The sequence below is a fragment of the Nicotiana tabacum genome, chromosome 1 (assembly GCF_000715075.1).
Source record: "Nicotiana tabacum cultivar K326 chromosome 1, ASM71507v2, whole genome shotgun sequence".
NCBI classification, from domain to species: Eukaryota; Viridiplantae; Streptophyta; class Magnoliopsida; order Solanales; family Solanaceae; genus Nicotiana; species Nicotiana tabacum.
This window is the reverse complement of record NC_134080.1, coordinates 40,874,976-40,947,064: the sequence shown is the minus strand read 5'-3', so window position 1 is coordinate 40,947,064 and position 72,089 is coordinate 40,874,976. Positions and strand designations below refer to the sequence as shown.

General features: G+C 38.0%; 2 protein-coding genes, 2 non-coding genes and 1 pseudogene across 4 annotated transcripts; all 5 read left to right on the top strand.

Annotated features, from left to right (window-relative positions):
- Positions 1-35,625: 35,625 nt before the first annotated feature.
- On the top strand, positions 35,626-47,781 carry LOC107821108 (synaptotagmin-5-like). The gene is made up of 13 exons (XM_075250157.1): positions 35,626-35,878; positions 35,972-36,091; positions 36,180-36,230; positions 37,589-37,709; positions 38,131-38,252; positions 38,599-38,700; positions 38,985-39,059; positions 39,258-39,337; positions 39,954-40,104; positions 40,193-40,423; positions 46,679-46,960; positions 47,066-47,179; positions 47,352-47,781. The coding sequence occupies exons 1-13, from the start codon at positions 35,774-35,776 to the stop codon at positions 47,493-47,495; spliced, it is 1,698 nt and encodes a 565-aa protein (XP_075106258.1). The 5' UTR covers positions 35,626-35,773; the 3' UTR covers positions 47,496-47,781.
- Positions 47,782-56,853: 9,072 nt separating this feature from the next.
- On the top strand, positions 56,854-56,969 carry LOC142164968 (U5 spliceosomal RNA). Its single transcript, XR_012696047.1, has one exon. It is a non-coding gene; the product is annotated as a U5 spliceosomal RNA (small nuclear RNA).
- A 2,548-nt stretch (positions 56,970-59,517) lies between these two features.
- Positions 59,518-59,634, top strand: LOC142164949 (U5 spliceosomal RNA). Its single transcript, XR_012696039.1, has one exon. It is a non-coding gene; the product is annotated as a U5 spliceosomal RNA (small nuclear RNA).
- A 1,263-nt stretch (positions 59,635-60,897) lies between these two features.
- LOC142165421 (U1 spliceosomal RNA) lies at positions 60,898-61,020 on the top strand (annotated as a pseudogene).
- A 947-nt stretch (positions 61,021-61,967) lies between these two features.
- On the top strand, positions 61,968-64,880 carry LOC107821109 (uncharacterized). The gene is made up of 6 exons (XM_075250151.1): positions 61,968-62,419; positions 62,594-63,438; positions 63,562-63,846; positions 63,963-64,079; positions 64,174-64,345; positions 64,433-64,880. Exons 2-6 carry the CDS (start codon positions 63,313-63,315, stop codon positions 64,648-64,650), a joined length of 918 nt encoding a protein of 305 aa, XP_075106252.1. The 5' UTR covers positions 61,968-62,419; positions 62,594-63,312; the 3' UTR covers positions 64,651-64,880.
- Positions 64,881-72,089: the final 7,209 nt, after the last annotated feature.

Below are 72,089 nucleotides of genomic sequence, written 5' to 3'. Positions count from 1 at the left end.
TACCTCGATGCCACGAACACAATTCATGCCACAACTATCGCTTTACCTCTTGATTCCACCACCAATTCGCTCGTATCTAGCCACAAGTTACTTAACTATATCAATAAATGCTAAATGAATCAATTCCAATGCATGAAAATAGGTTTTCTAAAGTTTTTCCCAAGAAATCAAAAATTGCCCTCGGGCCCACATGGTCAAAACCCGAGGTTCAGAACAAAATCCGATTAATCATTCCTCCACGAACCCAAATATACAATTTATTTTGAAATCGGACCTCAAATCGAGGTCCAAATCCCCAAAAATTGAAAACTTAGGTTCTACCCAAAACACCCAATTTTTCCCATGAAAACCTTTGAGTTGAAATCATGAGAAAACATGTTAAAGATTAATAAAAACAAGTTAGAAATGACTTACAATCGATTTGGAAGAGTATTTGCCTTTGAAAAATCGCCCAAGAGTGTTTTGGTTTTTGAAAGAGTTTGAAAAATGAAAGTTTTTTGGCTAAGTTATGAATTTGCAGGTCGCAAATGTTGCAATTGCGACCAGGGTTCGTAATTGTGAACCCTTCAGGACCTGCTACACTCTCATTTGCGACCACTGTTCGCAATTGCGAACTCGCATTTGCGCCGGGGGAGTCGCATTTGCGACCAAGGGGGGTTTCTGGGCCTCTTCGCATTTGCGATCAGCCCTTCCCAGGCCTTCTCTCACATTTGCGATGGGTTATTCGCATTTACGAAGCCTGCAGACCTGCAACATACCAGCTAAAAACCTGCAACTTCCTAAGTCCAAATTTCACTCTGAGGCCTATCTAAAACTCACCCGATCCCTCGGGGCTCCAAACCAAACATGTAGACTAACTCAAAAATATCATACGGACTTGCTCGTGAAATCAAATCATGAAAATAACATGTAAAACTATGAATTAAACCTCAAAACTCATCATTTTTATCAAGAACACTTAAAGTTCATAACTCTTCAACCGGAGGTCCAAATCACATCAAATAAACTCTATTTTTCACCAAATTTCACAGTTATCATTTAAATACTTTAACAAGTTTGTACCAGGCTCCGGAACCAAAATACGGGCCCGATACCAATGGTTTAAAAAATTAATTCTTTTCTTTATTTCATAAATAATTCAGGAAAATAATTTCTTTCAAAAATTGATTTCTAAGGTTTGAGACCTCGGAATTCATTTTCGGGCATACGCCCAAGTCTCATATTTTACTGTGGACCTTCCAGGATCGTGGAAACACAGATTCGGGTCCATTTGCTCAAAATATTGACCAAAGTCAACTATAATCAAATTGTAACTCTAGAAATTTCTATTTCTCATATTTTCACTTAAAAGTTTTCCGGATATACGTCTGGACCATGCATGCAAATTGAGGTGATGTAAAAAGGAGGTTTTAAGGCCTCAGAACACTAAATTTGTTTCTAAAACAAGTGATGATGTCATCACATCCTTCACCTCTAAAACAACCGTTCGTCCTCGAACGGACATAAGAAGGAAGAACCTGAGTCGGGGAAAAGATGGGGATAACGGCTCGGCATATCGGACTCGGACTCCCAGGTTGATGCCTCAGTAGGCTGACCTCTCCACTGAACACGAACAGAAGGAAAACTCTTCGATCTCAAGTGACGAACTTGCTGGTCTAGAATAGCTACCGGATCCTCCTCATAGGATAAGTCCTTGTCCAATTGGACAGTGCTAAAATCTAACATGTGGGATGGATCGCCATGATACTTCCGAAGCACGGACACATGAAACACTGGATGCACGGCTGATAAACTCGGCGGCAACGCATGTCTGTAAGCCACCTTTCCCATTCGATCAAAAATCTCAAACAAGCCAATGAACCTAGGGCTAAGCTTGCCCTTCTTTCCAAATCTCATCACGCCCTTCATATGCGACATCCGAAGCAATATCCACTCACTGACCATGAATGCCAAATCACGAACCTTACGGTCGGTATAACTCTTTTGCCTGGACTAAGCTGCATGAAGCTTATCCTGAATGATCCTAACCTTGTCCAAGGCATCCTGTACTAGATCCGTACCCAACAATCGAGCCTCTCCCGGCTCGAACCATCTAACCGGCGACCGACATCGCCTACCATATAAAGCCTCATAAGGAGCCATCTGGATGCTCAACTGGTAGCTGTTGTTGTAGGCAAACTCTGCTAGAGGCCAAAATTGATCCCACGAGCCTCCAAAGTCAATGACACAAGCTTGGCGCATATCCTCCAAAATCTAAATAGTGCACTCGGACTGCCCATCCGTTTGAGGATGAAATGTTGTGCTCAACTCAACCCGTGTGCCCAACTCCCACTGAACTGTTCTCCAGAAATGTGAGGTAAACTATGTACCTCGGTCCGAAATGATAGACATGGGCACACCATGAAGACGAATAATCTCTCAGATGTAGATCTCAGCTAACCTCTTGGAAGAATAGGAGACTGCCACCAGAATGCAATGTGCTGACTTGGTCAGCCTATCAACAATAACCCTCACTGGATCGAACTTCCTCTAAGTCCGTGGGAGTTCAACAACGAAGTCCATAGTGATACGCTTCCACTTCCACTCAGGAATCTCAATCTTCTAGAACAAACCACCAGGCCTCTGATGCTCGTACTTAACCTGCTGACAATTCAAACACCGGGACACATATGCAACAATGTCCTTCTTCATTCTCCTCCACCAATAATGCTGCCGCAAATCCTGATACATCTTAGCGGCGCCCGGGTGAATAGAGTACCAGGAACTATGGGCCTCCTCTAAAATCAACTCTCGAAGCCCATCCATATTAGGCACACAAACTCGACCCTGCAGCCTCAAAACTCCATCATCTTCTAATGTCACCTGCTTGGTACCTCCGTGCTGCACCGTGTCTCTAAGGACACACAAATGAGGATCATCATACTGCAGATCTCGGATACGCTCCAATAATGAAGAACGAGCGACTGTGCAAGCTAACACACGGATGGTCTCAGAAACATCGAACCTCACGAACTGATTGGTCAAAGCCTAAACATCCAAAGCAAGCGGTCTCTCACCGACCGAAATATATGCAAGACTGCCCATACTGGTTGAGTTCCTACTCAAAGCATCAACCACCACATTGGTCATTCCCTGATGATATAAGATGGTGATATCATAGTCCTTTAATAGCTCCAACCACCTTCTCTGCCTCAAATTTAGCTCCTTCTGCTTGAATAAATACTGAAGACTCTTGTGATCCGTGAACACCTCACATGCCACGCCATACAGATAATGCCTCCAAATCTTCAACGCGTGAACAATGGTTGCTAACTCCAAATCATGGACTGGATAGTTCTTCTCATGAATCTTCAACTGATGTGAAGCATATACAATACCCTTGTCGTCCTGCATCAACACCACACGAAGTCCAATAGGAGATGCATCACAATAAAGTGTATATGGCCCTAAACCTGTGGGCAAAACCAACACTGGCACCGTAGTCAAAGCTGTCTTAAGCTTCCGAAAGCTCGCCTCACACTCGTCCGACCACCTGAACTGGGCACCCTTCTGAGTCAACCTGGTCATCGGGGCTGCAATAGACAAAAACCCCTCCACAAACCGACAATAATAGCCTGCCAAACCCAACAGACTCTGGATCTCTATAGTTGATGCTGGTCTACGCCAGTTCTTGACTGCCTCTATCTTCTTCGGATCTACCTGAATACCCTCTACTGATACAACATGACCCAAGAAAGAAACTGAACTCAACCAGAACTCACACTTCAAAAACTTTGCATACAACTGACTATCTCTCAAAGTCTGGAGGACCATTCTCAGATGTTTCTCATGCTCCTCCCGGCTATGGGAATAGATCAAAATATCATCAATGAAGACTATCACGAACGAATCAAAGTAAGGCATGAACACTCGGTTCATCAAATCCATAAAAGTTGCTCGGTCATTTGTCAACCCGAATGACATCACCAAGAACTCATAATGCCCGTACCGAGTGTGGAAAATACCTTGGCACCCTGAAGTTGATCATACAAATCATCAATCCTCGGCAATGGATACTTATTCTTGATTGTAACCTTGTTCAACTGCCGGTAATCTATACACATTTGCAATGATCCATCCTTCTTCTTAACAAACAACACTGGCGCCCCAAGTCAAGACACTAGGTCTAATGAAGCCCTTCTCAAGCAAGTCTTGGAACTGCTCCTTCAATTCTTTCAACTCAAGCGGGGCCATACGATATGGCAGAATAAAATGGGCTGAGTGCCCGAAGCCAAATTAATGCAGAAGTCAATATCCCTGTCGGGTAGCAAACCCGGCAGGTCTGAAGGAAATATCTCAAGAAACTCACGAACAACAGTCACAGAATCAATAGAAGGAACCTCGGCACTAGAATCACGAACATATGCCAAATAAGCCAAACACCCCTTTTTCGACCATATGTCGAGCCTTCATATATGAGATAACACTATGGGTAGAATGACCAAGAGTCCTTCTCCACTCTAAATAAGGCAAACCCGACAAGGCTAAGGTTACAGTCTTGGCATGACCGTCCAAGATAGCCTGGTAAGGTGATAACCAGTCCATCCCCAATATGACATCAAAATCAACCATGTCCAAAAGTAACAAATCTACATGAGTCTCAAGACCCCCAATCATAACTATACATGAACGATGGACGCGGTCTATTACAATAGAATCACCCACCGGTGTAGACACATATATAAGAGCACTCAAAGAATCACTAAGCATGACCAGATATGGTGCAAAATAAGATGACACATAGGAGTACGTAGATCCTAGATCAAATAGAACTGAAGCATCTCTACTATAAACCAAAACAGTACCTGTGATAACTGCATCGGAAGCCTCAGCCTCAGGTCTGGCTGGAAGAGCATAACATCGGGGCTAGGCCCCACCACTTTGAACTACATCTCTGGGACGGCCTGCTCTGGTTGGCCTCTACGTCTAGTGGCCTGAGCTCCACCTCTAATACCTCTACCTCCACCTCTAGCATTTCTACCCCTACCTCTAGCTGGCTGGGCGGGCGGTGGAACACTCGGTGCCTGAACCATGGCATGGGAACCCTGGTGCTGAGAACTGCTCGGTGCTCGAGGATAATATCTAGCAATGTGTCTCATGTCACCACTAGTAAAACAAGACCTCGGCTTCTAGGGCTGACGACCCTGAAAACTCTGAAGTGGCGGTGCACTGATAGGAGCTGGTGGTGCACTGTAGGACTGCTGATCAGAATACTGCATATGAGAATCACAGCCACCTGAAGCACTGTGAGAAACCTGAAGTGCTTACTGAAAAGGCCTAGGAGGATTCCCTCTACCATATGAATACCTGCCTCTAGATGAGGCGCCACTGAATCTGCCTAAATGACGAGGCCTCTTATCAGACCACTTATCACCTCCCTGCGATAGAACTATCTCAACTCTCCTGGCCACATTGGCCGCCTCCTGTAAAGAAATCTCACTTCCCGTCTCCTTAGCCATCAGAAGTCGAATAGGCTGAATGAGTCCCTCAATGAACCTTCTCACACTCTCTCTCTCTCTCTCTCAGTGGGAAGTATAAGTAGAGCATGACGGGCCAAATCAATAAACTTGGTCTCGTACTAAGTAACAGTCATAGAACCCTACTGAAGATGCTCAAACTGCCTCCGATAGATCTCCTTCTGCTTAACAGGAAGAACTTCTCCGAAAATAGCTGAGAAAATCGATCCCAAGTCAAAGTTGGTGACCCCACTAGTCTAGCCAAACAATAATCCCTCCACCAAGTCTTGGCGGATCCAAATAAGCGAAAAGTAGCAAAGTCGACTTCATTGGTCTCCACTATCCCCATGTTCCTGAGAACCTCATGACAACTATCCAAATGATTCTGGGGATCCTCAGAAGATGCACTACTCTTGCCTTGTTGTAGCTTCCACTTCTTGAAGAACTCTTTCCTCTCCTTAGGTATTTCTTGAAATATTTGGTGATCATTGCCATTTCATTATCTTCCAAATCAGAACCTTCAATGTTTCTGAGTGCCAAACTCTTTTCCTTCTTAGGTACATTCATTTTCATGATTTGTCTCCTAAGTTCATAAGCAGTGAGATTTCCAATCAATTCATCTAGTATGAGAGTGGCAATATTCTTTAATTCCTAGATGGTAGTGATCTTGCTTTCCCAAGTTATTGGCAAGACCCTAGTGAGTATCTTCTCAACTCTTTCTTCTTCAGGGATAATCCTTCTAAGAGATTTTAGTTCATTTGTCGATGTAGTGAACCTTGTGTACATCTCCTGAATGGTTTTTCCATCCTTGATAGCAAATTTCTCATACTAAGAGTACAGTAGAGTTCCTCTAGATCTCTTCACCTGAGTTGTCCCATCATGAGCCACTTGCAGTGTGTCTAACATTTGTTTAGTAGTAGAACCTTGGATTCTGTTATACTCATCTGAACCAAGTCCACAAACAAGTCACTTCTTGGATTTGGCATTCTTTTCCCATTTATTTAGATCTCCAGCATTGCAATCAGTTGTTGTCTTTGGCACATCTACTCCTTCAGTATTTTTCTTCAAAGTAGCTAGTGGACCATCAGTAACAATGTCTCATAGCTCATAATCCTCTCTCTGTATATGATCTCTCATTCTTGACTTCCACCTAGAGTAGTATTGGCCATTAAAGAGTGGTGTCCTAGCAGTGGATTTTCCTTCCCAATTTTTAGGTGGCGCACTCATCTTGATCTTCTCCTTAAGTGTTAGCCTCTTCAAGGATAATCCGCTTTGATACCAATTGGTATTTAATACTTCAATACCACACAAGAAAGGGGAAGGGGTAATTTGTGTGGTGTCCAATATTTTGCGTGCACAGATTATAGAAGGACCTGGTTCTTTTATGTGTTTCCTATACTATAGTTGTGGAATAATAAATACAAAAAGTAAAGGACACAAGTATTTTTATGTGAAAAACACTTGGCTCAAACGGTGAAAAGAATACGACCTACTATCCAGTAGGTTTTTTTCCAATACTTCACTAAATCACTGAGCCAAAAACTACGTTTACAAAACTCTAGTAACTCTAAGAATTACCTCTAACCCTTTGTGGCAACCAGTCTTAGATTGTTGCGACAATTTCAAGTTAACTCTAACTTGAACAATATACTCAGAGTACCTAGTACAAATGCTTCTAGAAAAAGTTGAAAGGTACAATTCAAAAGCCCCACTACAATAAAACTAGAATAAAAACAGACACTTGGAACTGGTTCTTCTATCTGGTTCATGTAGCTTCAGGTTCGCACACTTGAATCACACAGAAATTGCTTGCAAAATGCCTTACTATTTTACTCTCAACTCTCGTTTAACTTCATTGTATGTGTGTACTTGTAAAATGAGAACATCCTGAAATATATAGAGTAAGTAGAATAGGAAATAACAAGAGTTCTAATGTTATACTCTTCCTTGATGGAAGAGTTCTAGTTATCTTCAACTTCTAACTCCTCCCTTATCTAGGATAGAGTTTTCTTCGAATAAGGAGTCATGCTCCTTATCAATTATGCAATCTTTTCGTTCATGAGATATCAGATATAACCACTTAAGCTTATCTCCTTTACGTGCATGCCTTGTGCTTGAATCTGCCTGTGTATGTGTATATTGTGTATGGACCTGGTTCATGTGTGTGTTCTTTTGTCAATCATCAAAACAAACTTACTTAGGCCAACAGTACAGTATTTATTTTCTATCTTTTTTCTTTTTTGTCTTTTTTTAATCTCAAAATAAATAAATTTAATAAAGTAATACAGTATCGTGAATCAAAGTTTAGAAAAACTATGACACTTCTCAACGGTTCGTTAAAAATATTTTTAGAGTTAACAATTTAACAAATTTAAAATTTATAATGAATGATTAAGCTAAATTAACTAACGGTCACTTAAAAAGAAGTCAAAAGTAATCTATGTAAAATTCTCACCTTCATGAACTCCCAAAAAAATTGAGCTTGTCCTTCTCCTGTAAGATATAGAAGGCATCGTATCCTAGGGGATTCTATTTATTTAAAAGAGAAAAAAAAAAGAACCAAACTTCTCTTAATAATTCTTTATTTAAAAACCATAGCCCAAGGACAAACAATTTAATAGTCTGTCTTTGCCAAGCTTTTAAATCAAATGTGTTTTTTTTTAACAAGGTGCTTATATTGAAGAGTTTAAGCAATTTGACCAAACTTTTGGGGAAGTTGTATCATTTACTGTGGGAAAGAGACTGAAATAACTTTTCCATAGAAGCAGAAGTGATGGTTGTTTACAGTTTTTTCCACGACAAAAATATCCTAAGCAAAAGTTTATATTCACTAAATATCTCAATATTATGAACAAAACTAACCGCATAAATTATCGACTAATACCTTGTGTCATAATCCGGATTTCTCACCATCGGGAGTCGTGATAGCGCCTACTCGTAGAAGCTAGGCAAGCCAAATATTATAAAATCATTACACTTTTTATTAAACATGTTCAACATTTAAAATAATAAGTGATTAAACAGCGGGATAAATTAAATAACCGGAAATGCGAAAGACGAAAACTTAATAATTCAACCAAACACTACTACATAATTTGAAGTACAATACTACCCAGAATTTGGTGTCACAAGTCACGGACTGTCTGAGAATACTACAAATAAGGTCTAAATAAAATACATAAATCTGTCTCTGAATAAGTAAAAACAGAAAGAGAAGTGATAGGAGGATACGCCAAGGCCCGCGGCCATCTGCAGGACTACCTCGGGTTGCCTGAGTGGACAGAAGATAGCACCCTCACTGCGGTCCAAACGCTCCGGTAACAGTATATGCACATAGTTCAGAGTGTAGTATCAGCATAACCGACCTCATGTGCTGGTAAACGCCTAGCCTAACCTCGACGAAGTAGTTACGAGGCTATGACCAAACTATCAAATAAACCTGAGGAGTTAAATCATATATAGCAGAAATAAAAGCAGATAATTAAAACTAAAGTTAGGCGGGGGAAACATGCTGCGGGGAGTAACCGATAACAACAGAATAATAGTAGAGAAATGTAAGGAACGCCATAAATTAATTACCAGTAAAAGATAAGGAAATAAGCAAAACAAGTAAACATGTAATACCGTTGCAGGCGTGCAACCCGATCCCATTTCATATAGTACCGTCGCAGGTGTGCAATCCGCTCCCATTTCATATAGTACCATTGCAGACATGCAACCAGCTCCCATTTCATTTATTACCGTTGTTGGCATGCAACCCGCTCCCATTTCATTTATCAACTCCAATCATAAAAGAATCCCGGCAAGGGAATAATAATGTAACAACAATATTCCGGCAAGGGAACAATAATATAATAATAACATTCCGGCAAGGGAACAATAATATTGCAACAACATCCCAGCAAAGGAACAATAATATCACAACAACATCCTAGTAAGGGAACAATAATATAATTCTCATATGAAGCACGAATAAACCACAACGGAGTCATAAAATTACAACACAAGACTCACGGGCATGCTTGACACCGACGTATAGATACTCGTCACCATGCCTATACGCCGTACTCCACAGTTAACACGTAGCAAATAAGACACAACTCCTAATCCCTTAAGCTAAGATTAGACCGATCACTTACCTCGATGCCACAAACACAATTCAAGCCTCAACTATCGCTTTAACTCTTGATTCCACCACCAATTCGCTCGTATCTAGCCACAAGTTACTTAATTATATCAATAAATGCTAAATGAATCAATTACAATGCATGAAAATAGGTTTTCTAAAAAAAAATCAAAATGTCAAAAATCTCCCCCGGGCCCACATAGTCAATACCCGAGGTTCGGACCAAACCCCGATTACTCATTCCCCCACAAACCCAAATATATAATTTGTTTTGAAATCGGACCTCAAATTGAGGTCCAAATTCCCAAAATTTGAAAAACCTAGGTTATACCCAAAACACTCAATTTCCTCATGAAAACCTTTAATTTTGAGTTGAAATCATGAGAAAAGATGTTAAAGATTAACAGAAACAAGTTAGAAATAACTTACAATTGATTTGGAAGAGTACTTGCCTTTGAAAAATTGCCCAAGAGTGTTTTGATTTTGAAAGAGTTTGAAAAATGAAAGATTTTCGGCTAAGTTATGAATTTGCAGATCGTAGATGTCGCAATTGCGATCAGGGTTCGCAATTGCGAACCCTTTAGGACCTGCTACACTCGCATTTGCGACCACTGTTCGGAATTGCGAACTCGCATTTACGACGGGGGAGTCGCATTTGCGACCAAGGGGGATTTCTGGGCCTCTTCGCATTTGTGGAGAAATGATCGCATTTGCGATCAGCTCTGCCCAGGCCTTCTCTCGCATTTTGCGATGGATTATTCGCATTTTCGATCTCGCATTTGCGATCAAGCCTGCAGACCTGCAACATACCAGCTAAAAACCTGCAACTTCCTAAGTCCAAATTTCACTCTGAGGCCTATCCAAACTCACCCGAGCCCTCGGGGCTCCAAACCAAACATGTAGACTAACCCAAATACATCATGCGGACTTGCTCGTGCAATCAAATCAGGAAAATAACATGTAAAACTATGAATTAAAACTCAAAACTCATCATTTTCATCAAGAACACTTAAAGTTCATAACTCTTCAACCGGAGGTCCAAATCACGTCAAATAAACACTGTTTTTCACCAAATTTCACAGTTATCATTTAAATACTTTAACAAGTTTGTACCGTGCTCTGGAACCAAAATACGGGCCCGATACCAATGGTTTCAAACATTAATTCTTTTCTTTATTTCATAAATAATTCAGCAAAATAATTTCTTTCAAAAATTGATTTCTAAGGCTTGGGACCTCGGAATTCATTTCCGGGCATACGCCCAAGTCTCATATTTTATTGCGGAGCTTCCGGGATTGTCGGACCACAGATTCGGGTCCGTTTGCTCAAAATATTGACCAAAGTCAACCATAATCAAATTTTAACTCTAGAAATTTATATTTCTCATATTTTCACATAAAAGCTTTCCGGATATATGTTCGGACCACGCACGCAAATCGAGATGAGGTAAAAAAGGAGGTTTTAAGGTCTCGGAACACTGAATTTATTTCTAAAACAAGTGATGACCTTTCGGGTCATCACACCTTGATGTTTAAATTTTCATAAATCTGCTCACTCTCTTTGATTGTTATTTTTATTTCTTACAATTAGTTAAAAAATTAAAACATTTTAATCAAAGTCTCTAATCATAAATATATTAAATCATTTATTTTTAAATAACACGAACTATAAAGCAAATCGCTACTTGTCTTCTTTCATAATAATTTGATGTTCCAGATAATTTATAGAAAGATTGGATTAAGGTACATCGTTTTTATAATAATATTATTAATAAAATAAATTTGTCTATCACTTTTTCTTCCCTTTTTTTATTGGACCAACGAGAATTTTGTTATCATTAAATTGAATTAATATTAAAAAAGTTACTTCTTATATGTCAAGCAACTAGTGTTTGACGACCCAAAATGTGGCACTAATTTTAGAATCCTAAAGTATTAAAAAGAAAAAGAAAGATGCCAAAAGTTTTCTCCTTTCTTTTCTTACTATCTAAACAATTTATTCGAGAGAAGCAAATAATAGTACTTGTTATAAATAGAATTATATTTAAGGTGGTATATATTTAGAGAGATTTTAGGGTTTGTTATTTGGTGGCTAAGTTTCTTTTCCCCTATAAATATAGAGGTTCTATTCCATTGTAATTCATCCTAAATCAATAAGAATTGTGTCTCTCTACTTTTCTCTGCAATATTCTTGTTCTTCTTTTATTGTTTCATAACACGTTATCAGCACGAGACTCTAACCAATTGAGTAGAAGCTTTGGGATTGAGCATAATGATTGTCAATTGTTCCATGAACTTCCTTCATGATTAAATTCTGGATTTAAGGTATGTATTTTTCTCTGTTATTCTATAATTTGATTTAAATATAAGCAAAGAAAATAAATTTTGGTTATAACTCTAATGGAGTTAGTAAGAAATTATAACCACTCGAAGTGGTGAAATTCCTATGTCTTTCCATGATCAAAGTCATGTATGATCGTGAGCACAAGAAGTGAAAACTCGTCCCATTGAATTTACTTCATTCACATTCCCTTAAGAGAATGTGATAGCAATATGTGATAAGTTTGAAAGAAGATAAAATTACTACCGTGAAGGTATCAATGGATGTGGACGTAGCAATAGACGAAATTATAATCGTCATCATTGTGATAATGAGAATAATAAGGATTCTCAAAATAATCTTTCACTCTGTGAAAGTAATATTTGTCATCGATTTGACATGAGATTTTATAAAACACATATAGATGATTATGGTACATTCATGATGTGAATGTGACAACATCTAATTTATGAATACATATTCATTCTTGGAAGAATATGAACGTGCTAGTGGCAGTGAATATACAACACTCACCTCTAGAAGGAGGTTTGAGAGGAAATAAGTAATGTCATTATTATAGCATAAATGGTCATGATCACGTACTTATTGTACGCCAAAATATTTTGACAATGTGATTATTAAAGGACAACAGTGATGCAAGAAACAGATCTTGCATATAATTTTGACCATAACCATAATGATATAACTTTCTCTTTAAAAGAGATATTCACCGTATGTATGTTGATGAATATGTGGTAGTACCAAATTAATTGAGAGCTCTAGAAGAGCCAGTTATTACTATTTTGGAGGAATAAAATTGATTATCAATAAGACATTGTGTTATAGTAACTCTCAAAGAAACTTATTGAGTTTCTAAAGTATTCACGAAAACGATTGGTTATATTGAGATTATAATAAAGGAAAGATTTAATATCTTCTATTACAACAACTTGTAGCGGGATAATATTTATGTGAAAAGTTATCAGCTTTATTCTTCAGTTTGTACTACACAAATAAAAGAATACCACAATAAAGTGGATGTTTCTTGATATAAAAACTCATATCATAATAAACTTGAGGTTTATTGATAATTACACACGTCATGGCGTAAACCTGAAGTTTATTGAAATTGATAATTTATTCAGTTGGCATAATTAGTTTAGCCATATCAATTTCAGTATGATGTGCAAAAATAATAGGGAATTCACATGAGTAAATATTAAAGAACTAGAAAGTTTTTTACGAATTCTCTAATATTGCTTGTTCTCATTAATTAATATACCAACTAAAATTGGGATTGAATCCCATGAATGCCGAAAATATCAAAGGTGAATATGGGACCATTCACATATCGTGTATACCACATAAGATGCATCAATGAGATGGTTACACGTGGGATTATTATTAACCCGCAACATGGTGTTTTGCAAGGTAACTTGCTCAATAATTTAATTTAGAGCCTAATTTTCAGATTTTCTATTCAAGATAGTTCATTTTGATAAGTTGATTTACATCACAGTTGGTTTAGAAAAATAATTATTGAGTGCCTCCACTTAATAGCTAACTATTTCTTATGAGAACAAAGTTATATATATCAATTTGATATACGTTATATACGAAAGTATATTATTTTCTCCCCTCACAAGTGGTTCAGGGTCAGGAACCAAATAATTCCATCTTATTATTATTGATGTGTGGTGTATATTTTGATTAACACCATAACGCACAAAGGTGAGTTTCCAAAATTGAGGAAGAAAGTTAATTTTTCTAACATGAGGGGGAGACATGATAAACAGTTGAGAAAAGGTTACGTGGAATGAATTATCATGTGTACATCTAGATCCTAAAATAAAATAATATGAACATGAAGTTCATAAAAGGATAATTTATTTGTAGTATGTTGCAAAGCATGCCAGACGCATTTGCTGACCCAAAGAAAGTAACTATATTCTTATTGAAAATGATCCTATTAAGTCCTAGAAGGACAAAGTCTATGGTATTCTTAAAGCATATAGACAAATCGGTTTCAAATAAACTTCTTGATAAAGAAGATGAGCAAATGATCATAATAAGGAGATCTCAGGAGAGATTTAGATACCTGAATATATGAATGAAGAGACCTCTATGTTATGTCTTTATGAAAATAAAGAGGTTGGAACCGATATAAAATGTCCGTCGACAATATCTATGATAGCCCTAAATATATATAAGCATCTTAAGTCTAGAGAAACAATTCAAGTAGAATTGGTTTCATATGAATGACATGTTATTTTGGACCTGCAGTTCAAATACTTGAAAGTATAAACTCAATGGTGTGTGCAATCACTTTTATTTATCTTACTGTCACAACCCGAATTTTTCACCCTCGAGAGTCATGATGGCGCATACTCGTAGAAGCTAGGCAAGCCACTAAACATAGAAAATTTCTAACTCTTTCATTTTTTAACCCTTTTTAACAATCTGAATTAACAGGTATCCAACATTTAGATATTAACGATAAATGAAATCAAGCGGAAGACTTAATCTAATATAATAACCAAGACCAGTACGATAATGACAACACACATCTCTACCCGGAATCCGATGTCACAATAACACGGACGGACTAAGATTACTACAACAAATGTCTAAAAGAAATACAATCTGTCTTGAAATCTAATGAAAACAGAGTACATAATAAAGTAGAAGAGAACGTCAGGCCTGTGGACGCCTGCAGGACTACCTTGGGATCTCTGGTTGGACTGAAGGCAGGCTACCCAAGTGCTACTATCCAAAAGCTGCTCCGGAATCTGCACATAGTGCAGAGTGTAACATCAGCACAACCGATCCCATGTGCTGGTAAGTGCCTGGCCTAACCCCGGCAAGGAAGTGACGAGGCTATGACCAGACTCCAGATAAACCTGTGCAGTTATATAATATACAGCGGAAAATAAACAAGAATAAACAATTAACATGGGAGGGGTACATGCTACGGGATAAATATCAAATCCAGCAGAAACATAAGAGAAATATGAGAGAACAATTCAAGAATTACAACAAAACCCTAATAACATTGTTGCGGCACGCAACCCGACCCCTATCATTTAACATTGTTGAGGCGTGCAACCCGGTCCATTTATATCACTATTGCGGCGTGCAACCCGATCCAATATAATATTGTTGCGGCGTGCAACCCAATCCAACACAACATTATTGCGGCGTGCAACCCGTTCCATATATAGTATTGTTGCAGCGTGCAACCCGATCCAACATAACATTATTGCAGCGTGCAACCCATTCCATATATAGTATTGTTGTGGCGTGCAACTCGATCCAACATAACATTTATATACCTTTATCAACAACCATACCAAGAGTCCCGGCAAGGGATCAATAATAAGCTACACTATCCTGGCAAGGGATTCGACAGTAAAGTAAATACGTCCCGGAAAGGGATAAACAACTATAACCAATCTTAACAAAACTTCAACTCATCTCCGCTAACACCAATACTCAATCATAAATAATTTCCACGAAAACAAACTTAATCCTTGCTCAATATCGAGAATCAATTAAAGCATATGTAGTACTATTTAAGAACACAAAATAAATTGCAATTTAAGACTCACGGTCATGCTCGATACCAACGTATAGATACTCCTCACCATGCCTATACGCCGTACTCAACAAGAAACAAATAGCAAATAGGACACAACTCCTAATCCCTCAAGCTAAGGTTAGACCGAACACTTGCCTCGAACTTCCACGGCCAACTCAAGCCTCAAACACCGCTTTTCCTTTTGAATTCGGCTCCAAATCAATTGTATCTAGACATAATCGACCTAAGAACATTAATAAATGCTAAACAATCCAATTCCAATGCTTAATTATAGTTTTCCCATTATTCTTTCCAAAAAGTCAAAATTTGACCCCGGGTCCAATTGGTTAAAACACGAGGTTCGGACTAAAACTCAATCATCCATTCACCCACGAGGCCGAATATATAATTAGTTCAAATATTTGACCCCAAAACGAGGTCTAAATCACAATTATATAAAAAGCCCTAACTCTACCCAAATCCCTAATTTTCTACTCTTAAGAACATGATTTTAAGCCTAGAAATCTAATGGGTGTTAATGAAAATTGAAGAAAATGAGTCTAAAATTGCATACCTATGAATTGGTGGTGAAATCCTCTTTCAAAAATCGCACAATTTGGAGTTTGGAAGAAGAAGTTATGAAATTTTGATTAAATCCCGATTTGGCTTCTGTTTTAAAATCACTGGACCGGACTTCATCGCGTTCGCGATAGGCCTGTCGCGTTCGGGAAGAGTTGGGCCTAAGTGACCTTCGCGTTCGCGACATTGAGCTCGCATTCGTGGATCATTGACTCCTCGAGCCTTCGCGTTCGTGGGCCAGTGGCCGCGTTCGTGTAGAACCAAATTCCATTCCCCCTCCCCAGGCCCAAAAGCCTTTGCGTTCGCGATAGCAGGTCCGCGTTCGCAAAGGGAAACACCCCCAAGGCTTCGTGTTCGCGTCCTGTGTCTCGCGTTCGCATAGAAAGAGATTTCCTTCAGCCTGACTAACCCATCGCGTTCGCGAGAGTCCTTCCGCGAACGTGAAGAAGAACACACTAGCATACCAGAAAATTGAAAACCTGCAATCTTTTCCAAGTTCAAAACCTTTCGAAACTCACTCGAGCCCTCGGGGCTCCAAACCAAACATGTGTACTAACTCAAAAACATTAAATGCACTTATCCGTGCGATCAAATCGCCAAATTAACCCCTTAAACAACGAATTAAACCTCAAAATCAATGAAATATTTCAAAACTTCTTAAAACATCAAATTTTGCATTTAAGGTCTGAATCACGTCAAACGGATTCCGTTTCTTACCAAACTTCACAGAATTATCTTAAATCACATATAAGACCTGTACCGGGCATCGAAACCAAAATACGGGTCTGATACCAACATGTTATAATCAAAATTCATTTCCAAATCCTTTAAACAATTTTTAGAAAATAATTTTCTTTAAAAAAATTCATTTCTCGGGCTTGGGACCTCAGAATTCGATTCCGGGCATATGCCCAAGTCCCATATTTTCCTATGGACCCTTCGGGACCGTCAAATCATGGGTCCTGGTCCGTTTACCCAAAACATTGACCGAAGTCAAATTAATTTATTTTAAAGTCAAAATTTATCATTTTTCACAGATTTTTACATATAAGCTTTCCGCTACGCGCCCGAACTGCGCACATAAATCAAGGTAATGCTAAAAGAGGTTTTTAAGGCCTCGGAATGCAGAATTCAATTTAAAAACAAGTGATGACACTCTCCACCTTTAAAACAACCGTTCGTCCTCGAACGGATAGAAGAAGAAAGTACCTGAGTTGGGAAAAGATGGGGATAACGGCTCCGCATATCTGAGTCGGACTCTTAGGTCGATGCCTCAGTAGGCTGACCTTTCCACTGAACATGAATAGAAGGAAAACTCTTCGATCTCAACTGACGAACATATCGGTCTAGAATAGTTACCAGCTCCTCCTCATAAGACAAGTCCTTGTCCAACTGGACAGTGCTGAAATCTAACACGTGGGATGGATCGCCGTGATATTTCTGAAGCATGGACACATGAAACACTGGATGCACGACTGATAAGCTCTGCGGCAATGCAAGTCTATAAGCCACCTCTCCCACTCGATCAAGGATCTCAAACGGGCCAATGAACCTAGGGCTAAGCTTGTCCTTCTTCCCAAATATCATCACGCCCTTCATAGGCGACACTCGAAGCAAAAATCGCTCACCGACCATAAATGCTAAATCACGAACCTTGTTGTCGGCATAACTCTTTTGCCTGGACTGAGCTATACGAAGCCTATCCTAAATGATCCTGACATTGTCCAAGGCATCCTGAACTAGATCCGCACCCAACAATCGAGCCTTTCCCGCCTCAAACCATTCAACAGGAGACCGACACCGCCTACCATATAAAGCCTTATAAGGAGCCATCTGGATACTCGACTGGTAGCTATTATTGTAGGCAAACTCTGCTAAAGGCAAAAACTGAACCCACGAGCCTCCAAAGTCAATGACACAAGCTCAAAGCATATCTTCCAAGATATGAATGGTCCACTCGGACTGCCCGTCCGTCTAAGGATGAAACTATGTGCTCAACTCAACCCGTGTGCCCAACTCTCACTAAACTACTCTCTAGAAGCACGAGGTAAACTGCGTACCTCGGTCCGAAATGATAGACATAGGCACATCATGAAGGTGAACAATTTTCCGAATATAGATCTCAGCTAACCTATCAGAAGAATAGGAGACTGCCACGGGAATGAAATGCGTTAACTGTTGCAACCTGATCCCTATCATTTAACACTGTTGCGGCGTGCAACCCGATCCATTTATATTACTGTTGCAGCATGCAACCCGATCTAATATAAAATTATTGCGGCGTGCAACCTGATCCAACATAACATTGTTGCGGCATGCAACTCGTTCCATATATAGTATTGTTCGGCGTGAAACCCGATCCAACATAACATTGTTGCGACGTGCAACCCGTTCCATATATAGTATTGTTACGACGTGCAACCCGATCCAACATAACATTATTGCGGCATGCAACCCGTTCCATATAAAGTATTGTTGCGGCGTGCAACCCGATCCAACATGACATTTATATATCTTTAGCAACAACCATACCAAGAGTCCCGGCAAGGGATCAACAATAAGCTACACTATCCCGGCAAGGGATTCGACAGTAAAGTAAATACGTCCCAGCAAGGGAGAAACAATTATAACACATATTAACCCAACTTCTACTCATCTCAGCTAACAGAAACACTCAATCATAATTAATTTCCACGAAAACAAACTTAATCCTTGCTCAATATTGAGAATCATCAATTAAAGCATCTGTAGTACTATTCAAGAACACAAAATAAATTGAAATTTAAGACTCACGGTCATGCTCGACACCAACATATAGATACTCGTCACCATGCCTATACGTCGTACTCAACAATAAGCAAATAAGACACAACTCCTAATCTCTCAAGCTAAGGTTAGACCGAACACTTACCTCGAACTTCCACGGCCAACTCAAGCCTCAAACACCGCTTTTCCTTTTGAATTCGGCTCCAAATCAATTGTATCTAGACATAATCGACCTAATAACATCAATAAACGCTAAACAATCCAATTCCAATGCTTAATTATAGTTTTCCCATTATTCTTTCCAAAAAGTCAAAATTTGACCCCGGGCCCAATTGGTCAAAACACGAGGTTCGGACTAAAACTCAATCACCCATTCACCCACGAGGCCGAATATATAATTAGTTTAAAAATTCGACCCTAAAACGAGGTCTAAATCACAATTATATAAAAAGCCCTAACTCTACCCAAATCCCTAATTTTCTACCCTTAAGAACATGATTTTAAGCCTAGAAATCTAATGGGTGTTAATGAAAATTGAAGAAAATGAGTCTAAAATTGCATACCTATGAATTGGTGGTGAAATCCTCTTTCAAAAATCGCCCAATTTGGAGTTTGAAAGAAGAAGTTATGAAATTTTGATTAAATCCCGATTTAGCTTTTGTTTTAAAATCACTGGACAGGCCTTCATCGCGTTCACGATAAGCCTGTCGCATTTGCGAAGAGTTGGGCCTAAGTGTCCTTCACGTTCGCAACATTGGGCTCGCGTTCGCAGAGCTTTCACTCCTTGAGCCTTCGCGTTCGCGGGCCACTGGCCGCGTTCGCGTAGCACAAAATTCCCTTCCCCCTCCCCAGGCCCAAAGGCCTTCGCGTTCGCGAAAGCAGGTCCGCGTTCGCGAAGGGAAACACCCCCAAGGCTTCGCGTTCGCGTCCTGTGTCTTGCGTTCGCGTAGAAGGAGATTTCCTTCATCCTGACTAACCCTTCGCGTTCGCGAGAGTCCTTCCGCGAACGCGAAGAAGAACACACCAGCACACCAGAAAACTGAAAACTTGCAATCTTTTCCAAGTTCAAAACCTTCTGAAACCCATCTGAAACTCACCCGAGCCCTCGGGGCTCCAAACCAAACATGTGTACTAACTCAAAAACATCATATGAACTTATCTGTGCGATCAAATCGCCAAATTAACCCTTAAACAACAAATTAAACCTCAAAATCAATGAAATATTTTAAAACTTCTTAAAACATCAAATTTTGCATTTAAGGTTCGAATCATGTCAAAAGGATTCCGTTTCTTACCAAACTTCATAGAATTATCTTAAATCACATATAAGACTTCTACCGGGCGTCGGAACCAAAATACAGGCCCGATACCATCATGTTCTAATCAAAATTCATTTTCAAATCCTTTAAACAATTTCAAAAAACAATTTTCCTTAAAAAATTCATTTCTCAGGCTTGGGACTTCGGAATTCGATTTTGGGCATACTCCCAAGTCCCATATTTTCCTACTGACCCTCCGGGTCCGTTTACCCAAAACATTGACCGAAGTCAAATTAATTCATTTTACAGTCAAAATTTATCATTTTTCATAGATTTTCACATATAAGCTTTCCAGCTACGTGCCCGGACTGCGCACGCAAATCGGGGTGATGCTAAAATATCTTCTTAAGGCCTCGTAACGCAGAATTCAATTTAAAAACAAGTGATGACCTTTTGGGTCATTACACTTATATGTCTAGCATGACATGAGAAGTTGATATGCATCTAAAGTCTATTTAAATGGCTTATTTGAATATATTTATGACAATCCCCAAAGGATTTAAATTGCTTAAAGCATATACAATTCTTGATCTTGAAGTACCACATCCTCAGTACAATTTGTGCACAAATGTATCTTGCTATAATTATACGCATGATAATATCCAAGAGATTTTGCCCCTATGTGATGATATTGAAATGGCGATTCCAACAAGATCATATAAAGACAATACATCTCTATTAAGAATGATGATTTCAAAGTGAAACAAATTCATTCAAATTAATATGGCTGATTTGTTTATCAAGTCTCTACCAACGATCTTTTGAAGATGGTGCACAAGATTGGAATACGAAGGCTCAAGGATGTGAATTAATGCTCTCATCAGGGGGAGTTAATACGCGTTGTACTCTTTTTTCCTTACAAGATTTTGTCCCACTGGGTTTTCCTTGCAAGGTTTTTAACGAGGCAACCAAAAAGCATATTGTTAGATATGTTTACTCTTTTTCCTTCTGTAGAATATTTTTTCCACTGGGTTTTATTTTAGTTCAGGTTTTAACGAGGCACATTATCTTTTGAATAGACATTCAAGGGGGAGTGTTATAAATAGAATTATATTTAAAGTTAATGTCTATATTTAGAGAGATTTTAGGGAGTTGTTACTTGGTGGCTAAGTCACTTTTTCCCTATAAATATAAGGGTTATATTCCATTGTAATTCATCCCAAATCAATAAGAATTCTGTCTCTCTACTTTTCTCTGAAATATTCTTGTTCTTCTTTTATTATTTCATAACAGTACTAATGTATTTAAACTTCATTTTTGTATACTATAAAAGGAAAAGCAGAGACGGATCTAGGATTTTAATGACATAGGTGCACCACTAAAAAGGAGAAAAAAAGAAGTATTAAGTGGGATTTGATCCCTAATCCTCTAGGTAAATAACTCAACATTCAACCAAGTGCACCATTTAGCCTCTTTGGAGTACGGGTGCCAGCAGATAATTCTAGACCAATTCTAAAAAATATGTACATAAAATACCTAATTTGACGGGAAGACCATGGGTTCACATGCCCCATGTAAATGCCTACAAATCCGCCTCCGAGGAAAAGAGCCATCCACTGATAGAAAGTAGTCAGCCCCCCCCCCCCAAAAAAATATTGCATTTCCTTTTCCTCTCTCCAAACCAATAACCTTTCTTCTTTTCTTTTGCTTAATATTAATTATTCAAAAAAAAAACAAGAAGAAAAAGCAATAGTGTTGCTTGGCTTGTGCCTAATTGCCAATCTTTCCTTGTATAATTAGCTTATAAAAAAGTTTCCCGAAAATTTCTTCTTCTAAAAGGGAACTAGAGTCAAATAATTTTTTTTTTATATTTAATCAGTATGATCAACATGTATAGTTTTTGGTCTAACTTGTTATTAATTTGTATTACCTATAATATTATGAAACGGTAAATTTTCTATAACAAAAAACACAAACAGCAAAAATTGAAGTAAATCAGAAACTGGAAATAATCAGAAAACAAAATTTGAAAATAAATTTCGGAATGAAATCGATTCCACTGAACGCACAGTGTGTCCTTAAGGAAATTATTCCCTTCAAGTACCCGATATGTTGGAATATTATCCTCTCATGATAAAATAATTTAACTCACCAAAGTATCAGTACATAAAACGTTGGTGAACTGTAAATCACACTGGATTTTATTTGTGCAGAAGAAGAAAATTTCATATGGAAAAATTCTGAGATCAAAACGAATTTATAGCCATTTTTGGCGCTGTTTTCGGAAAAGTTGTAACCTTTCAGAAACAACCATGGCTATCGGAACATCGAGAGTATTTAAAATAATTTGGAAAAAGAATTTAAAATTATCCGAGAAAGAAATAGAACGGACCAAGTAACATCGCGTGCGCCGAGCCAGGGTTATTATGGTTGACTTTTCAATAATTAATTAAATATTAAAAGAAAATTTGTCCCAAAAATAAATCAATCAATCGTTGACCGAAGCCGAAGCTGAGCTAGCAACAATGGTGCGAGGCTTACTTTATTTTCAACCCATTTAACACCAAGAGAAGTGCTTTCTTAATATAAGCACATTCCCTTTTCTTTCCACTGTCAATGAGGAACAATTCCTATTTTCGAATCACAAGTGTAACGACCTGGCTAGTCGTTTTAAGAATTAACGCCCCGATCCCCTATTAAATACTTTTTTTCGTGTTTCTTTCTGCTATTTTGATTTGCTGGGATGATTTTTTTTGAGTTTCGGAGTTTTTTGGGACACTTAGTCCCTAAAAGAGAGCTTAAGCATTAGAATTTGGACCGTAGTCTGAGCAGTGTGAAGATGGTCTCGGAATAAAATTCTGTCGATTTCGTTAGGTCCGTTGGGTGATTTCGGGCTTAGAGACATATTCGGATTGTATTTTAGAGGTCCATAGCTTAGTTAGGCTTGAAATGCCGAAAGTTGAATTTTTGAAGTTTTCGGTTCGATAGTGAGATATTGATATCGGGGTCGGAATGGAATTTCGGAAGTTGGAGTAGCTCCGTATTGTTGAATGTGACGTGCTTGCAAAATTTCAGGTTAATCGGATGAGGTTTAATAGACTTTTTGAACGAAAGTAGAATTTTAGAGTTTTTGGAGTTCTTAGGCTTGAATCCAATGTTAATTTGGTGTTTTGATGTTGTATTGAGCATTCCGAAGGTTGCAACAAGTTTGAATGATGTTTTAGGATTGGTTAGCATATCTGGTTGAGGTCCCGGGGGCCCCGGGTGTGTTTCGGATGCTCAACGGGTCATTTTTGGACATAAAGAATTACAGAAAATGCAGCAGGTCTCCAGTTCTGGTTTCCATCTTCACGTTCGCGAGTGGGTCTCGCGTTCGCGAAGAGGAGCTGGGGCTGTTGGAAGCTTAACGCTTCCCGTTTGCGATGATGGTCCCGCATTCGCGAAGCTATGAGGTCGTATGCCTACGCGTTCGCCAAAAGGGTCTCGCGTTCGCGTAGGGAGGAGAAGGTTGCTATCGCGTTCACGACAGGGTCATCGCGTTCGCAATGAAGGAATTCTGGGGCAAGCAAAGTTGTGCTTCAACGCGATGGTCCTTCCGCGTTCGCGAAGAAGGATTTACCTGGGTAGATTATAAAATTTCAAAATCGAAGGTTTAGCCATTTTTATCAAAACTAGAGTTTGGGAGCTCAGATTTGAGCGAGATTTTGAGGGAGTTTTAGAGATATCAATTGGGTAATGATTCCTAACTCCTTTTTTCTTGTAACCTATAAATCTAAACGTGAATTCATCATCTAATTTTGTGTTTGGGTTGAGAAATTGGGGAAAATTTGGAAAAGCTCTTAGGCCTAATTTTCGAGTTTTGATTAGGAATTTGATATCGGATTTGGATAATTTTGGTATGGTTAGACTCATGAGTGAATAGGGGTTCATAATCTATAACTTTTACCCAATTCTGAGACGTGGGCCCAGGGGATTTTTCGGGCAATTATCTTAATTTCGTGTGTTAGCTTCGAATTAATTAGTGAAATTAGTTACTTGAGGTTATATTTACATTATGCAATTGATTTGAATAGATTTGGGTCATTTGGAGTCTAGTACTCGTGGCAAGAGCGTGGTTTCGGGTTGAGTTTTGAGCTGGTTCGAGGTAAGTGGCTTGCCTAACCTTGTGTGGGGGAACTCCCCTTAGGATTTGGTATTGTTGATATATGAAATGCCTTGTACGTGAGGTGACGAGTGCGTACATGTGCTAATTGTTGAAAATCATGTTTTCATTAAGTAACTATAATTGTGTTTTTCTTTTCTACATTACTTGAAATTTAAACCTACTGTTAGGTTAGGGAAGCATGTCTAAGTGACTTAATTGCTTTATTTTCTAAAATTGCTTTATTTGAATTCTGTGCAGCATGCTAGATTAGAAATACCTATTTTACCTTTGTATGAAGTTGGATTGAACTGAATATTCTTCGTGTTGCTGTTGTGTGTTTACTTTGGGACTATGGGACGGTATCCTGGGAGATCCCCCTGTTTGTTTACTTTGGGACTACATATCGGTATTCCGGTAGATCCCAATGCACATTTATATTTGGGACTACAGGACAGCACCCTATAGATCCCCCGTACTGGATATTTACTTCGGGACTACAGATTGGTATTCCGGGAGTTTTCCCTGCATCTTTATGATTCGGACTATGGGACGGTATCCCGAGAGATCCTCTAGATATTTACGTTATGGACTACGGGATGATATCCCGGGAGATCCCTTGTTACTATTTCTGTTTACTGAGTTAGATTCCTTCTGTGTTTTTAATTAATATAGATTGTTAGCACTTAAATTATATTGTCATATTCTATACTGCTTACCTTGTTTATTTCATCTATAATCAGTAGGGCCATGACTTTCCTCATCACTACCCGACCGAGGTTAGGCTTGACACTTACTGAGTATCAATGTAGTGTACTCATGCCCTTTCTGCGCATGTTTTTCATGTGCAAATACAGGTTCTTCGGCTCAGCCCTACCATCCTTGAGGCGAGGCGATCCTTCAGAGATTTCGAGGTATATCTGCCGCGTCTGCTGACCGAGGAGTCCCTCTTCATTCTCTCTTGTAGTTACAGCCCTTCTGTATTTACTTTGTTTTAGACATTCTGGAGTTAGAAGACTATGTAGTATCATTAGCTTGTGATTTCATGAGATTCCGAGTCTTGGGAAGTTGTTCAATTTTTTGAAATCTTGTATTAGTATATGCCGAGCGGCATCTTAAACATTTTTATATTTGTTTATCTTCAATTTTTATTAGTTTTTTCGCATTTTGTTTCTTTTTCCGCAATTGTTAGGCTTACCTAGTCGTAGAGACTAGGTGTCGTCACGACAGTTCATGGAGAGCGAACTTGGGTTGTGACAAGTTGGAATCAGAGCTCTAGGTTCATAGGAGTCATGAATCACAAGCCGATTTATTAGAGTCTTGAGGATTGGTACGGAGAAGTCTGTACTTATCTACGAGAGGCTATGTAACTGTTAGGAAAACTTCACTTCATTTGATTTCCTTGTCGTGCGAGATTTTTTTGATATCACAATTCTAAACTTCTATCTTTTATTCTCTCACAGATGGTAAGGATACGTGCTACGAGAGATGACCAGGCACTCGCGCCCCCTGCTAGAGCCATCAGAAGTCGGGGCCGGGGTAGAGGCTGACTACGCCTACTGCTACTACTATTCCAGCTCGTTAGGAGACTCTTGCACAGTTCGTGAGCATGTACACCACTCTAGATCATGCAGGGCTAATTCCCCTTGCTGAAGTCACATCCCAGGCCAGGGGAGGAGCACAGACTCCCGCCACCTGTAGTCCTGAGCAGCGATTCTAGGTTGATCAGATCCCAAAGGTTATACCGGTACCGCCTGCAGTTCCAGATCAGCCCAAGGATAGGGCAGCAGCTTTAGAGGGAAGGAGTGGAGGCTTGAGAGGTTCAAGAAGTATAAGACTCCTATATTCAGTGGTTTAGCATCAGATGATGCCCTGGGATTTCTAGAGGAGTTTCATTGTATCCTCCGCACTATGGGTATATCAGGATCGAGTGGGATTTCTTTCACTGCCTTCAAGCTTCAAGGAGTCACCTGCCAGTGGTGGCATACTTTTGAGTTGAACAGTCCAACTGAGGCAGCATCCTTACTTGGACTCAATTTTCAAATATGTTCCTGAGAGAGTTTGTTCTTCAGAGCCTCAGGGACGCATGACGCGCAGAGTTTGAGTATTTGCACCAGGGCACTATGACTGTTTTGGAGTATGTTGTTTGTTTCACCAACTTGGCTAGGCATACACCAGCTTTGGTGGCTACAGTTCGTGAGAGGGTTCGATAGTTTATTGAGGGACCCATTCCCAGCATCAGGTCTAGCATAGCTCGTTAGTTGGAGATGGATATTTCTTATCAGTAGGTGGTGAGCATTGCTAGGAGAGTGGAGGGTATGCATGCTCAGGATAGAGAGGAGAAGGAGGCCAAGATGTCTCGAGAGTCGGGCCATTATTCTGGTGCCCGTGCTCCAGTTGCAGTTCTTCATGGTAGGGGTTATATGAGTCGTCCCGTTCATTCAGCTCTTCCAACAGCCAGTGGTATTCTAGCTCCTCCTATACCTCAGGAGACCTATTATGCACCTCTAGTATCTAGTGCGCCTCATGTACGGGGTGCTTCTGGTGGCCAGTCCAGCATACCTGGCTCGATCCAGTCATAGCCACCACGTCCTCCCAGAGCTTGTTTTGAGTGTGGTGACACACGCCACATGGTGAGGGATTGCCCCAGACTTAGGAGGGGTACACCTCCACAGACTTCCTAGCTACAGCGTGCCCTGCAGAGTTCCTAGGCTATGGTTCCAGCACCAGTTGCTACCCCACCTACTCATCCAGCTAGAGGTGGAGGTTGGGGAGGTACAAGTCGCCCTAGAGGGGGAGGCCAGGCCAGATATTATGCCCTTCCTACCCGTACCGAGGCTGTCGCCTCTGATTTTTTCATCACAGGTATTGTCCTGGTTTGTCATAGAGATGCATTGGTTCAATTCGATCCCGGATCCACTTATTCTTATGTGTCTTTTTATTTTGCCCTGTATTTGGGCTTATCTCGGGATTCTTTGAGTTCCCCTATTTATGTTTCTACTCCTGTAGGGGATTCTCTTATTGTGGACCGCATTTATCGGTCGTGTTTGGTTGCTCTTAGTGGTTTTGAGACCAGAGCCGATTTATTATTGCTCGGCATGGTAGATTTAAATATTATCTTGGGCATGGATTGGTTGTCGCTCCATTATGTTAATCTTGATTATCACGCCAAAACTGTGACATTGGCTATGCCAGGTGTACCGCGAGTAGAGTGGAGGGTACTTTAGATCACACTCCCAGTAGAGTTATTTATTTCTTAAAGCTCAGCGAATGGTGGAGAAGGGGTGTAACGTGTATCTAGCCTATGTGAGAGATGTTAGTGTTGATACCCCTACAGCTGATTCAGTCCCAGTAGTACGGGACTCCCCTGATGTGTTTCCAGTTGATCTTCTGGGTATGCCACCTGACAGAGATATTGATTTTGGCATTGATCTATTGCCGCCCATTTCTATTCCTCCATATCTTATGGCCCCTCCTGAGTTGAAGGAGTTGAAGGATCAGTTACGGGAATTGCTTGATAAGGGTTTTATTCGGCCTAGTATATCACCTTGGGGTGCTCTTGTCTTATTTGTGAATAAAAAGGATGGTTTTATACGTATGTGCATTGATTACCGCTAGTTGAACAAAGTTACAGTGAAGAACCGGTATCCTTTGCCTCGTATTGATGATTTGTTTGACCAGTTACAGGGTGCACGAGTGTTTTCTAAGATTGACTTGCGTTCAGGTTACCATCAGTTGAAGATTCGAGAGCCAGACATTCCGAAGACTGCTTTCAGGACTCGGTATGGTCATTACGAGTTCCTTGTTATGTCATTTGGGATGACTAATTCCCCAGCAGCCTTCATGCATTTGATGCACAGTGTGTTCCGGCCATATCTTGACTCGTTCATCATTGTCTTTATTGATGATATTCTGGTATACTCCCGGAGTCGGGAGGATCATGAGCAGCACCTGAGGACAGTGCTTCAGACTTTGAGGGAAAAGAAGTTATATGCAAAGTTCTCGAAATGTGAGTTTTGGTTGGATTCTGTTCCATTCTTGGGTCACGTGGTATCGAGTGAGGGTATATAGGTGGATTTGAAGAAAGTGGAAGCAGTGCAGAGTTGGCCCAGACCATCCTCAGCTATAGAGATCCGCAGCTTTCTTGGTTTGGCGGGTTATTACCGTCGATTTGTTAAAGGGTTTTCATCTATTGCAGCACCTATGACCAAGCTGACCCAGAAGGGTGCTCCATTCCAGTAGATGGAAGAGTGTGAGTTTTGGTTGGATTCTGTTACATTCTTGGGTCACGTAGTATCGAGTGAGGGAGGTATAGGTGGATTTGAAGAAAGTGGAAGCAGTGCAGAGTTGGCCCAGACCATCCTCAGCTATAGAGATCCGCAGTTTTCTTGGTTTGGCGGGTTATTACCGTCGATTTGTTAAAGGGTTTTCATCTATTGCAGCACCTATGACCAAGCTGACCTAGAAGGGTGCTCCATTCCAGTAGATGGAAGAGTGTGAGGTGAGCTTCCAGAAGCTCAAGACAGCTTTGACTACAGCCCCAGTTTTGATATTGCCTACACGTTCAAGGTCTTATACTGTCTATTATGATGCCTCGATGATTGGCCTTGGAGCAGTATTGATGCAGGACGGTAGGGTGATTGCCTACGCGTCCAGACAGTTGAAGGTACATGAGAAGAATTATCATGTCCATGATCTCGAGTTAGCTGCTATTGTTCACACTTTGAAGATCTGGCGTCATTATTTGTACGGTGTTCCTTGTGAGATCTATACTGATCACCAAAGTTTGCAGCATTTATTCAAGCAAAAGGATCTTAATTTGCGCCAGAGGAGGTGGTTAGAGCTACTGAAGGACTATGATATCAATATCTTGTATCACCTGGGAAAGGCCAATGTAGTGGCCGATGCTTTGAGTCGCCGGGCAGAGAGTTTGGGTAGTTTGGCTTATTTATCAACAGCAGAGAGGCCCATGGCGATGGATGTTCAAGCCTTAGCCAGCCGGTTTGTGAGATTGGATCTTTCGGGGCCTAGTTAGTTTCTAGCTTGTGTGGTCTCTCGGTCTTCCTTATTTGATCGTATTAGGGAACGTCAGTATGATGACCCTCATTTACTCGTCCTCAAGGACAAAGTTCTGTACGGTGATTCTAGAGATATAACTATTGGTGATGACGGGATATTGAGGATGCAGGGTCGGGTATATGTACCCAATGTTGATGGGCTTCAGGAGTTGATTCTAGAGAAGGCCCATAGTTTGTGGTATTTCATCCATCTAGGTGCCACGAGGATGTACCAGGATTTGAGGCAGCACTATTGGTGGAGGCGGATGAAGAAAGATATAGTTGGGTTTATGGCTCAGTGCCTCAATTGTCAGCAGGTGAAGTATGAGCACCAGAGACCAGATGGGTTGCTTCAGCAGATAGAGATTCCGGAATGCAAGTGGGAGCGGATAACCATGCGCTTCGTAGTTGGGCTCCCACGGACTTTGAGAAAGTTCGATGCCATTTGGGTGATTGTGGATTAACTGACCAAGTCCACGCACTTTATTCATGTGTGTACTACCTATTCTTCGGAGTGATTGGCAGAGATTTATATCCGGGAGGTTGTTCGTCTGCATGACATTCCAGTTTCCATCATTTCAGATAGACGTACGCAGTTCATATCACGGTTCTGGAGGGCCGTACACCATGGGTTAGGTACTCCGGTGGAGTTGAGCACAATATTTCACCCCTAGACGGACGGACAGTCTGAGCGTACTATTTAGATTCTTGAGAATATGCTCTGTACGTGTGTGATGGAGTTTGGTGGTTCTTGGGATCAGTTCTTATCACTGGCGGAGTTTGCCTACAATAACAACTATCAGTCCAGCATTCAGATGGCACCGTATGAGGCCTTGTATGGTAGGCGATGTAGATCCCCGGTGGGTTGGTTTGAACCGGTGAGGCTAGATTATTAGGCATAGACTTGGTTCGGATGCTTTGGAGAAGGTTAAGGTGATTCAGGACAAACTCCGTACAGCCCAATCCAAATAGAAGAGTTACGCGGATCGGAAGGTCCGTGATGTTTCCTATAAGGTTGGACATCGGGTTCTGCTTCCGGTTTCGCCTCTGAAGGGCGTTATGAGATTTGGTAAAAAAGGGAAGTTGAGTCCGAGGTTTATTGGTTCTTTTGAGATATTGAGACGTATTAGGGAGGTTGCTTATGAGCTTGCCTTACCTCTCAACTTGGCAGGAATTTATCTGTTATTTCATGTTTCGATGCTATGAAAGTATCACGGTGATTCGTCGCACGTGTTGGATTTTAGTTCAGTCCAGTTGGACAAGGATCTATCTTATGTTGAGGAGTTAGTGGCAATATTGGACAGGTAGGTTTGGAAACTGAGGTCAAAGAACATTGCAACAGTGAAGGTTCAGTGGCGGGGTCAGCCGGTCGAGGAGGCGACCTGGGAGACCAAGCAGGATATGCACAGCCGTTATCCTCATCTTTTCACCACTTCAGGTATGTCTCTATGCTCATTCGAGGAAGGACAAATGTTTTAAGAGGGGGAGGATGTAATGACCCGACCGGTTGTTTTAAGAATTAACGCCCCGATCCCCTATTAAATGCTTTCCCTGTGTTTGTTTCTACTATTTTGATTTGCCGAGATGATTTGTTTTGAGTTTCGGAGTGTTTTGGGATACTTAGTCCCTAAAAGAGAGCTTAAGCTTTAGAATTTGGACCGTAGTTGGAGCAGTGTGAAAACGGCCTCGGAATGGAATTCCGTCAATTCCTTTAGCTCCGTTGGGTGATTTCGGGCTTAGAGGGATGTTCGGATTATGTTTTGGAGGTCTGTAGCTTATTTAGACTTGAAATGCCGAATGTTAAATTTTTAAAGTTCCCGATTCGATAGTGAGATTTTGATATCGGGGTTGGAATGGAATTACGGAAGTTGGAGTATCTCCGTAGTGTTGAATGTGACGTGCTTGCAAAATTTCAGGTCATTCGGACGAGGTTTGATAGACTTTTTGATCGAAAGCGGAATTTGAGAGTTTTTGGAGTTCTTAGGCTTGAATTCGATGTTAATTTAGTGTTTTGATATTGTTTTGAGTGTTCCGAAGATTGGAACAAGTTTGAATGATATTTTAGGATTGGTTGGCATGTTTGCTTGAGGTCCCGGGAGCCTCGGGTGTGTTTCGGATTCTCAACAAGTCATTTTTAGACTTAGAGAATTGTAGAAAATGCAACAGGTCTTCACTTCTCGTTTCCTTCTTCGCGTTCGCGAGTAGGGTCTCGCGTTCGCGAAGAGGAGCTGGGGTTTGTGGAAGCTTAATGCTTCGCATTCGCGATAATGGTCCTACGTTCGCGAAGCTGTGAGGTCATATGCCTACGCGTTTGCAAAGAGGGTCCCGCGTTCGCGTAGGACGGAGAAGGTTGCTATCGCGTTTGCGATGAAGGAATTCTGGGCCAAGCGAAGTTGTGCTTCGCGAACGCGATGGTCCTTCCGGTTCGTGAAGAAGGATTTACCTGGATAGATTATAATTTCAAAATCGAGGGTTTAGCCATTTTTATCAAAACTAGAGTTTGGGAGCTCGGATTTGAGCGAGATTTTGAGGGATTTTCAGATATATCAATTAGATAATGATTCCTAACGCCTTTTTGCTTGTAACCCATTAGTCTAAACGTGAATTCATCATCTAATTTCGGATTTGGGTGAGAAATTGGGGAAAATTTTGGAAACGTTCTTAGGCCTAATTTTCGAGTTTTGATTGAGAATTTGACATCGGATTTGGATAATTTTGGTATGGTTAGACTCGTGAGTGAATGGGGATTCATAATCCGTAACTTTTACCGAATTCCGAGACGTGGGCCTGAGGGACTTTTTGGGCAATTATCTTAATTTCGCGTGTTAGATTTGAATTAATTAGTGAAATTAGTTACTTGAAAATATATTTACATTGTGCAATTGATTTGAATAGATTTGGGTCATTTGGAGTCAAGTATTAGTGGCAAGAGCGTGGTTTCGAGTTGATTTTTGAGCTGGTTCGAGGTAAGCGGCTTTTCTAACTTTGTGGGGGGGGGGGGAACTCCCCTTAGGATTTGGTATTGTTGATATATGAAATGCCTTGTGCTTGAGGTGACGAGCGCGTACATGTGCTAATTTTTGAAAATCTTGTTTTCATTAAGTAACTATAACTGTGTTTTCTTCCTTGTTGTAAATTACTTGAAATTTAAACCTACTGTTAGATTAGGGAAGCATGTCTAAGTGACTTAATTGTTTTATTTGCTCAAACTGATTTATTTAAATTCTGTGCAACATGCTAGGTTAGAAATACATGTTTTACCTTGGTGGAAATTGGATTGAACTGAATATTCTTCATGTTGTTGCTGTGTGTTTACTTTGGGACTACGGGACGGTATCCCGGGAGTTCCCCCTGTTTGTTTACTTTGGGACTACGGATCGGTATTCCGGTAGATGCCCCTGCACATTTATATTTGGGACTACGGGACAGCACCCGGTAGATCCCCTATACTGGATATTTACTTTGGGACTACAGATTGGTATTCTGGGAGTTTTCCCTGCATCTTTATGATTCGGACTACGGGACAGTATCCCGGGAGATCCTCTGGACATTTACGTTTAGGACTATGGGCCGGTATCCCGGGAGATCCCCTGTTGCTATTTCTGTGTATGGAGTTAGATTCCTTCTGTGTTTTTAATTGATATAGACTGTTAGCACTTAAATTATATTCCTATATTCTATACTGTTTACCTTGCTTATTTCATCTATAATCAGTAGGGCCCTGACTTTCCTCGTCACTACCCGACCGAGGTTAGGCTTGGCACTTACTGAGTACCGCTGTGGTGTAGTCATGTCTTTTCTACGCATGTTTTTCATGTGTAGATCCAGGTTCTTCGGCTCAACCCTACCATTCTTGAGGCAATACGATCCTTCAAAGACTTCGAGGTATATCTGCCGCGTCCGCAGACCGAGGAGTCCCTTTCCATTCTCTCTTGTAATTACAGCCCTTCTGTATTTACTTTGTTTTAGAAATTCTGGAGTTAGAGCACTATGTAGTATCCTTAACTTGTGATTTCATGAGATTCCGGGTTTTGGGAAGTTGTTTAGTTTTTGAGATCTTGTATTAGTATATGCCGAGCGGCATCTTAAACGCTTTTATATTTGTTTATCTTCAGTTTTTATTAGTTTTTCCGCATTTTGTTTCTTTTTCTGCAATTGTTAGATTTACCTAATCGTAGAGACTAGGTGTCGTCGTTCACGGAGAACAAACTTGAATCGTAACAACAAGAGAACTACTCACTTTTCCTTCACATTTCTTCCTTTCATTTCCCATTTACCAACTTCCCATCCCAACATAACTTCCCCAATCATCGAGTAAAACATATATGTTTTCTGATCTTTTATAACCTTTTTTTTCGGTTTTATGTAAAATATCTTTAATTTAAAACGCACAAGATTTGAAAATAATACACATGACATTTTTGTAGGATTTTTTTTTTATATTGTAAAAAGTTATCTTTAATCATTTCCTTGTCATACTTCCTTCACTTCATTTATGTCTTTTTAATTAATTTTTTTGGAAAGAATGCCACCTTTTGTATATAAGTCATCAATATTTTGTTTTACTTTTTTTAATGACATGTTTATAATAAAAGGTTTTTATTTTTTTGGAATATTATATATAAATTTTAATTTTATTTTAATATACATACCTTTAATTTAATAATACAAAATTCGAATATCTCTTTTATATTTCTAAATTTCGTATCAGATCAAAATAAGATGAAAAAGCAAAAACACAAATGTTTTCACTATCCAGTCAAGTATATATGCAGGCATACAGCAGCACGACAGCAAAACAAAATCTCTAACTTTCTATAGGAAGACACGCAACACTTTTCTGGTACACGTGGACAGCTCCTTTGTAGCCAAAGTCACCATCAAATTACAAGTCAGCAGCTTTCAACTCCAGTCATACTGTATACCACAGTCCCAAAGTGCTTCCTATTCCCTGTGTTCTAATTTGCGTGAACCCGCCACTGGTACAGAGTTTAAGAAAAAATGAATATTTTGGAATTTATGGTCCTAAATAAGTCAAAATAGGACCCAGAGTATTTGTGTGGTTATAAAAACTTCTCACTAAGGGTAAAATTGTAAATTTAAGCTAAATTATTTTCAAATTTAAAAAAAAAGATTATTTTTTTTAACGGACCAAAAAGAATATAGGTTCACGTAAACTGAAACGGAGGAATTAATAAGTTTCCTATCCTAATTTGTTGGCGCTTTTCGTTTACAATTAATTAATCATCCTTTCTCAATAAGTGTAGTTTTCTTAATATTATAAAGGTGATAGTCAAAATATCAGGCACAATTCACTAATTCGGCTTTTGTGAGCTAAAAACGTGACAAATTTTTTGATATAGATTGATAGCCCGTTTGATCAAGTCTTTTTTTAATCAGAATTGATCTTTTTTAAAATTTAAGGTGTTTGATCAAATTTTTATAAGAAAAAAATGCTTTTGAGGAGAAAAAAAGTAATTTTTTTGTCAAAAAAACTTTTCTGAAGTACTTTTTTAGAACCTTGGTCAAACACTAATTGCTGATCAAAAATATTTTCAAACTATTTAGCTAAACAGAAATTGTTTTTCATACACTTTTCAAAATAAATTAATTTTAAAAGCTTGGTCAATCATGCTGGGTCACTTGTTACACTGTACATTGCCTAAGCTCATTTTATTCTTATGTTAAATTCATGATAAAGTATGCAATTTTATGATTAAAAAGTTTTGAAAACTTCACAGTTGCCTTTACGCAGATATAAGAAAGATCTAAACAACTTTGTCAAAGATTCGACAATCTTCAGCAATAAACTTAGAAGTAATTGCATTCCCCACACAACAACAATAACAACAACAACAACCCAATATAATTTCACAAGTGGGAGGGTAATATGTACGCAGACCTTACCCCTACCCCGAAGGGTAGAGAGGCTGTTTCCAGGAGACCCTCGGCTCAAAAAAAGCAATAGAAAATGATATATTAGTACCCTAAAAATGCATAATAAAAATAACAACAATAATATATAAAAAATAACAAATGCATTCCCCCACACACTACCACTAAAAATTATTAAAAGATGAGCAGCAAAGTACAGAAAATTCAAGAAAGGAATAAATTGCTTTCTTGACAAAAACATTACTTTAAAAACCAAAGCATAAGAAATATGCTTTTCAATTTAATTAGTCATAATCTTTAATTCTTTGCAAGTGTAACGCATCAGACCCGCGGTGGCATAAAAAATATTTAAAAAAAAATAAGCCTAACTTCTAAATCAAAATTCTGTTGCTCTCTTCCTTTCCCTGGTCCCGCGGATTCCTTCCTTTCTTCCACTCACAACTCCAACATTTTCTCTCCAAAAAAAGCTTATTTTTTTCAAAACAATTGACAGCGAAAAAGAATAAAATCGAAAGGAAAAAAACGTCTGAATATTTGTTTTAATTCTTGAAAAATAAACATGGGTTTGTTGGTGGGGTTCTTCTTAGGTGCTGCATTGGGTGTTGGTCTGATAGTTTGTTTTGCTCGTTTTCAAAATAACAGATCCAAAGCTCGCATTGATTTGGTACTTTTTTCTAATTTTTTGGATTTATTTTCACGTTGGAATTGGTATTTTGTATTTTCTTGTAATAATTTGATGTTTTTGATATTTTGTTAGGCAAAAGCCATAGCAGCATTTGCCAGGATGACAGTTCAAGATTCAAGAAAACTTCTTCCTCCTGAAGCATACCCTTCTTGGGTTGTCTTTTCACAGAAGCAAAAGTTGAGTTGCATTTCTGTAACTTTTTTGGGCTTATATATAGGTGTTATTAAAAGCATTCAATTTGCTAATAATGGATGTTGTATTTCCTTTTTGTTAATTGCAGTTGAATTGGCTTAACCAGCACTTAGAAAAAATCTGGCCTTATGTTGATGAGGTAATTGTGTTTTTGAATCTTTAGCATACCTTTTCTTGATTAACAGTGGCGGAACCAGGTAGTCTGGCTACAAGATACTCTTGACATGATGTGCCACTTTGGGCCAAGCCCGTACAGTTTTTCCCAAAAGACCTCACCACTATCAAGAGTATCCAACTCTTTATAAGTAGCTTATTGTTATTTCTACTTTTCATATGTGACTTTGTTCACACACATCTAATAATCTTACTCTTGAACTAAGGTACACATCACCCATCATCATTTATGGGCTAATTTGGAGATTAAAGACGATAGGGTACAGGTAGTAAACCGGTCCATAAAAAGGAAAAGATACTAAGTCGGGCCCTACACCGTCACTCCACCATCTTCATACTTGTTGCGCCAAACCATTGGCTTTGATACCAGTTTGTAATATGCTCTAATTGGTTTTACTAGAAAAAGATGATTTTTTTCTTTATTATAAAATCCTAACTCATTCTTAGTTAGCAGATAGGCATGTGCCTATAAGAACGGTGTGCTTGGCGGCCACCAAGTTTGAATAAGTGTGGAGATCTCTTGCAAGTTGGCAACTTGCCTTTGTGAACTTGCAAGACTTAGTTCAATTTCTCCTATACGTCCTCCTGTATTGAGAGTATTTTGTAAGAGAGTGAGTGTTGGGAAACACTTGTGTGAACCCTTTCTTTGAAGTGATCTTGTGAGGTTATTCTCTTGGGGTGTTTGGATTATTTAGAGTATTTACTCTAATTTTGTACTCTCTTTTTTGTACTCGTGTTAGTATAGTGAAATTGGTTCTCTCCGCTTGTGGACGTAGGTCACCTTGACCGAACCACGTTAAATTTGTGCCTCCTTTATATCTTCTTTAATTGTCATTATTATCAACTTGCATTGTCTTTGTTATTGTCATTATAACGTTGTTTGGCTAAATTCCGCACTACCCGGGGTTCTCGATCCTAACACAGTTGTTGGGCTAAAACGGCCCAAAAATACTCTTTACATGGTGTGATATTATCCGCTTTGGGCCAAGCCCGCTTTTTCCCCAAAAGGCCTCACACTATCAAGAGTATCCAACTCTTTATAAGTAACTTATTTTTCGTTTCTACTTTCTATGTGGGATCTTGTTCATACACTCAACAGAACCTTGACAAGGGGATTAAAAAAATGAAAACTTGAACAACGAGTAAATAACTTAACTATTTATATACACCAAAAAATTGTCTTCACCTTATTTGTACAATTTAATTTTCGACGAGGGGAATTCAATTGAACTCCCTTCAGCACACTTAGCTCCGCCATTTCTTGATTGGCTTTTACTGTTTTTTTCTTGTCTCATTTTAAGTTTGTGTCAATTCTTGGCTTAGGCAGCATCAGAGTTGATAAGAACATCTGTTGAGCCAGTCCTTGAGCAATATAGACCATCTATCTTAGCTGCTCTCAAATTTTCAAAGCTCACATTGGGTACTGTTGCTCCATCCTTCACAGGTTAGTTCATTAGTTGCTCCATTTTTTTGACATTAAAGTAATTGCTTTTATAGGTCCACTTTTAATTGCTTAGTTACTGAGAGATTTCTATTCCTTATGAAGTTACCAATTTGTTCAGATGATATAGTTTCTTTTCTTGTCACTAAACGCCAACCTCTACATATGAATTAGTCCTTGAGACCGATAGAAATTTTAATGGTCTTCAATGTTGTATACGAATTTTCACGGTGATTGGTATTCTGACTTTTAACATGGATGTAAATTTGCATAGTCAATCCTATAAGTGGTAGAAGTTTTTTATGCTTATATCCATTAACTTCCCCCTTGTTTTTCGATAGGCTAGCCATCCACTTCCTATCATAAGCAAGTTATTAATCTGCTTGGAATAATTTAACCCCGACATCTCCTTTTTGTCTTTCAGGAGTTTCTATTATTGATGGTGATCCTGGGGAAATTATTATGGAATTGGAAATGCAGTGGGATGGAAATCCTAATATTGTGCTAGATATTAAGACTTTAGTTGGTGTCGCACTACCTATACAGGTACTTTTGACATCTCTGTTTTTGCAATAAATGAGTAGCTCATTATGGTAAGAAGAAAATTTTGATGCAAGCAGGAAATGAATAAACTTCATGAACTATTCAGATTAAAATCTACTAATATTTTTTACTAACATGAAACTTTGGGTCTGAGAGAATAATTTACTTGCATTGGAAGAAATTCAGTCCATGCTGTTAAGTCAAATTTTACATCATACTTCCCTTTCGAAATATTGGTCTACGAAAAATCCCTTTTTTGCTGAAAGATCAAGAAGTTATTCATGGAAACTTCACTACTAATCAAGAATCATCTTGTTCATTCTCCTCCTAATCCACTTGTTTAATGTAGGTCAAGAATATCGGATTCACTGGGGTTTTCCGGTTGATATTCAAACCACTAGTTGCTGAGCTTCCTTGTTTTGGAGCGGTTTGTTACTCCTTGCGTCAAAAGGTGAGCGCAAATTATTCCTCTATAATTTGGTTATGAAGTTTTCGACAAACAAGTTTTCATGGACGTCAAATGGCCTGGTACACACTTTTTGCTTTTATGTACTGTTTAAGGCTCACAGACTTGATGTAAGAACAGACTAAACATTTTGATATGCATCTTCAATTTCGTTTTTGGTTCTGTTCTCATTCTTGCTTACCATATGAAAATGTTTCTCTTAAGTATTTTCGCTGGAGATAATCTTCGTTCTGATATTATACGTTTATCCTGAATGTTTCTGGCTGTAGAAAAATCTGGATTTCACTCTCAAAGTTGTGGGTGGTGATATCTCGGCTCTTCCCGGAGTATCTGATGCCATTGAGGTTTGAAATGTCGTATGTTTTATTTCTTGCTTATTCAGATGCAAATGAATTGAAAACTGTAGAGTTATTCCTTACAAAAATTAATTCATTTCTCATGCCAAAATTGGATTCCTAAATTCTAATTGAGAACCCGGTATTTTGTGGTACAAAAAACTCTGAAAATGCAACTGCTTGATGGTATGCGATCTGCTTGCACAGGGTACAATACGGGATGCAATTGAAGATTCTATCACTTGGCCTGTCCGCAAAATCGTTCCCATATTACCAGGAGACTATAGGTGTGCCATTTTCCTAAACAACACTATACTCATTGCTTGACTTTTTCTTTTTAACCACTCGATAGTAAAGGTTCTCTTTTGTTTGAAAACGGGAGCTTAATTTTAATCTGGAATAACATACCTAAGAAAAATGAGACACTATTTTCCCAGATTATCTATTCAGATAGAACGGCGAAATAGTTCTAACCTATAAATTGATCGTGCACTGCCCACTGTAATGTATATCCTAAGCTGAATGATATGAACTGTCTTCCCTTGAAATGTTTTTAACTTTTGCAACCTCTGGCCTAACTCAACCCTAAAGCTTGCTCATTAGGGGAGGGTTGTCCAAGAGACCAAGACTATATGAGGAGACCACAACATATTCCCTCAACAAATGTGGGATTTAACAAATACCATTACAAACTACACTAGATCTATTTCTGCATGAAATTGTCTTTTGTTGGAATATACTTACCGAATAAGGTTGCAGTATATGTACTATTTTCTAATGAATGATAGTTCTGGAATAAGTCCAATCTTCTGGCGGAAAGTTAACTGCTTCTCGATCTGAAATACTAAGTGTGAGGAGAAGGACCTTATTTCCAACAAAAAATGTTCTCTTTTCTTTTTGCAGTGACCTGGAGCTAAAGCCGGTTGGTATATTACAAGTCAAGCTCATCGAAGCCAAAGAGTTGACTAATAAAGACATCATTGGGAAGTCTGATCCTTTTGTTGAGTTGTTTATACGTCCACTACGTGACAGGACAAAGACCAGCAAAGTTATTGTAAGAGAACTTGTGTCTCTTGTTGTCCTTAATTTATTTATTTCCTGATTAGGAATGTTTAACTCCAGATTTTGTTTCCTTTGTTAAGGATAACTGCTTAAATCCGATCTGGAATGAGCACTTTGAGTTCATAGTTGAAGACATATCCACTCAACATATAACAATTAGAGTTTATGATGATGAAGGGATTCAGGCTGCTGAATTCATTGGTTGTGCTCGAATAGATTTGAAAGACCTTGAGCCCGGTAAAGTGAAGGATGTGTGGCTGAAACTGGTGAAGGATCTGGAGATACAAAGGGACAACAAAAATCGAGGACAGGTAAGAATATCTTGATATTTGTTTCCCAGCATTATTATGGGATTAGAATCGGGGCAGAGGTAGTGTAGTAGTTATTGGTTCGGACGAACCCAATAGCTTTTGCTTAGACCCTATATTTGTATTAGAAAATCCATTAAATATATAGAAATATTTAATTGCGAACCCAATAACTAAAGCGAGCTAGAGTTCATTGATAAGTTCAGAACTCATAACCTTCAAATCCTGGCTCCGCCTCTATTTAGAATGCATCAAATCATAGTTGATACTCAATTGGGAGCTTCATTATGAAGAAGTAGTCGTGCCTGCCTCACTATGTTAACCAATTAGCATGGTGCTCCCTGCAAATATTCCTGGTGTTTCAAAAATTTAGCAGGATATATATCGAGGGAGAAACAAATAAAACGATACTCCCTCCGTCCCAAAAAGGATGATATTTTTCGGATTTCGAGAGTCAAACTTCTTAACTTTCACCGTGAATTCGGACATAGAGTATTTAAGTTTTTTATATATAAAATTTATATATATTTGGAAACTACATAAAAAGTACTATAAGTCACAATAACTAACAATTTTGTTATAATATATAACCCAAAATAACAATACAGAACAAGCAAAACAAACTAAGAGATATAGATAGAAAGAGAGGAAGAGAGATTCTTATTTCTTCTTCAATTGTGTGTATTTTCCTATCTATTACAAGACCTTTATATAGGCATAAAAAGTGAAGAAAATATGTCATGGAATATGTCATTGAACATACAAAATATGTCATAGAATATGTCATTAAGCATTTGAGATGAAGATCATGGAAGAAGAGTAGACATCTACCATAATGTGATATTTATCATAACACTCCCCCTTGGATGTCCAAAGATAATGTGCCTCGTTAAAACCTTACTAGAAAAAAACCCTATGGGAAAAAATTCTAGTGAAGGAAAAAGAGTACACATGATTAGAAATACGCCTTTTTATTGCCTCGTTAAAAACCTTGCAAGGAAAACCCAGTGGGACAAAACCTTGTAAGGGAAAAAAGAGTACAACGCGTATTAATTCCCCCTGATGAGAGCATCAACTCACATCCTTGAGTCTTCGCATCCCAATTTTGTACACCAGTTTCTTGAAGGTTGATGTTGGTAGAGATTTGGTAAACAAATCAGTCATATTATCACTTGAACGAATTTGTTGCACATTGATATCACCATTCTTTTGAAGATCATGTGTAAAAAATAACTTTGGGGAAATGTGCTTTGTCCTATCTCCTTTTATGAATCCTCCCTTCAATTGGGCTATGCATGCTGCATTGTCTTCATACAAAATTGTGGGTAGTTTTTCACACTTCAAACCACATTTGTCTCGGATAAAATGTATTATAGACCTCAACCAAATACATTCTCGACTTGCTTCATGAATAGCAATTATCTCAGCATGATTAGAAGAAGTAGCCACGATTGATTGCTTAGTCGATCGCCAAGATATGGCAGTGCCGCCACATGTAAACACATAACCAGTTTGAGATCGAGCCTTATGCGGGTCAGATAAATACCCAGCATCGGCATAACCAACAAGATCGGGATTGCAATCATTGCCATAAAATAAGCCCATATCGGTAGTCCCTTTTAGATATCGCAATATGTGTTTGATCCCATTCCAGTGTCTCCTTGTAGGAGCAGAGCTATATCTTGCTAAGACATTAACCGAAAAAGTTATGTCAGGCCTTGTAGTGTTAGCAAGATACATTAGTGCACCAATTGCACTAAGATATGGTACTTCAGGACCAAGAAGCTCTTCATTCTTTTCTTGAGGTCGAAACGGGTCCTTATTCACATCAAGTGATCGAACAATCATCGGAGTACTTAATGGATGTGCTCCATCCATGTAAAACCGTTTCAATACCTTTTTAATGTAGGCAGATTGATGAACAAAAATCCCATTTGTCAAATGTTCAATTTGCAAACCGAGACATAATTTTGTCTTTCCGAGATCTTTCATCTCGAATTCCTTCTTTAAATAATCAGTTGCCTTTTGGAGTTCTGTAGGAGTTCCAATAAGGTTTATGTCATCAACATATACGACAAGTACAACAAATTCCGATGTTGTTTTCTTTATAAAAACACATGGACAAATGACATCATTTATGTAACCCTCCTTTAATAAATACTCACTAAGACGGTTATACCACATTCTTCCTGATTGCTTTAGACCATACAAAGATCTTTGCAATTTGATTGAAAATGTTTCCCGGGAATTTGAATTCTGTGCGTTAGGCATTTTAAATCCCTTGGGAATTTTCATGTATATCTCATTATCAAGTGAGCCGTAAAGGTAGGTTGTAACTACATCCATTAAATGCATGTCAATCTTTTCATGGACAGCAAAACTAATGAGATAACGAAATGTTATAGCATCCATAACAGGAGAATATGTCTCTTCATAATCGACACCAGGCCTTTGTGAAAATCCTTGCGCAACAAGGCGTGTCTTATATCTTTGTACCTCATTTTTCTCATTCCTTTTGCGTACAAAGACCCATTTGTAGCCAACAGGCTTAACACCATTAGGTGTTTGGACTACAGGCCCAAAAACTTCACGTTTTGCAAGTGAACTTAACTCTAATTGGATTGCTTCTTGTCATTTTGGCCAATCAAGTCTTTGTCGACATTCTCCAACAGATTAAGGTTCAAGATCCTCACTTTCTTGCATAATGCTAGATGCAACATTATATGCAAAGATGTAATCTACCACTATATCCATTCGATTCAAATTTGTCTCAATATCGATTGGATTTATTGATAGTTCTTTATTTTCTTGAGTCTCAGGCTCATTGATTTCCTCATGAATCTCAGGATTGGTTAAATCGTGAATTTCTTTATGAGACTCTTTCGTAGTGTCATCTTGATCATTTGTTTTTCTTTTTCTAGGATTTCGATCCTTAGAACCTAATGGTCTGCCACGTTTTAGGCGTGTTTTTGACTCATTAGCTATGACACTAGAAGATTGTCCAATAGGGACATCAATACGGATTGGAACATTCTCTGCAGGGATATGTGATTTTGTTATCCTTTTCAAATCCGTAAATGCATCTGGCATTTGATTTGCTATTTTCTGCAAATGGATAATCTTTTGCACCTCTGTGTCACAAATAGATGCACGTGGATCAAGATGAGACAATGATGTATTTTTCCACAAAATTTCACGTTTTGTTTCACTAATTTCTCCTCCTAATTTTGGGAAAAATGCCTCATCGAATCGACAATCTGCACAACGAGCAGTGAACAAATCTCCCGTTAATGTTTCAAGGTAACGAATAATGGAGGGTGAATCAAACTCAACATATATTCCTAACCTTCTTTGGGGACCCATCTTGGTGCGATATGGGGGTGCTACAGGCACATATACAGCGCATCCAAAAATTCTTAGATGAGATATATTAGGTTCATGACCCAAAACTAATTGCAACGGGGAATATTTGTGATAATTTGTCGGTCTGAGACGAATTAGCATTGCTGCATGTAAAATGGCGTGACCCCAAACAGAAGTGGGCAACTTCGTTTTCATGAGTAACGGTCTTGCTATCAATTGCACACGTTTAACTAAAGACTCTGCAAGGCCATTTTGAGTGTGAACATGAGCTACAGGATGTTCCACTTTTATCCCAATTGATAAGCCATAATCATTAAATGCCTGGGATGAAAACTCAGCAGCATTATCAAGTCTAATAGACTTTATTGGATTATCGGGAAATTGTGCCCGTAATCGGATTATTTGTGCCATTAATTTTGCAAACGCGAGGTTGCGAGATGACAATAGGCATACATGAGACCATCTAGAGGATGCATCTATTAAGACCATAAAATATCTAAACGACCCACTAGGTGGGTGAATAGGTCCACAAATGTCCCCTTGTATACGTTCTAAAAACGCAGGGGACTCAATCCCAACCTTTGTTGGTGATGGTCTTATAATTAACTTGCCTTGATAACAAGAAGTGCAAGAAAATTCATTATTTAAAAGAATTTTCAAATTCTTTAATGGATGCCCATTTGAGTTTTCTATGATTCGTCTCATCATAATTGATCCAGGATGGCCCAATCGATCATGCCAAAGTACAAAAGTATTGTAAGCAGTAACCTTTTGGTTTAAGGTAGAATGTGCCTCAATTGCACTAATTTTTGTCCAATACAGGCCACAAGATAAAGATGAGAACTTCTCAATAATTCTTTTCTGGCCAGAGACATTCTTGGTAACGATGAGATATTCCATATTATTCTCATCTATTGTCTCAATATGAAATCCATTTTTGCGGATATCTTTAAAACTCAACAAGTTCCTCTTGGACTTGGAGGAGAACATTGCATTCTCAATGATAATTATTGTTCTCATAGGCAGAGTTATAGTAGCTCTTCCAGAGCCTTCAATTAGATTACTACTACCAGAAATTGTAGTAATATCTGCCTTACACATACTTAAATGAGAGAAATATTTCTTCTCTTTGAATATTGTATGTGTCGTACATGAATCAATTAAGCAAATATTTTTATAATTGAACTTTGATCCAAGTTTGCTTTGAAAGATATCCATATTTGCTTCCCATAGTTTGACATACAAAAGAAGTATATGAATAAATATTAGTATTTTTAGAGAAAAATGGAAAAGAAATAAAGTTAAACCAATAATTCAATAGTAGCCTTTAATGCATTTTCTGGCAAATTCTAATTATTATACAAATAATTACGCAAAAAATAATACAAGTACACATATGACTAATACAACTACAACAAATTTATTTACAAGTATAAATTATTTGCATTTTCCTACACATTGTATGAAACATAATTGATCCGTGTAAGAAAAGAACATACTCATAAAAAAAATTGAGGGTGAAGTAACAAAAGTTGTTCTAGGGTACTTGTAAACCTTTTCTTAAAGAGAATTAAAGCAATGTATAGGAAAGTTAAAATCGTTAAAAGATCACTGAGACTAGAATACTAATTAATAGGATATTACTCATTGTTTCGTTCAGCCACAAGTAGAAGAGAAATCAACTGAGAGTACTTTGTGAAGCCTTTCTCTCGGTACTGCTGTTGTAAGACCATATTGGAAGCATGAAACGTTGTAAACGTTTTTTCAAGCATATCATAGTCACTGATATTATCTCCACGGAGTTTCAATTTGGAAGTAATTCTAAACATAGCAGAATTATATTCAGAAACAGACTTAAAGTCTTGGAGTCTAAGATGAGCCCAATCATATCGTGCTTGTGGAAGAGTGACCAACTTTAAGTTGTCATATCTTTCCTTTAAACCATTCCACAAAACAAATGGATCTTTCACTGTGAGATATTCAATTTTCAACCCTTCATCGAGGTGATGGCGCAAGAAAATCAAGGCCTTAACACAGTCTTGTGTAGATGCTTTATCTTTATCTTTAATGGCGTCTACAAGACCCATTGCATCTAAATGGATTTCAGCATCCAATACCCATGTCATATAGTTCTTGCCCGAAATTTCAAGGGCAACGAACTTTCTTTTCATAATATCAGACATTTAAAAAAATACAAATTTGAGAAAAATTATACCTTAATTTTCTCAAAGATCTTCTTGAGATGGTAGAGCCTCGTGTTGATAACGTGTTATAATATATAACCCAAAATAACAATATAGAACAAGCAAAACAAACTAAGAGATATAGATAGAAAGAGAGGAAGAGAGATTCTTATTTCTTCTTCAATTGTGTGTATTTTCCTATCTATTACAAGACCTTTATATAGGCATAAAAAGTGAAGAAAATATGTCATGGAATATGTCATTAAGCATTTGAGATGAAGATCATGAAAGAAGAGTAGACATCCACCATAATGTGATATTTATCATAACAAATTTAAAATATTTAAAAGGTATATGAAAAAGTCGTGGTCAAAGAACAACTCGTTTGACTCTCGAAATTCGAAAAGTATCATCCTTTTTGGGACAGATGGAGTAGCTGTTTAAGCATAAAATATAGTTAAAGTCCAATAAACAAGTATGTGTACTTTTTGTTGTAGTCGAGCTCTATGTATTATGTAGAAGTTTATTTTTTCTGGTTTTTTCATTTTTGTGATACATCGTGTTTGCATGTTTGTGTCCGCGTTGGATGCTTGCCCATGCTACATGGTCTCTAGATACACTCCTCAGAACTCATAAGAGCATTCTTGTCTGCTCAACAACACATGCATGAAATATTAATCAATCCTATTTTCTTGTCAACTAATTAAAACAGGTACACTTGGAGCTTCTCTTTTGTCCTTTTGGTATGGATAGTGTGTTTATGAAGGGGTTTAAACCCGACTACGCACTAACTACCTTGGAAAAGGCCCTTAGACCCGAGTCGGCTAATTTTTCACAAGCGGTCTCTGAGAAGAAAGGGGACATCCTCTTTAGAGGAGTTCTTTCTGTGACAGTAATATCAGCAGAAGACCTACCTGTTACTGATCTAATGGGGAAGTCTGATCCTTTTGTTGTACTAATTATGAAGAAATCTGAACAGAAAAATAAGACCAGAGTAAGTTTGGATGCCACATTTTCTTCCCCTAATTTGTCTGATATTTGATTATAAATCACAGTCTTCTTACTTTTGCCGTAATCATATGTTTTTTGCTAATCTCAGGTTCTAAACAACACTCTTAATCCAGTGTGGAACCAGACATTTGACTTTGTAGTTGAAGATGGATTACATGATTTGCTCATATTGGAAGTTTGGGACCATGACACATTTGGGAAGGTATATTTTTTTGGACCATCATTTTTCGTCCGCTCAACTGTTGAGCTTGTAAGGTAGCGTACAATAGACCCTTGTGGTCCGACCCTTCCCCGGACCCTGCGCATAGCAGGAGCTTAGTGCACCGGGCTGCCCTTTTTCTGCTGTTAAGCTTTGTTTCCTTTGTGTATTTCAGGATAAAATTGGTAGATGCATCATGACTCTCACAAGAGTTATACTAGAAGGGGAATTCAAAGATACCTTCACCCTTGATGGTGCCAAGTCGGGGAGATTAACTGTTCATCTTAAATGGGCACCACAACCAATAATTCGAGATTGATTCATTTATGATTAGATTTCGGGAGAACATTTTTTTCCCCCGAAGAGTATATATGACATTTTACAGGAAATGCTACCTCTAAAGAAAATGAGAGGGAAAAAAGCAGAGTTTTCAAATTTATCATCAGGAGTAAAAAATCTAATGAAACAAGTCTCAAGATCCTGTGCCCTTTCATATGCATATATTTTGTTGTAATTACAATGTCAAAGGTAGTCTTCTTTTTTCAGTTAGACTTCAGCTTGTTAACAACGTTAAAGAGCTAGATTAATATCAATCAACTTCCACACCTCCCTTTTCTCATTTTCCAGTTATATGTCTGTTTGCTGTAAAATTGAGGGAAAGAAAGGAAAGCAAGGGGAAAACGAAGCAAAAGTCATTGACCTGGCCTCCTCCTTCCTTTTGTTATTTCTATACATTCAAACGTCTCTATATTTGGGGTGTCAATGGATTTTTAAAAACCGACTAGACCGAATTGAATCGTATCAAATGATTATTTGTTTTCTTTTAATAAAACCGTAAGTTTTTATATAAATATATAAATGTATCGAATAATAGAATAGGTTTTAAATTTTATAAAAATAAACCGAAAAAATGCCGAACTGTACCGAATAAATTTATACATAATTTTTTTTGTACTAAATTTAAAACTAACAACACATTAAGTTTTTTTTCTTGGGATTATGGAAATGGCTACAAGTGACCAAATGATTAATATCCACAGTTCAAACTTCAAAACCTATTCTACTAATATCGGAACTAAATTAGTTCCAACATCTCGAGTAGCAAGCCACTAGGTATTCCAGCGATCTCCAGTAGCAAGCCACAATGCATTGAATATCTTTTCTCTCGTATAATTTGGATTTCTCTTTGTTGGATATTGTGGGGTCCAGCCCCATATGTGTAAGAAGAAAAGCTTCTTCTTTCTTCTTTTTGTTTAGCCAACCAATTAGAAAAGATTTGGGCGGCTGACGTTTGCAGTAACATTGATGTCACTGTATATATCAATATGAGTATTCTGCAACTATAAATAGGTGCCCCTACTTTCATTTGTATTGTCACGGCCCAAAAATCTCAGACAACACATTTGAGTGAAAGATAGAGAGCAAGGTATTCCATTGACTATAAGAAAATAGCATGTGAAGAAAAATAGAGTGTGAGAGCTATTGTAGTGAGGTGGAAAAAGCAAAAGAGTATTTTTTACTTTGAGGTTGTAGTGGTCTTAGGAGTATTTGTACTCGATACTAAACAGTGTAAAATTCCTCGCTATAGTGATATCAGTTGCTCTTCTTGGCCGTGGTTTTTTCCCTTATTCAGAAGGGTTTCCACGTAAAATCTTGGTGTCATTTTTGCTGCATTTTTATTCTTGATGATTTAACCATAACTTAGTGGTCCACATTTATCACTAATACCGTGAATATTATTTTTACGGGGTTATTCCCAACAAGTGGCATCAGAGCCAAGGTTTTGTCTGAGTATGCTCTGTGGTTGCAGCACAGTCTGAATTTCCACATCAGAAAAGAATTACTTTGGTCTCATAATAAATAGTATTTGTATTCGTGATAAACGATGGAAGCCAACATTAGTAGAATGGTTACTTTGAATGGCACAAATTATGTCATTTGGAAGGGCAAAATGGAATATTTGCTCTATGTCAAGAATTTTTATCAACATGTTTTCGCCACTATAAAGCCTGATAATAAATCAGATGAAGAGTGGAATTTGATACACAGGCAAGTTTGCGCTTTATTAGACAGTGGGTTGACGATAATGTTTTGAACCATATTTCTGGGGAGACACATGCTCAGACCATATGGGAGCACCTTGAAAGTCTGTATGCTCGGAAAACTGGAAATAACAAGATGTTTCTAATAAAGCAAATGTTGGGTTTAAAATACCATGATGGTTCTACGATGACAGATCATCTGAATAATTTTCAGAGGATCATGAACCAGTTATCTGCTATGTGCATTAAATTTGATGAAGAAATTCAAAACCTGTTTCTACTTGGTTCCCTACCAGATTATTGGGAAGTTCTTAGAACTTCATTATCAAATTCGGTTTCGGATGGTGTGATCTCTATGGATCTTGCCAAGAGCAGCCTTTTAAATGAAGAGATGAGAAGAAAATCTCAGGGTTCCTCCTCATCAGATGTCTTGGTGACTGACTCTAGGGGGAAAAGCAAGAATCGAGGTTCTCAAAATAGAGAACATAATAGAAGCAAATCCAGAAGCAGACTTAAAGATATTGAGTGCTATCATTGTGGGAAGAAAGGGCACACACAGAAGTTCTGGCGGATTTTGAAAAAGGAGAATAGAGACAAGGAAGAACATAAAAAAGATGACAATCGTGTGGCCACCGTCACTACAGAAGATCTTGTTATTGTCCTTGATGCAGATCTGATAAATATTGCTTGTGATGAGTCAAGCTGGGTTGTGGACAGTGGTACCGCATCTCATGTGACATCAAGGAAGGAATTTTTCTCATCATATACTCAGGGTGACTTTGGAACTTTGAGTATGGGTAATGAGACTGTATCTAGGGTGGTTGGTGTTGGAACGATTTGTTTGGAAACTAGTATCGGAACTAAACTAGTTTTAAACAATGTAAAACATGCACCTGATATTCGTTTGCATTTGATCTCTGTTGGTGTTTTGGATGATGAGGGATATGTCAGTACCAATAGTGCTGGAAAGTGAAAGCTCACTAAGAGTTCCATGATTGTGGCTCGTGGGCAAAAACGTCGTGGCTTATACTGGACTATGGCCTCTACCTGTGTTGATATGGTGAATGCCGTTGAGAGAAATAGCTCTTCAACGTTATGGCATAAGAGGCTTAGCCACATTAGCGAGAAATGACTAAATGTTCTGGCCAAGAAGAAATTGTTGTCAAATTTTGAAAGTGCAAAATTAGAAAAATGTGAGCACTGCTTGGCTGGAAAACAAAAAAAAGTTTCTTTCCAGTCTCATCCTCCTTCAAGAAGGATAGAGTTGCTTGAGTTGGTGCATTCAGATCTATGTGGTCCAATGAAGACAAGGACTTTAGGTGGTGCACTTTATTTTGCAACCTTTATTGATAATTGCTCAAGGAAACTTTGGGTCTACATCTTGAAGACTAAAGACCAAGTGTTGGGTGTCTTTAAGCAGTTTCAGGCTTCAGTTGAAAGAGAAACTGGAAAGAAGTTGAAGTGTATTCGTACTGATAACGGTGGTGAATATTGTAGACCGTTTGACGAATACTGTAAGCAATAGGGTATCAGATACCAGAAGACTCTTCCTAAGACTCCTCAACTTAATGGTTTAGCATAAAGGATGAACAGGACCTTGATGGAAAGAGTCAAATGTTTGCTTTATGAAGCAAAGTTGCTGAATTTCTTTTGGGGTGAGGCTTTGTTGACCGCCACACATGTTATTAATCTATCCCCTACGGTTGCTTTGCAAAGTGATGTTCTAAACAGAGTTTGGTATGGCAAGGATGTTTCCTATGACCACTTGAAAGTGTTTGGTTGCAAAGCTTTTGTACATGTACCTAAAGATGAGAGGTCAAAATTAACTGCCAAGACAAGGCAATACATCTTCATTGGTTATGGCCTTGCTGTGTTTGGTTACAGGCTATATGATCCAATTGAGAAGAAGGTCGTGAGAAGTCGTGATGTTATCTTCGTGGAGGATAAAACTATTGAAGATATTAACAAAGCAGAGAAGCTAAAATCTCTAAGTTCTAAAGGTTTAGTTAATCTTGATCAATTTCCTCATACAAATGCGGATGACGTTGGTGGGCTCAGTGATGATGGTGATGCCTAGAACCATATTCCAGATCAGCATATTGATGGTAATGGTGATAACAATGCTAATGCTGATGAGGTAAATGCTCATACTCACGAAGTTGTGGACAAGTTAGATATTCCACTCAGGAGGTCTTCTAGACCTCGTACTCCTTCCTCCCGTTATTCACCCAATGAGTATGTATTACTTACTGATGGGGGAGAACCTGAATGTTATGCGGAGGCCATAGAAGATGAGCACAAGGATCAATGGATTGAAGTCATGCAAGATGAGACAAAATCTCTTCATGAGAACCATACTTATGAGTTGGTGAAATTGCCTAAAGGCATGAGAGCTTTGAAGAACAAGTGAGTGTTCAAAGTTAAAGCTGAAGAACATAGTTTGAATCCCAGATACAAAGCTAGATTGGTTGTCAAGGGATTTGGACAAAGGAAAGGTATTGACTTTGACGAAATATTTTCTCCTGTAGTGAAAACGTCCTCCATTCGGACAGTTCTTGGTTTGACTGCTAGTCTTGATTTGGAGATTGAGCAGATGGATGTGAAGACTGCTTTTCTTCACGGTGACTTATAAGAGGAGATTTTATATGGGACAACCTGAGGGCTTCAAGGCAAAAGGTAAAGAAAATCTTGTATGCAAACTTAAGAAGAGTCTATATGGATTAAAGCAAGCTCTCAGACAGTGGTATAAGAAGTTTGAGTCTGTTATGGGGGAGCAAGGCTACAAGAAGGCTTCTTCAGATCACTGTGTGTTTGTACAAAGATTTTCTGATGATAACTTTATTATCCTCTTGCTATATGTGGATGATATGTTGATTGTGGGCAAGAATGCTTCCAAGATTGACGAGTTGAAAAAACAATTGAATAAGTCTTTTGCAATGAAAGACTTGGGTCATGCTAAGCAGATTTTGGGCATGAGAATTACTCGTTCGAGAAACGAAAGGAAGCTTTACTTGTCACAGGAGAAGTACATAAAACGTGTACTGGAGCGCTTCAATATGAAAAGTGCTAAGTTGGTTCGCACACCCCTTCCTGGTCATCTGAAGTTGAGCAAGAAGATGTGTCCTACAATAATAGAGGAAAAAAGAGAATGGACAAGATTCCTTATTCCTTTGCCGTCAGAAGTTTGATGTATGCAATAGTATGCACTCGACCAGATATTGCTCATGCAATCAGTATTGTTAGCAGATTCCTTGAAAATTCTGGAAAGGAACATTGGGAAGCAGTCAAGTGGATACTCAGTTACGTAAGAGGTACTGTAGGAGATTGCTTGTGTTTTGAAGGATCTGATCCAATCTTGACGGGCTACACGGATGCTGATATGGCAGGTGATCTTGATAATCATAAATCTACTACGGGATACCTGTTCACATTTTCAGGGGGAGGTATCTCATGGCAGTCGAAGTTGCAGAAGTATGTTGTACTCTCTACAACTGAAGCAGATTATATTGCCACTACAGAAGCTGGCAAGGAGATGGTATGGCTCAAGTGGTTTCTTCAAGAGCTGGAATTGCATCAAAAAGAGTATGTCGTCTATTGTGATAGTCAAAGTACAATAGACTTGAGCAAGAACTCCATGTACCATGCAAGAATAAAGCATATAGATGTAAGATATCATTGGATTCGTGAGCACGTGGAGAACGAATCTTTACAGGTCAAAAAGATTCACACGAGTGAAAATCCTGCGGATATGCTAACCAAGGTAGTACCAAGAGACAAGTTTGAGTTTTGCAAAGAACTTGCACTCAAACTAGAATCTCCAGTGTTACCTCCCTCAGGTGAATGGGACTGGAGGGGGAGATTTGTGGTGTCCAGCCCCATATGTGTAAGAAGAAAAACTTCTTCTTTCTTCTTTTTGTCAAGCCAACCAATTTAGAAAAGATTTGGGCGGCTGACTTTTGCAGTAACATTGATGTCACTGTATATATCAATATGGGCATTCTGCAACTATAAATAGCTGCCTCTACTTTCATTTGTATTGTCACGGCCCATTTTTTGAACAAGCCGGGACCGACACTCGATCACTAAACATGACCGAGCGAACCATCTCTACTTATCAAACCTATTATAACTCCAAATTTTATATGCAACAAGGCAATACTCTAACCAAATATTTTTGATTAATTTAAATATTTAAATAAATCAACTAAAAAATTTTATTCGTAGTAACTACTGAATTACTGCTAAGTTATTATCAAAAACATCTGAATCTTAACCCAACGACTATATCTATGAAGCCTCTACTAATAAACTGACGCACTGCTCAGGACATGAGATTTCCTGGCCAGTTCTCTAAGTGAACAAAGAAATAGCTAAATAAAGATGACTCTAAGGAGTACTCCACGAACAGAAGCAGAGCTCACCAATAGCACTGGAAGTGAGGGAAGTCCTAACCCGTAGCCTGCTCGCCTGCAAAATCGGTTCCTACGTTGTACCGCAGACCAACGTAGGTTCCCAAAAGAGAACGTCAGTACCATCCATTGTACTCAGTGAGTCTCAACAACAGGGGGCGAAACTTTAATAACATATACGTTACGGGCAAAGGTTCTAATGCATGTAAAACATAAAGCTTATAAGAATAATTCTAAAATAATTGCATAATCGCAGCTTATGAATATTCTAAAAGAAATTCTTTTCTTTTTCTTTCTTATAAAAAAATACTTCACTTTATACTTTGGAGTTCCAACTATCCTGACTTAATTCTGTCCCAGTCACCGTATGATCGGCACAGATTCGATCCCAACTTGATCGAATAGGCCCAATCCACGAGGTGCCACTCGCTTCATGATTCTCAGCGCTCATGTATCATACCTTAGCATGGCTAAGTAAATTCTCAGCAACGAGACCCTCGGCTCGTGTGCTCCCTACTTTGGCACAAGTAGTTTCAGGAAGTCAACGCCTTGGTCAGGACCCTCGGCGTGGACGATGACCCCTTCTCAGAATAAAGGATACTCCCAAAAATCTTCTTGTGACTTTTCAAGTCTAAATCTTTTCTTTATGGAGCATCATGTACATGCTAATGCTGGTATCCTTAAATGTAAAGTATGTCATAAAAATGAAATAAACATGTAAAAGTATTTCTAAAGATTCTTGCTTCTTCATAAATTTTCAACATGAAAATAGCATATAAGAATAACACAAAAATCTGAAAATTTATGCACATATATCATAATAAATCATCTAAACTTTTGCTAGAACAATTCTAAGTTAATGAGTACTCACTCGCTCCAATTAAGTAAATATAAACTATTTTAAGCAATTCATCAAACACCTTGTATGCGTGTTTTTGTGAGTTAAACCACTTTAGTAAAGGGTTATATCAACTCACCTCAAAACTTCTCGAGCCAATACGTAGGCCCCAGTCCAATTGACACCAGTCAAACAATGGATTCTACAACAACCAGTGCATTTTAATTAATTTTAAAAATTCGCACCTAAACACGGAACTTTACTGTTGATATAGAGAAAGAAGGGAATTGACTATTCAATTCTTACCTACTACTACTTTAGGATAATTGAAAACAAAATTTTTTATATACCTGAGTTCAAAAAATAGTGATTTGTAAAGAACCTATAATTTCCTTGTCTGCGTAAACAAACTTGCTGCCTCTGTTTCTTATTGTTACGTGAATGGCAGAAGTTTAAGCCTTCTGTTTTGTGCCTGACTTGTCTAAGGCTTTTTTGAGCCTTTTATTTTCCTTTAGTCCAAGGCTTGAGCCTTTACTTCCCTCGTGTACAGACTACTCTATGGGCCTTAGGCCCAATTTTAGGAGTTTTTTTTTTTTTTGACTTAACTAGTATTTAACTATACCCACTATTAATAATATAAAATAGTAAAATTATTAATATTCCCCTAATTGTATATCCAATTATTTATAAATAGAGAAGTAACTCAAAATCAATCACAAGGGTTTTAATTCGTAATAGGAGTATAATTTAAGATTATAAAAATTAAATTCCATATTTAGCGGGTCTTGAAACTTTTATAGATTTGAGGAGTGTTATATGTATATACACCAAAAAATCTCAGACAACACATCTGAGTGAAAGATAGAAAGCAAGGTATTCCATAGACTATAAAAAAATGTTTGTAAAGAAAAATAGAGTGTGAGAGATAATGTAGTGATGGGGAAAAAGCAAAAGAGTATTTTTTCCTTTGAGGGTGTAGTGGTCTTAGGAGTATTTGTACTCGTTACTACACAGTGTAAAATTCCTCGCTATAGTGATATCAGTTGCTCTTCTTGGCCATGGTTTTTTCCTTTATTCAGAAGGGTTTTCACGTAAAATCTTGGTGTCATTTTTGCTGCATTTTTATTCTTGTTGATTTACCCATAACTTATTGGTCTGCATTTATCATTAATACCGTGAATATTATTTTTACGCGTTTATTCCCAACAGATACTAATCTTCTAAGCGTTATTCTTGAGTCCAACTTGATTAGTATCTTTCCACTCGTATAATTTATATTTCTCTTATCTTTACTTAATTTATTTTACACTACCATAGAATAATGGGATGAATCTTTATTGTGGACATCTTCCATGTTTCATCATCACTTCTAAAATAGTAAAAATGTCTAGAAAGTTTGGTTAATGTCATATGCAAGTACACATTTATCGCATTCTAACTTTGACTAGCAACTCTTGCATGACGTTTTTAAAAAAATATCGAAAATTTATCGAACTGTACCGATGCAGAAGAAAGATTGAGACTATTTTGAAAAGTTTGAACCAAACTTTTTTTATAAAATAACCGACCGAACCGAACTATTGACACCTCTATGCTGTAACAAATTTCATTATAGCGGTTGAGTTTCTTTTTGGATCTCATGTTTCATGTTATATTTTACTTTTTCTATAACAACATTTCACCTATAATACAGCGCTATCATTATACCGGTACATTCATGGTAAAGTTACCTTAAGGTAACAAACCCTGCTCAAATATTGATGGATTTTTCCTTTCACTTTCTGATTGATTGTATACAGTACCAAATTTTCCACTTATGTTTCTGGTCATTTATTCTAAATTAGACATTATATTGCTATGAAAAGACTGGAAGACAAGAAACAAGCTGTAATTGTACATTCTTCCATTAAACGTGAATTTTTTTAATTAGCAATTAGTCATAAAATATGTATGTGCTTTGGAGAGTCTAACTCTTTGTAACTGTAGGTACAGTCCACCTAGTTATGGATTTATTAATACTATTGTATTAACTTTAAAAATAAATAAATTAATGAAATATGAATATCTGTTGAAGCTTTTAAATATTATATTTTCTTTTATAATATTTAAAATTAAGTTTGGGAAAAATTTACTTAAATTTTTTATAATATTCAAATAAGATTAAAATGCCAAATGCTATTATATGTGTACAATGGTCATTCATTACAACAGCCAAAAGATGCCCGGACAAATGACGCTATTATAGAGAAGTCTACATTAAGGAGTAGAAAAATTCAATTCTCCACCATTAAAGACAAATCAAAGTAATTGCTTCCATTAAGGATTTGTAATAAAATTTCAATTACATGTTTATGGCGTATGGATAAGCAACTGAAGTAATCCTTATGCAGCCACGCAGTGAGCACAAAGCGAACTATTCTTTCGCCTTTTACTAAAGAATATCGTGTGCGCGCTGCATTTAATGGCATACACCTATTTTTGGAGGGGTTCTCAATTTGAGTGTCCCTTACAATTCAAGTAAGCTTTTATAATCACACAAATATTTTGGGTCTCTTTTTGATTTGTTTAGGATCACAAATTTCAAAAGTCTTATTTTTTCTTAAACTTCGTGCCCAGTCAAGTCAAACAACGGAGGGACTATAATAGTTAAGAGGAGGGGTGGCAAACGGACGGGTCGGGTTGGACATGAGCGGGTCAAAATGGGTAATTTAAATAAATAGATAAATTATCCGACCCGTATTTGAGACCGATAAAAATGAGTTTATCCGGCGGATAATATGTCCATATTATGACTTCTTAAATATGATCACTTGTGAGAATTTCTAGACTTCCAAACTTGAGAAACTCCAATTTGAGGTTTTACAAATGTAAAAGTTAAACACATTAGTTATCCATTTGATTAAACATTTTCTAAGTAGATAATATGATTACTTATCCATATCGACCCGTTTTTAAATAGTTCATTATCCAACCAATTTTTTGATGGATAATATGAGGGGATAACTGTTTTCTTTTAACCATTTTGCCACCTCAATTTAAGAGTTTGATTCCTACTTACGCTAGTAAAATATGAGGTTTTGTGAAAAGGCAATTTAGAATCGAAGTTCCATTGGTGGTTTTTAGTGTTGAATTTATATTATGGGTTCATATTTATTTTTTGTTAGTATAATATTTAATGATTTTTTTATAGGAATTTATTTTCCACTATTAAATCAGTTAAAAGTGGTATACTCTTTAGTTTATTTCGTATTGTCTTTTGTGAGGATTTCACGTTTTTTGACCAAATCAGTGAAACAATTTAATTATCTTTTTTCATGTAGGATGAGACTCCACTTAGAACAAACTTGTTTCTCCAAGAGTTGTGATATCAATACTGAAAAATTGCGCATCAAATGTACATGTTGGCTGACAGTTTGACAATGAATGAAACATAACTTAACACTCATGCAAGATGTCCCATATCGACTGACACAAAGCGAAATCAGAAGCTGCAGGGATATAAACCATAGGGCAGAGCTACGTTGAAACATGCTTACCTGGATGGGGTCAATGGGCGATCAATAAGACCTATGACCTAGGTTGGTGATCTTTATCTACACAATTATTGAACAAAACTTCGAGGTAGCATATCTATGACTGAGGGTGGTAAAGTAGGGGTGAGCGTTTGGTACTTCGGTACAGTATTTATGATTACGATTCGATATTCGGTATTCGGTATGTTAATTGTGCATACCAAAATAGTTCGATACGGTATTTTCTTGTTTGGTTCGGTACAGTTTCGGTATCGCACCGTCTCCATCTAAACTTGTAGGGACGTTTTGTCATTACACTACTAAGAATCTAAGATAAGTAACCTGCAACACATGCTGTTTACACAAATTGAAAATATTCACTTCCCTGCACATTGAGGAGTTTGCGCGTTAGTTCAAAAGGCATATAAACAGTTTCATGTTGGTTGGTCATCTCAACAGATCATTACATGTAAATGTCAAGACTACAAACTTATTTCAAAAAGTTGATCAATAAATATTTCCAATAACATCACTGGCTGCGTTTTACGAGCCTAAACAATTTACCAAAATCTTCCCTGCTGCTTCTTTTTTGTACAGTTCAATCACACAACAGCAGTATATACCATATGCCTTTTCTTGTCTGCCTCTAAGCCTAAGGGATTAGGGAATTAGGGGTTTTGGACTTGAGGTGTGGGCTTAAGGTTATTGGGCTAAAAAATAAAAATAAAGTTGGGGTTGGACTAAAATATTTTGGTATACCGAAATACCGAAATATCAAAAATCCGATGTTGTATACCGTACCGAACTACAGAAATACCGTAATTTCTATGCCGAAATAAACCGAAATACCGAAAAAACCGAAACCGAAATACCAAACTAATTCGGTTCGGTTCGGAATTTGATTTTTCGGATTTTATGCCCACCCCTATGGTAAAGGACATTTATATACAGTTATTTAGAGACAACATCGAAATTTAGTCTTTAGATGCTTTTAAATGGTTAAAACTAGAATGGGAGTAGCCCCCTGCTGTAGCACTGCCCTTGTTGTCATGTTTCTTAATACATATACTTTTCCATATACAAAAAATCTATTGATGAAAAAAGTCTCAAGATCTTGTGCCCTCTCATATGCAAATATTTGTTGTAATTACAATCTCAAAGGTTTATCTTCTTTTTTTCAGTTAAAACTTCAACTTGTTAACAACTTTCAAAGAACCAGATTAATCTCAATCAACTTCCAACTCTCCCTTTTCTCTTATTCCAGTTACATGTTCTGTTGTGCTGTAAAACTAAAGAAAAGAAAGGAAAGAATGGGGAAAACGAAGCAAAAACTGAAAGACCTGGCCTTTTTTCTTCTTTCCTTACATATTAAGTAGGAAATTTCAATTTTCTACCAGTCAAAGACAAATCAAAGTAATTACTTCAATTAAGGAGTTGTATGAAACAGAGGCCTATGTCCGTACCACATCGAAAGAGAAAGCAACTGCAAGGTGTTTACGTTATTATAAAATTCAATGCGCGTCACCTAGAATCCTCATGCAGCTACGCGGTGAGCACAAAGCGAACTATTCTTTCGCCTTTTACTAAAGAATACCGTGTGCACGCCGCAAATTGTGGCATACGCCTATTTTTGGATGGGTTCTCTTCATTGAGTTCCCCCAACAATTCAAGTATAATATTCACAACCCATTTTCTTCTTAGACTAAATAAATTTGAGATGCCGTGGTAACGTTTTATTGTTAAACTTTTGTTTCAGTTAAAAATGGTGCACTTTCGTTTAATTTGGATTTGCTAGTTGGTTTTACCCTTCGTATTTTTGTGAGTGGATATACTTATAGGTAAAAGAATATACTTACAAACTTAGTAAGGGAATTATTATGTTCTCACTGAACGTTGAACGTTCATTCTAAACTGTCGAGCAACGACGCTTACACTTATTCACTAATTATAATGGTTATTCACTAATTATAACGATTCACCAGGGCCTCTTTCCTCCTCCCTTTTCTGCTCACTCGTAAGGGTCAGAACCCCACAAAGGGGAGGGAGTCGACTGAACATCTCAGTCATTTGCGGGAATTTCGCACATCCGATCCCCATTTCTTGTTCACCCTGGATGATTGTCTTGGGTGAATTGTGACCTCTTACGATCGTGTCGAGGGAGAAACAACCACTTCATCACAATACTTACTTAGGGCTAACATGTCAGACTCTGGCCAAGTATCCAAAAAAAAAACTCTCGCAAGCCAGAAGTATAAAAGGAATGGCCGTAGGAACGTGCGCATCATGACATCGTAAGATGTCTCACCCGAATGAATTGGCCGGTACTAGAAATGTTAGAAAAAGTGAAGCCTTCCAATGTCTTCCCATTCTTCTTGTCTTTGTGAGGATTTCATGTTTTTAGACCAAATATGTGAGCAGAGAAACAATTTAATTCTTTTTTACACGAAGGATAACATTCCACTTAGAACAAAATTGTGTCTCCAAGAGTTATGATATCGATTGAAAAAAATTGTGCATCAAATGTATGTTTTGATTGACTATTGGACGATGAATTAAACGTAATTTAACACTCAATAGTAACATGGATACAACAAAAGTAATTACTTTGACAAAGACTTATCAAAATAATCAAAAGGTTAAAAAGGATAGACAACTTAATTTTTACATTGGGATCAAAAGCAAAAATAATTTGGGATAACAGTAGATGTATAAGTACTACTTTGTTTTATCACATTTGCATTCTTTCGGAGTAGCAGTATAGTTGCTGAGTTTGCTCTGCTCAATGATTGATGTCTCATGTTTCTTCGGTGTGAGCTGAGAAAGGTCACTAATTTGAATGTGTGATGTCCCTCATCGGATGGGACAAATGAATGAAAGGAGCTGGAAGATATAAAAGCATTGGGAGGAGCTCTGTGGAAACATACTTACCTGGACGGGGTCAATGGACGATCAATAAGGCCCATGGCCTAGGCTAGTGACCTCCATTGCACTTTGGAGGGGTGCTAGCCTAAGGTCGACCCAAGTGGTCGAGGCTTGCGTCCGCGCGGCCCCTACCCAATTCTTCAACAAAACGATTGGGTAGCTTATTCAAATCCTGTTTTGGTATAGTTTCTTTTTATTTTGTCGCATTAGTCAGTTATCTAAAGAAGAAATTACAATATATCACTTGGGCTATATAGCCTATCCGAAAATAGCCCATATTTGAAGCCCTAGCCTGGTTTAGCCCATGTTGTATATGTTTTGAAATTTTATTTATACCCGGTAACCCACAAATATTATTAACAGTTTTCTTTTAAATTTTCTCTCTTCTTCTCACGCTTTTTTCAGAGAAGTACGAAGGCAACCGTCCTCCATTGTTGGGTCTCAAGTAACTTTTCGAGCTTTCACTCTTATTTTCAGGTAATTTTCGTTTCATTTTATGCTTTTACCACATTTTTGGTTTTAAATTTTGTTTTATTTTTAATTTTTTGCTTTTCTGTTTTTGCTTTTTTTTTTTACAATGTTGTGTTTTCCGTTTGATTTTGTGTTCCTTCTATCCTCGTTCTGGGCCTAAACTTGGTGTTTCAGTTTGCATGCTTTATTATTTCGACTTTTAGGGTAGAATTTATTTTTTGAGTTTTGTTACAATTTGGAAAAATTGGCCTCTGCTTTGTATTCGTGGCCTTTGTTTTTGGTTTGATTTTTGTGTTTTCCTTCAATTGTCTTCACTTTTGTTAAAGCTTGTTGTTTTATAGTAGAAAATGCGTTCGAAAATGTATGCTTCTAAAAGTCGTATGAAGGTTGCTGGAAAAGGTGTTAAGCTCGATTTTACGAAAATATTGAGGGACTTGCCCTCAAGCCCTGATTCTGAAGTGAATGAGCATGTCCAGGCCCCCGATGATGATGATTTTGAGTCTCCTGCTCCTACAAAAAAGTCACAACAAGAGAGTAGTAGAATGACTCGTTCGCAAATGAGGAATTCTCCCACTCCAGTTAAATCATCGAGGGACTTGCCCTCAACCCCTGCTTCTGAAGCGAATATGCATGTCCAGGCTCCCGATAATGATGATTTTGAGTCTCCTGCTCCTACAAAAAAGTTGCAACAAGAGAGCAGTCGAATGACTCGTTCGCAAATGAAGAATACTCCTACTCCGGTTAACATTGTTAGAATAAGGAGTAAGAAATGTGAGAGACAAGAAAAATCCAAAGAAAAATTGAAATTTGATTTGGTTGATAAAGATGATGTAGGCCCCAGTGTTAAACCGAAAAAGAAAAAGATCGAGGACGTTAAGCATAAAAAGAGCAAGATCGAGGACGTTAAGCATAAAAAGAGCAAGATCGAGGATGTTAAGCATAAAATGAGCAAGATCGAGGACAATGGTGAGAGTGGTCTTGATTGCATATCCAAAGAACAAAGGATTGCTACTCGCCGCAAATTGAAGGAGAGAAAAGCTAAGCTGAAGGTATTCCCTACGTTGCTATTAATTTTATATATCCTTATACAATTTCATACAAAGTTATACATCTGTTTAGACATCTTTATACAAGTACTACTACACTGATTTATACATGTTTATACAATATTTTAGTATAGTTTTTGTTCCTGATTTCTTTCTTGTTATTTTTCCATATGCAAGGTTGGAGACTTCTGTAAGCACGTGATTTGAAGCAATGTTTGACTGAATTTGTTGATCATTTCTCAACAGGATTAGTTCTCATACCGAGACTGAATTTGTCAGTATTTTGAAGCAATGTTTGACTGACACACAACTTCAAATGTTTCGTGGTAGCTGTTTTGGATACTTCTTGGACCTGTCTCAATTTAAAATTCAAAATCAACTTATTAATTGTATACTATTAAGCGAAGTCATCCCGGGGCGGGAAATGGAGTTGTGGGTTAAAATTAATGGTTATTTGCTGCGTTTTTGGCATTAGAGAGTTTGTTGTTATCATTGGTTTGAAGTGTGTAGAAGAAGACGCCACTGTCTATGACAAACCAGATGTCAATAGATTGCTAAAAGAGTATTTTCCAGGAGATGGAAAAAAGGCTATAACGAAGGGGCAGCTTCTTGATCGCTTCAAGAAAAAGGACTGGAAGTCGGACGAAGATGCGTTCAAGATGGCTTTGATGGTGTTTGTCCATCATTTCATATTCTCAGATGCCAATAATCATGGTATCAACAAAGATGATTTTGATATCATTGAAAGTGGTCAATATCAGATGTATGCTTGGGGAAAAAATCATTTGAAGATATTTTAAAGACAATGAGGGACAAATAGCGTGACTATTTGACAATGTATAGGCTCAGAGGTTTGCCACTTGCGTTACAAATATGGTTTTTTTGAGTGTTGCTCTATGGTTGACAAGTATCTAGCTGTTCGCATTGGCACAAATGTGCCATGCATTCTTAATTGGAAAATCACTGTAACTCCAACATATGCGGAGTTGACAGGCGGGGTGATCATGTCTAGTATCGAAAAGGTAAACATTTTGTACCATAATACTTCTTCATATATGATTTCAGTTTTTCTGTAAGTATGTATAATTATGAATATGTCACAATTTCCCTTTTCTGCTATTGTAATCCAGTTTTTCTTATTGTAGTTGAACTATAGGAATATTTCCCCTACTCGTAAAGAGATGTCAACTCTGAACATCGCCACGCGTTTTGAAGTTAATGCCGATGATGTTGCATCAGGGGAGGTGCCTGCCTTTCACACTGATAATTCTGTCTCTGCATCTCCACCTTGTCCTCAGAATCTGGAGCAACAATCTAAACGACCTTATCCTCAGAATACGGAGCAACAACCTAACCCGAGTTATGATCATTCGGCGCACATTGATCTATTGAATGCTGAAGTTGAGAAGTTGAGGAGTGTTGTTGGAAAGGTACTGTAGCTTTAGCTTTTCTGTAGTTTATTGGTACTTTTTGTATATACATGATTTTTTGGTTATAAACATGGTTGTTGACTTACTTTTGTTGTTTTTGTTGTTTTTTGCTGTAGTTGACTGATATAGTTATGACACTCAATAGTTATATAGTTTCTTCCTTTGAAAAAGTATTCAGTTTTCTGAATATGAAGGAAACCAAGCAAACGAGGGAGGAGGTTCCTAATTCTAAGGTAATGTTTTACTGATAAAACCAAATCACTCAATAGTTATACCTTCTCTGAATCATCACTCAACAATTATGTCTTCTCTTTTATTTTTTATTAGATTCGTCAGTGCGTGTCTGATGACAATACATCTGGTTTCGGTGAATATGATGGCTATCAATATGATGTTGTTCCTGATTTTGTCGAGCAAGTGAATCAAGATAACACGCTAGCTGACCAAACAGATTTAGGTGTCAAAGCAAACGAGGGAGTTAGTGATGGTGTTGATCATGGTATTCGTTCTACATTTTATCTTTTTTTGTCTGATTTTTCTTTTCTTCATTTTGAAAATTTTTTATTATTGGTTTTCTCTGTCTAAGGGGCAGCAGGTGATGTCAAGGGTGATACATTTTGGGATGACGTTAGCGATGAAGATTTAGCTGCGCTACAGATGTCCCAAATTGTTCTTCACAAACCACCCATCATAGACGTAGAAGAGGATTACATTTATCCTGAACAGTCGGCTCGACAGAAATACCAGAAAAATATGCCAAATCTCAGTATTTGCCAGTTTTTGATTCGGGGGCATCAGGATTGACACACAAACTTATTTTTATATCAAGCATCCTTTCACGATCGAGATTGATGATTTTGATCCCTTATTGCTATTGGCCAAAGAGTTTTGTTGATAATGGATGGATACGAGACGAAAGTATCTTAACTTTCTTTAAGCTTTCATGTTCTAATTTTATACTTGTCAATGAAGGTAGTTCTGATTACTTTTTATTTTTTGTGAGTTGAAGTGCCAAAAATATTTATACCGATGAAGTAAATAAGCTTGCAGAAGCTTTCACTTTTGGCTCGTGTCATGTGACCACGAAGGATTGGTTCCACTCACTTGCGTATTGTGGTCGACCTTTGATTGGCACAGTATTTAGTAACTTTCTGTCCTAATGCCTTTTTTTATTTGTTGCATATCTTTATTGTTTGAGATCCCCTGTCACGACCCTAAACTCAAACCCGGTCGTGATGGTGCCTCTCGTGAAGACAAGGCCAGCCGACACAACACCCAATTCATTTTAAGCAATTAAAATAACACAATTTAAGTCTTTAACATGATTAAATCTCAAATAAATAGTGAAACAGTACAATTTGCGGAAAAACCAACACAGCCTGACATCAGGGTGTCACCAGTCATGAGCATCTACCATAAGTCTACAAGTCTGAAAGGGGTTTATACAGTCTATTACAGAACTAGGAACAGAAAGTAAGATAGGAGGGAGAAACACTAGGCTGCGAATGCCGAACAACTACCTAGTGGACTCCAAATGGCCTGCTGAGAGCAATCAACCCTCACTGGCGGGACCTGAAGCTCCTGAATCTACGCACAGGGTGCAGGAAGTAAAGTGAGTACTCCAACTCAGTGAGTAATAATAATAAATGAAGACTGAGCGATAAGAAATTACGTAAAAATACAACAACATGCTATAAAGAAGTAGTGTAAACCAATAAAAGTCAATGAAACAGTGATATCCTATAAAAAATACCTTAGTTCAGAATAAGCTTCTTTAAAACACCTTTTTAACACTTAAGCAAGTAAATGAAAAGCAGCTAGAAAAGATAAATACATAAAATCCGCCCCTCAAGCACAATGTCAATAGAATCAGCTCCTCGGGCAATAACATGGAACAGCACCAGCCCCTCGGGCTAAATCTCATATCACAATGGGTACCACACTCACTGGGGGTGTACAGACTCCGGGAGGGGCCCTTTACGGCCGAAGCACAATATCAAGCCATCTCGTGGCATAATCAATAGGCTCTCGGCCTCATATCAAGCCACCTCGTGGCGTACAACTCAGGTCCTCGGCCTTACTCAGTCAGAAATCTCTAAAAGCCATTCGGGCACAGTAAAACATGATGCTCAACCCAAAAATAACATTTAAGTGTTAAAACAGAGTAAACATGGCTGAGTTATGAAAACAATAGAATGTAGCATGACTGACTATAGATATAAAATCAAAACAGTGAGAAAATAACAGTAAAATTCCCTAAGGGTCCAAAACAATTGGCACGAGGCCCAAATATGGCATTCAGCCCAAAACATGATGATAGAAAACAGTTTTCAATCAATTACGCAGTAAAACAGTCATTCGGGATGGACTAAGTCGTGATCCCAAATGGTGTACGACCCCACGCTCGTCATCTAGCGTGTGCCTCACCTCAATATAGCACAACGATGTGTAATCTGGGGTTTTATACCCTCAGGACAACATTTACAATTATTACTCACCTCAATGCGGTCCAAACTCTAGCCCGCAATGCCTTTGCCTCTCGAATAGGCCTCCACTCGCGTCGAATCTAGCCAAAATCATCAAAATATGCTAAGGGAACATAGCCCACTCGAAAGAAATCAAATTACAACACAAATTCCAAAATTAGCCAAACCCGACCCCGGGTCCACGTCTTGGAATCCAATAAAAATTACATTAATAGACTCCTTATCACTCCATGAGTTCATTCATATCAAAATCACCAAAATCCAACCACAAATGATCCCTTAAATCCCAAATTCTAGGTCTCCAATTACAAGCCCTAGTTCTTCAATATTATGCTTAAATTTCATGATTAATTAGGTAGAAAACACATTAGGATTGAGTATAAAGTCCAAAACTCTTACCTCCAATAAGTTCTCTTTAATTCCCTCTTTAATCTCTCTTAAAAAGCTCCAAAACCGAGTCACAAATGGTGGACTTAGGCCAAAAATTACGAAAATGGCCTTTTTAAACATTCTGCCAGGCTCTTTAATTTACTTAATCGCGATCGCGGAAAACCCATCGCGATTGTGAAGCACAAACTCCACTGGACCAAAATTTCACTCTACGCGATCGCGTATATACCCACGCGAACGCGATGCTCAGAGTCTTACACCTACGCGATCGCAAATGAGCCCACGCGAACGCGATACACAGAAACCTACAGTCACGTGATCGCAACCCTATCTACTCGAACGCGAAGAATAACCTGTATGCCCCTCTGAGACAGCTCTACGCGATCGCGAGCCTCCTCACGCGATCGCTAAGAAGAAAAACCTACGACAGAACTGAAGCTAAAACCTGCAACTTTTTAACATGCAATTTGATCCGTTTAACCACCCGAAACTCACCCGAGGTCGTTGGAACCTCAACCAAACATTCCAACATATCCCATAATATCATTCAAACTTGTTATAACCTTCAGAATGCTCAAAACAACATCAAAACACCAAATTTGCATCGAATCCAAGCCTAAGAATTCCAAAATCTTCTAAATTCCGCTTTCGATCAAAAAGTCTACCAAACCACGTCTGAATGACCTAAAAAATTTCACACACATCCCAAATGACACAACGGACCTACTGAAACTTCCGGAATTGCATTCCGACCCTTATATCAAAATCTCACCTGTCAACCAGAAAACGCCAAAATTCCAATTTCACCAATTCAAGCCTAAATCCACTCCGGACCTCCAAAACACAGTCCAATAATGCTCCTAAGTCCCAAATCACCTCCCGAAGCTATCCAAACCATCGGAATTCACATCCGAGCCCTATTTCACATAAGTCAACATCCGATTGAGTAGCACACAGAGCATTTGAGAGTTGTGTTGCAGAGATTGAGGGAGGAGAAGCTTTATGCAAAGTTCTCCAAATGTGAGTTTTTGGCTTAGTTCAGTGGCTTTCTTGGGGCACGTGGTGTCCAGTGAGGGTATTCAGGTTGATCCGAAGAAGATAGAGATGGTTCAAAGTTGGCCCAGACCGTCCTCACTCACAGAGATTCGCAGCTTTCTTGGTTTGGCGGGTTATTACCGTCGGTTCGTTCAGGGATTTTCATCTATTGCATCACCATTAACCAAATTGACTCAAAAGGGTGCTCTATTCAGGTGGTCAAATGAGTGTAAGGCGAGCTTTCAGAAGCTCAAGACTGCCTTGACCACAGCTCAGTGTTAGTTTTGCCATCAACTTTAGGTTCATATACAGTGTGTCACACCTCCTTTTTACTACCACCCATAAGAAGTATATAAGTGAGTTTTTTCCAACTTAAAGTGGCCATCAAAACAGGATTATTTTATTTAAAGATTCAGAGTCGCCACTTGGGATATTTTATGGTGTCCCAAGTCACCAGTTCAAATCCCGAATCGAGGAAATATTGACTCTGTATTACAGTCTGCGAACACAGAAATCCAGGTAAGTAATTATGTTAACCCGAGAGAAGGTGTTAGGCATTCCCGGATTCTGTGGTTCTAGCACGGTTGCTCAACTGTTATAATTGGCCTATTATCTGATTTTAATACACTTTTAAACCTATGTGCATTTTTTAACATAACCGCTTTATTTAATTAATTTTTAGGAAGATTTCAACGTTATTTAAAACATGTCTTGAACCACGTCACATAAATGCACCCGCGGTCCGCAACATATTTTATCTAACATTGTTGAGATTTGGATTTGGGTCACATAAATGCGCACCCGAATTTAGGATTACGTATCACAACTATGTCACGGGAACCGTACCCGTAGCTATGATAATTTTATTATAATGAGCCTAAAGCAACTAGCGCATCTAAATTACTTTCCTAATCTTTGAGATTGTTGGGGTGCCAAATTTATGAACAAGATATTATTGGAGCAAAGGGCTAGCTAACATGATCTATTACTTGTCTCAAATTCCTTATGGTTCAAGACCCACCTTATGACCCATGTTTATTCCTTGCCAAGAAAGAAACAACTCCATTTTTTCCATCTATTCAATTAAAAGCATTTATTCAAGAACCAACACTACGTGCATCACAGTCGAAATAAAAACTAATTAAAATAATTTAAATGAAAACTAAGACTTGTTACTCAAACAATGTAGGATCACAAATCAACCAACACGCACACCGAGCTATCATTATACAATAAAAGTGAGAATGAAAATTGAGAAATGGACCTTTTATTGATGAACAAAGCTGAAAATTGCAAATCAATCGGGCTATGTCCATAGCAAACTCGAACAACCACTTCAAAATATGTGTTGGACCTCGGACCGGAAAACCTCGATAGAGGATATAATGCTTATTCCTTCAGTAATTCCATTTGAAAATTTAATTTTTTCTTTTCTGGATGAAATGACTTTACCGCACAACTCCCTAACATGGAGTAGTTTATTGCTTCTCAATTTCATGAATTTTACTTTGTCTTTATCTTATTTAGCTGGAGGAGAGTGACAACATCATCGTCTAATAACAGCTACCAAATTTAAATCCTAGTATAATCAGCAAAAGAAGACAAATACCAACAATTCCACCAAAAGCTTCTCTTCAAAAGTGAAACGTTAACAAACACATGCCACCACTCCCAACTCTTCTTATCACAAACTGTTGTGTACGAGAGAATAGCTTTAGTTGAATGCACAAACAATAAGGAATGACCTCATTCCGGACGCAGTTATTTGTTAATGAATGAATTTGGTCGAAGAAAGTCGAAGAAGGGAGGAGAGAGACGAGAATATCTGGAGAATCGACCTTTTCTTTTCTCTAAAAAAGATGGTAGTTCTTTTTGCCCAAAAGCTGTCGTTCTTAGGATTGTAGGGTCTAGGAAATTGAAAACTTAAGGGTAGCTTTTCTATAATTGGGTATTTTATATAGAAGTGAGAAGGGATGATGGTCATTGGATTAGAAGAAAATAGATGGCTAGGATTAAATCTTGCACTTAAATGGGCTAATGGGTTGGGAAGAATGGGCTAAGGATAATTGGGTTGGACCATGTCTTTTTGTGTTTCAATTTTGGGCTAAGAAGACTCCAAAAATTATTATTTAAAACCATAGCTAAATTCCCTTAATATAAGATAACTATACTACATGATGCAAAAATAAATTCTAATTAATTAAACTAAACTATATTAAAACTTGAAACTATTACATATTTTTTTTGTATTTTTCAAGATTATATAAAGACAAAAATAAGGTACTATTTTTTTGTATTTTTTTTACTTTATGAAAGGTACATTAAATAAAAGAGTAAAAATGAGTTGAAATAGCTATATTGGGCCTAAATTAAATATTTACGTACTAAAATACAGTTCAGATAATATCAAAGCGGTAAAAAGCAATATTTAGTACATTAGGCTCAAACATGTAATAAAATCAGATAACAGTTAAAACCAAATGTAACAATTCATCTAAGCTCGAATTCTTGAACCCTGAACCAGAGATTCTGGGTTCGATCCCCAGCAGAGTCCCTAGAGCCTATATTGCACATCCCCGAAGATGAGAAGAGAAGGGTTTCGTAGCAATTTACATACAGTTCAGATAATATCAAAGCGGTAAAAAGCAACATTTAGCACATTAGGCTCAAACATGTAATAAAATCAGATAACAGTTAAAACCAAATGTAACAATTCATCTAAGCTCGAATTCTTAAACCCTGAACTAGAGATTCTGGGTTCGATCCCAGCAGAGTCGCTAGAGCTGTCACACCTCCTTTTTACTACCACCCATAAGGAGTGTATAAGGAAGTTTTTTCCAACTTAAAGTGACCATCGAAACGGGAATATTTTATTTAAAGATTCAGAGTCCCCACTTGGGATATTTTATGGTGTCCCAAGTCACCGATTCAAATACCGAATTGAGGAAATATTGACTCTGTATTACAGTCCGCGAACACAGAAATCCGGGTAAGGAATTTTGTTAACCCGGGAGAAGGTGTTAGGCATTCTCGGATTCCGTGGTTCTAGCACGGTCGCTTAACTGTTATAATTAGCCTATTATCTGATTTTAATACACTTTTAAATCTATGTGCATTTTTTAACTTAACCGCTTTATTTAATTAATTTTTTAGAAAGATTTCAACGTTATTTAAAACACGTCTTGAACCACGTCACATAAATGCACCCGCGGTCCGCAACATATTTTATCTAACATTGTTGAGATTTGGATTTGGGTCACATAAATGCGCACCCGAATTTAGGATTACGTATCACAACTACGTCACGGGAACTGTACCCGTAGCTATGATAATTTTATTATAATGCGCCTAAGGCAACTAGCGCATCTAAATTACTTTCCTAATCTTTGAGATAGTTGGGGTGCCAAATTTATGAATAAGATATTATTGAGCAAATGGCTAGCTAACATGATCTATTACTTGGCCCAAATTCCTTATGGTTCAAGACCCACCTTATGGCCCATGTTTATTCCTTGCCAAGAAAGAAACAACTCCAATTTTTCCATCTATTCAATTAAAAGCATTTATTCAAGAATCAACACTACGTGCATCACAGTCGAAATAAAAATTAATTAAAATAATTTAAATGAAAACTAAGACTTGTTACTCAAATAATGTAGGATCACAAATCAACCAACACGCGCACCGAACTATCATTACACAATAAAAGTGAGAATGAAAATTGAGAAATGGACCTTTTATTGATGAACAAAGCTGAAAATTGTAAATCAATCGGGCTATGTCCATAGCAAACTCGAACAACCACTTCAAAATATGTGTTGGACCTTGGACTGGAAAACCTCGACAGAGGATATAATGCTTATTCCTTTAGGAATTCCATTTGAAAATTTAATTTTTTCTTTTCTAGATGAAATGACTTTACTGCACAACTCCCTATCATGGAGTAGTTTATTGCTTCTCAATTTCATGAATTTTACTTTGTCTTTATCTTATTTAGCTGGAGGAGAGTGACAACATCATCGTCTAATAACAACTACCAAATTTAAATCCTAGTATAATCAGCAAAAGAAGACAAATACCAACAATTCCACCAAAAGCTTCTCTTCAAAAGTGAAACGTTAACAAACACATGCCACCACTCCCAACTCTTCTTATCACAAACTGTTGTGTCCGAGTGAACAGCTTTAGTTGAATGCACAAACAATAAGGAATGACCTCATTCCGGACGCAGTTATTTGTTAATGAATGAATTTGGTCGAAGAAATTCGAAGAAGGGAGGAGAGAGACGAGAATATTTGGAGGATCGACCTTTTCTTTTCTCTTAAAAAGATG

Coding starts and splice junctions, on each gene's coding strand:
- LOC107821109 (XM_075250151.1), top strand. CDS start 63,313: ATGGTTGACAAGTATCTAGCTGTTCGCATTGGCACAAATGTGCCATGC. Junction 63,847..63,962: donor TGAGGAGTGTTGTTGGAAAG/GTACTGTAGCTT, acceptor TTTTTGCTGTAG/TTGACTGATATAGTTATGAC. Junction 64,080..64,173: donor AGGAGGTTCCTAATTCTAAG/GTAATGTTTTAC, acceptor ATTTTTTATTAG/ATTCGTCAGTGCGTGTCTGA.
- LOC107821108 (XM_075250157.1), top strand. CDS start 35,774: ATGGGTTTGTTGGTGGGGTTCTTCTTAGGTGCTGCATTGGGTGTTGGT. Junction 38,253..38,598: donor GTGTCGCACTACCTATACAG/GTACTTTTGACA, acceptor TGTTTAATGTAG/GTCAAGAATATCGGATTCAC. Junction 47,180..47,351: donor ACCATGACACATTTGGGAAG/GTATATTTTTTT, acceptor TGTGTATTTCAG/GATAAAATTGGTAGATGCAT.